Source organism: Aegilops tauschii, chromosome 1 (assembly GCF_002575655.3).
Source record: "Aegilops tauschii subsp. strangulata cultivar AL8/78 chromosome 1, Aet v6.0, whole genome shotgun sequence".
NCBI classification, from domain to species: Eukaryota; Viridiplantae; Streptophyta; class Magnoliopsida; order Poales; family Poaceae; genus Aegilops; species Aegilops tauschii.
In genome coordinates this window covers 404,045,790-404,116,530 of record NC_053035.3, presented here as the reverse complement: position 1 = coordinate 404,116,530, position 70,741 = coordinate 404,045,790, and the positions used below count along the sequence as shown (strand labels likewise).

Below are 70,741 nucleotides of genomic sequence, written 5' to 3'. Positions count from 1 at the left end.
TGGGTGCCAAACGAGGGTCTGAATGACTCCTCGAGAGGAAAATGCAAGAATAACAATGCCGTAGTCGGGCGTCAGGGCAACACCACATAAAGGGCTTATAATTGAAAATAAAAGATAGTGCGTGCCACAGTCGGACGTCTGAGCGACATCGCAGAAAGGGCTTATATCAAAAGTAAATAACATAAGTGCCACAGTCGGACGTCTGAGCGACATCACATAAAGGGCTTATATCGAAAGTAAATAACCAACATGCCACAGTCGGACGTCTGAGCGACATCACATAAAGGGCTTATATCGAAAGTAAATAACCAACATGCCACAGTCGGACGTCTGAGCGACATCACATAAAGGGCTTATACAAAAGTGAATAACAAACATGCCACAGTCGGACGTCTGAGCGACATCACATAAAGGGCTTCATAACTTAACATCTTCGTAGCTCAAGAATTTAAATCATATCCAGAGAATAATCAGGCATGAGATAAACAACAGGGTTAGTCCATCCACAGGAGTAACCTTCAGCCCAGTTTACTACTCATGCTCGCTTACCAGAAAGAAGAATAAACCACGAGGGCTTGACATAGATATGGATACACTGATCACGATACTTGACCATGGATACGATGACTCGGAAGGATTGGACTATGCAGAGTTTGTACTTTAACAACAGCCAACGGATTTCAGTAGTCACGGGGACTAGTTCTGTTTACGGTGTTTTGGAAGAAACACGTCTAACCAGTACACACCCATTCAACATTCCGAAGCCAGGAATCACCCTCGGTAACGTTCAAGAAAACCTTGAGACGGGGAGGCTACAACCTCGCGTAGCATGGGATCAAAATTTCTATACGCGCGCTCTAAGGGGTGCCCCCCTCTCGGTCCCAACTGGAAACACCCATGCCCCCTGACCGGATGACTGGCTTTAATCCAGGGCCATGGAACCATCATCCTGGCCCCTCTGTTTGGTGTGTACACGGAAAGAGGTTACCAACTTACTAAACCGCATTCTGGCAGAAAACAAGTGGTAGCACGGAAGGGGGAAGAACGATAACGTGACTCCGTCCACGTTAACGTCGGAATTTATCGGATGACATAAGGCTGGCATGCTCCAAAAGTACCACCTTACTGCCCTTCATGTCACCACATGACTAGGCCATCTCTCATCAGAAATCACAGTAACTTTGGAACACACGGGTAGTTGCCTCACATGCAACTAGATACTCACCGATACTCATCTGCCATGCACAACCTTTCACGCAATCATGCAAAACACCTATCATATCAAAGTTTCAAACATGCTTGCCTGGTTCGCAGAAGTCGGAGTCTAGCTCGGCGCAGTTCGCAGCTCCGTCACCTCTCCCGGAACATACGGTATAGCGAAAAATGCATACTAACGTGAAAACCAACGCGTGCATAAAAGTTGTTCCAAATTTTTTTCAAATAAATCCCATAAAAAACTAGACAAAATTATAAGACTGTCAGAAAAAGAATCACTCAAAAATCACTTTTTATTAAAAAGTTATAAGGGTTTCTCTCTAGGGACTCATCTGTAATGAAACAGAAAAGTTCCAGGGGTTTAACTCAGAAAACAGAAAACGGTTCGAATCGAAATGCGCCAGCCCACAGAGAAAACGTACTCTGCCCGAAGGCGCCAACAGAAAACGCTTCGGGGGTGAAAGAAGAGAGGCTGACGTGGGGGGTCCACATGTCAGGTTTGAAAAACCTCGCCGTCGCCCGAAGGCTGCGGTGGTCGCCGGCGTCGAACCACGGCGAGTCAGGGAGATCGGAGCGTACCAAGAGTATCAGCGTGTCCTTCCGCGTCGGTGGGTGGTGGACTCGGGCGTCGGGGAGCACCATGTCGACGACGACACTTTCTCCGGCGGACGGCGGCTCGGGCGATGGTGGGGAACTCCGGTGGTGTGCTGCAAACTTCGAATTGAAGCGCGGGTCAGAAGGAGGGATGCACTAGAGAGCTACTGGCAAGAGATGGGAGGCAGAGGTGCACGCACGGGAGCGAATCGAGCTGGATCCCGTGGCGGGTCGCGGCGGCCGGAGTTGAGGAAGGAGACTTCCTCGGGGCTCTTCCAGTGGCTAGTCGGGGTCTTGGTGGAGTGCAGAGGTGGTGTGGGTACTAGCTGGAGCTCGGGGCCTCTATTTATAGGCGGCTCGAGGGGGTGGCCGTGAACGGAGAATCTCCGGCGAGCAATTACGGCGAGGCAGTGGATTGGAAGGGGGTTTAGGTGGCCAGGCAGCATCAGTGGGAGTTACTGGTCCCGTTCCACTGCTAAACTCGGTCGGGCATGGCGTAATGGCTCCGGTCTTCGTCGGGGTCGCCGTACTGGCACGGCGGCGGCAGAGAGCACGCTTCGCGCCCAGCGGTTCACGACGAGGGTGGCAGCGCGCACTGGGGAGTGGAAGACCACGCGGCGACCTCCGGTGGATTGGGCGGCGCCGGACGGCGCTGTCTGCGCTGCGCCACTCTTCTAACGGCCGCAAAGCCGCCGCTGGCGTCGGTCACGGGGCGGCGCACCTCCTGCCGCTCGTCACAGACGTCCGCAAGCTTCCAGGCGCTCGTGTGGTGTAGAGGACAAGGGGGAGGGGACAGGGACCACGGCGACGCCGGGGCACTGGTGGGATTGGCAACGGACACTGAAGAAACGACAGTGGTTCAGACACTGTTAACTGAATTTGACTGAACATGATATTGATAGTGCTCTGAAGGTGTTCGATGAAATGATAAGGTGTGAAGAAAATTTTTCCTGGAGCTGGGACTTGGTGAGGTGACCTCTCAATGTACCCAGAGGCTGGCTGATTTTTCTCAGAATTTTTGGAGAAGGATTTGAATGAATTTCATCAAATTTGGCAAATCTGGTCCAAACTTGCAGCAAGTCTAGTTTGAAAATTTTGAACTGAAGACTAGTGGATCATCATGGATCTTGGTTGAGGGTTCAAAGGACTAGGAAGGGAAATTGGTTTGGGGGCAAAAATCAAAGCAGAAGGAGTAGTTCCTTTGTAAACCTCCAAGGATCAAGATATAAGGCAGAAATTGTTTTTGATAAGAAATAAATGAAAAATAAATATATGGAGAGGTTCAACTTGCTGTAGTTGAGGTACATCATGATCCAAAGGTGGGGAAAGGTTTATGGAAGAGGATTTGTACATAGGTCATGGCAAGGGAGATTTGTTGAAAGTGCGAAAAGATCATTCCAAAAATATTTTTCCAAGAGAGAAGTATTTTGGTTTGAGTCCAAATAAAAAGAAAGAATCTCCAAGACCAAAATCAAATCTTGGGTGAAACCAAATAAAACTATTGCCATAAAAATATTTTGAAAGGGAGGGTTCTTTTGAAGGAAAAATTTAAATCACCTCCCTCAAGACAAATAAATTTTTTGAAAAATCCAAATGAAATTTTGGGTGTCACAAAGTCTGCGTTGCCAGGTTCTTTCTTACCTGCCCAGAGGAGTGCATTGAGGATGTGTATGGCTATGCCCTTGAGAAAACAGAGAATTTTGCTGTTCTCGAGGGCGTCAAATTGTTAAAGGCTGGGAGGGCTCAGCTCCGGATGGTTAAGCACAAGTCGGAGCGTTACGTCTTCGGCCGTGACCTTGTCATACCGCTTTGATATTTTGTAGTACTTCATCTATGCCAAGTGAGCTCTCTTAGATCAACCGGTGTAGTCTAGTCCCGCGCGGCTGGCTTTATGGCGTCGATGGAATCAATGCATGGAAAACGAACCAACGAAACGAGGGCAGTCTGCACGTACACCTCATACGTACGTACGTGCGTGCTTACCCTCTTTTATTCTTCCTGTTTTTCTTTTTTATAACGCATCGTAGCTGCTTCAAACCTTCAACCGCATCACGTCAAAGAAAAACCTTCAACCGCATCACGTCAAAAAAAAACCTTCAACCGCATGCACATGCATGCATGCATGCCGGACTAGGCACGTACACGCACACACAACTTTTACACGTGCACATTCGCAAAAATAAAAGACAGGACTTTTACACGTACACGTATGTACGTGCTTTTTTCTTTTGCAATTCACCTAGCTAGACGCGACTGCGCGCACAACACTTTTGCACATCGTTCCTGTTAAAAAAAACTTTTACACGTCCTTCCTATTAAAAAAAAGAACTTGTGCACGTCGTTCGTGCTCCAATCCGTCTATCTCCCTCGTACTACCTCCGGTCCTTTTTAGTATGCATACAAGTTTTGTCCGAAGTTGAAGCATCTCTGCTTTGACCAAACTTATAGAAAAAAATTCAATATTCACAATGCCAAATCAATATTGGAAATGTACCTTTCTATTATATATATATATTTTTTTCGTATTTTAGATGCTGATATTTTTTAACATAAATTTGGTCAAACTTTGCAATGTTTGACTCAACACAAATCTAATACGCGAAGCAAAAAGGACCGGAGGGAGTACCAGTGACACACGCACATGCGTCACTAGCTAGCTACGCACATGCGAATCAACTTATTGTATCCCCAGCTCACATAGTTCAACTCTTAGACTTAACATTCACTAGTACAAAACAGGGCTTTCGTCACAGGGCAATATTCACATTAGTCCCAGTTCAGTCACGAACCGGGACTAATGTGAGCATTGGTCCCGGTTCGTGCGGCTAAGGCATTAGTCCCGGTTCACCTGGGCCCTTTAGTCCCGGTTGGTGCCATGAACCGGGACTAAAGGGTGCGATGCCCATTAGTACCGGTTGGTGGCACCAAGTGGTACTAATGGGCTTTGAGGCATTAGTACCGGTTCATGGCACAAACCGGTACTAAAGGGCCCATCAAACTCTACCCCCCCCCCCCCGGTGGACCGCCTTTTCAGTTTTAGAAAAAACAAAAGAAAATGATGGAAATGTCAAAAAAATAAAATAAAATAAGTTTCCCATGTGATATGTGGTCTAGTTGTTGGGAAAATTAACAAATATGAATTTCGACTTTATTTACAAAATCTATCTGGAATTTCTTAAAATGGGCATAACTTTTGCATACGAACTCGGATGAAAAAGTTTTTTATATGGGAAATCATCTACTCGACAAGTTACATACGAATTTAACCCACAGTAGAAGGCTTTAGGGTAGGAATCGCACCGGATCTCCTCCCTCTTCAGTCTTCCTTGCGCCGCCACCAGTATAAAACAGCGCTCCTCCCCAAGCATCCCCAATTCTTCGCCAACAAAATATCGATCTTGTTCTTGGCTGCATGGCTGAGAGCTGATAGTCTCCATTCCAGAAATTGTCGGGTTCAATTGGATCCCAACCCCACTCCTCAGGTACTCGGCGAATCTCTGATGATAATCTCCGTGTCTGTACTGTACATGGTTCTTTGATATTACCAAGAGAAGAAACGAGAATCATCATCACAAACATTCAACGAGTTCCTTGTTCTTTCTTCTGATTATCAGGAGGTCCGCCCGCCATTGCCATGGGCAGCCCGGTTTGTGAATCTGTTGGCCATGAGCTGCAACGGCGGCCCCAGACACTTCAGCCTTCACTGCTTGAACCCGGCAAACTTATTTCGCCCAGCCCGGTCATGGCCAGCGGTTCGAGCAGTTCATCGATGGCCAGCGGACGCCCCGCTGCCTCCGCCGTCCCTGTCATTCGACTGGCCCTGCAGGAAGGGCGAACAGGCGTGGATGAATTTCATGGCTTTCGGCCCCCGCCGGGAAAACCTCCTCGCTGTGGACCAAATCGGCAGGAGCTTCTTGTACAACCACGGCTCGTGCTTGCTCCGCACTGGGATGCCCAAGATGCGCAAGCCCTTTATCGACCCCATCTCCGTTGCCGTGGGCGACAGCCTATACGTCATGAGCGGCAACCCCGGCCGGCTGCCCGATCGGGACTGCTTCCAGGCTCTCCTCCACACCCGCCTGCCTGCTAGCTACGCCCAAGACTGGTGCTGGTATTCCCTCCAGCCACCGCCTTTCTTTGCCGACGATGACGACGGGGTGGATCGATCCAGCTGCCGCGATGCCCCAATGCCCTTTGAAATCAGTGCCTACGCCATGGTTGACGATCCATAGATCTGGATATCCACATCTGGCGCGAGGACATACTCGTATGACATCGCGAGTGGCGCGTGGAGCAAACTAGGCAACTGGGCACTACCGTTCAGAGGTCGCGCCGAGTACATCCCTGAGCACAACCTCTGGTTTGGCTTCACACCCGACGATTTGCAGCTCTCCACATCAGACCTCACTGCCTCGTGTCAGTTGAGGCCGCCCGTGCTGCAGGATGTGTGGACAGATGTGAACAGGCCAGAAGATTGGACCCTGACTGACGCCAGCATTGTGCCGCTCGGCTCCGGTCAAGTCTGCGTTGCCAGGTTCTTTCTTACCTGCCCAGAGGAGAGCATTGAGGATGTGTATGGCTATGCCCTTGAGAAAACAGAGAACTTTGCTGTTCTCGAGGGCGTCAAATTGTTAAAGGCTGGGTGGGCTCAGCTCCGGATGGTTAAGCACAAGTCGGGGCGTTACGTCTTCGGCCGTGACCTTGTCATACCGCTTTGATATTTTGTAGTACTTCATCTATGCCAAGTGAGCTCTCTTAGTTCAACCGGTGTAGTCTAGTCCCGCGCGGCTGGCTTTATGGCGTCGATGGAATCAATGCATGGAAAACGAAACAACGAAACGAGGGCAGTCTGCACATACTACCAGCGCCTCAAATCCAATCCAACCGAAACAATCAAAATAAGCGATCGAAAGAAACCCTCTCCAACTACAGGCGCGTCCAAGCCAAGCGAATCAAAACAAGTCCGGCCGGGTCTTCCCTCTTCCGCCCAGCCGCACGTGCACCTTTTTCTTTTTCTTCGATTGATTTGATTTGAGGGAGTGCACGTACACCTCATACGTACGTACGTGCGTGCTTACCCTCTTTTATTCTTCCTGTTTTTCTTTTTTATAACGCATTGTAGCTGCTTCAAACCTTCAACCGCATCCCGTCAAAAAAAACCTTCCACCGCGTCACGTCAAAAAAAAACCTTCCACCGCATGCACATGCATGCATGCATGCCGGACTAGGCACGTACACGCACAGACAACTTTTACACGTGCACATTCGCAAAAATAAAAGACAGGACTTTTACATGTACACGTATGTACGTGCTTTTTTCTTTTGCAATTCACCTAGCTAGACGCGACTGCGCGCACAACACTTTTGCACATCGTTCCTGTTGAAAAAAAACTTTTGCACGTCCTTCCTGTTAAAAAAAGAACTTTTGCACGTCGTTCGTGCTCCTATCCGTCTATCTCCCTCGTACTACCTCCGGTCCTTTTTAGTATGCATACAAGTTTTGTCCGAAGTTGAAGTATCTCTGCTTTGACCAAACTTATAGAAAAAATTCAATATTCACAATGCCAAATCAATATTGGAAATGTACCTTTATATATATATATATATATATATATATATATATATATATATATATATATATATATATATATAATTTCGTATTCTAGATGCTGATATTTTTTAACATAAATTTGGTCAAACTTTGCAATGTTTGACTCAACACAAATCTAATACGCGTAGCAAAAAGGACCGGAGGGAGTACCAGTGACACACGCACATGCGTCACTAGCTAGCTACGCACATGCGAATCAACTTATTTTATCCCCAGCACACATATTTCAACTCCTAGACTTAACATTCATTAGTACAAAACAGGGCTTTCGTCACAGGGCAATATTCACATTAGTCCCGGTTCAGTCACGAACCGGGACTAATGTGAGCATTCCTCCCGGTTCGTGCGGCTAAGGCATTAGTGCCGGTTCACCTGGGCCATTTAGTCCCGGTTGGTGCCACGAACCGGGACTAAAGGGTGTGATGCCCATTAGTACCGGTTGGTGGCACCAACCGGGACTAAAGGTTAGTCCTTTAGTCCCGGTTGGTGCCATCAACCGGTACTAATGGGCTTTGAGGCATTAGTACCGGTTCATGGCACGAACCGGTACTAAAGGGTCCATCAAACTCTACCCCCCCCCCCCCCCCCGGTGGACCACCTTTTCAGTTTTATAAAAAACAAAAGAAAATGATGGAAATGTCAATAAAATAAAATAAAATAAGTTTCCCATGTGATATGTGGTCTAGTTGTTGGGAAAATTAACAAATATGAATTTTGACTTTATTTGCAAAATCTCTCTGGAATTTCTTAAAATGGGCATAACTTTTGCATACGAACTCGGATGAAAAAGTTTTTTATATGAAAAATCATCTACTCGAAAAGTTACATACGAATTTAACCCACGGTAGAAGGAGTTAGGGTAGGAATCACACCGGATCTCCTCCCTCTTCAGTCTTCCTTGCGCCGCCACCAGTATAAAACAGCGCTCCTCCCCAAGCATCCCCAATTCTTCGCCAACAAAATATCGATCTTGTTCTTGGTTGCGTGGTTGAGAGCTGATAGTCTCCATTCCAGAAATTGTCGGGTTCAATTGGATCCCAACACCACAACTCTGGTACTCGGCGAATCTCTGATGATAATCTCCGTGTCTGTACTGTACATGGTTCTTTGATATTACCAAGAGAAGAAACGAGAATCATCATCACAAACATTCCACGAGTTACTTGTTCTTTCTTCTGGTTATCAAGAGGTCCGCCCGCCATCGCCATGGGCAGCCGGTTTGTGAATCTGTTGGCCATGAGCTGCAACGGCGGCCCCAGACACTTCAGCCTTCACTGCTTGAACCCGGCAAACTTATTTCGCCCAGCCCGGTCACGGCCAGCGGTTCGAGCAGTTCATCGACGGCCAGCGGACGCCCCGCTGCCTCCGCCGTCCCTGTCATTCGACTGGCCCTGCAGGAAGGGCGAACAGGCGTGGATGAATTTCATGGCTTTCGGCCCCGGCCGGGAAAACCTCCTCGCCGTGGACCAAATCGGCAGGAGCTTCTTGTACAACCACGGCTCGCGCTTGCTCCGCACTGTGATGCCAAAGATGCGCAAGCCTATTATCGACCCCATCTCCGTTGCCGTTGGCGACAGCCTATACGTCATGAGCGGCAACCCTGGTCGGCTGCCCGATCGGGACTGCTTCCAGGCTCTCCTCCACACCCGCCTGCCTGCTAGCTACGCCCAAGACTGGTGCTGGTATTCCCTCCAGCCACCGTCTTTCTTTGCCGACGAGGACAACGGGGTGGATCGATCCAGCTGTCGCGATGCCCCAATGCCCTTTGAAATCAGTGCCTACGCCATGGTTGATGATTCACAGATCTGGATATCCACATCTGGCGCGGGCACATACTATCGCGAGTGGCGCGTGGAGCAAACTAGGCAACTGGGCACTGCCGTTCAGAGGTCGCGCCGAGTACATCCCTGAGCACAACCTCTGGTTTGGCTTCACACCCGACGATTTGCAGCTCTGCACATCGGACCTCACTGCCTCATGTGAGTTGAGGCCGCCCGTGCTGCAGGATGTGTGGACAGACGTGAACAGGCCAGAAGATTGGACCCTGACTGACGCCAGCATTGTGCCGCTCGGCTCCGGTCAAGTCTGTGTTGCCAGGTTCCTTCTTACCTGCCCAGAGGAGAGCATTGAGGATGTGTATGGCTACGCCCTTGAGAAAACAGAGAATTTTGCTGTTCTCGAGGGCGTCAAATTGTTAAAGGCTGGGTGGGCTCAGCTCCGGATGGTTAAGCACAAGTCGAAGCATTACGTCTTCGGCCGTGACCTTGTCATACCGCTTTCATATTTTGTAGTACTTCATCTATGCCAAGTGAGCTCTCTTAGATCAACCGGTGTAGTCTAGTCCCGCGCGGCTGGCTTTATGGCGTCGATGGAATCAATGCATGGAATAAAAAAACAACGAAACGAGGGCAGTCTGCACGTACTACGAGCGCCTCAAATCCAATCCAACCGAAACAATCAAAAGAAGCGGTCGAAAGAAACCCTCTTCAACTACAGGCGCGTCCAAGCCAAGCGAATCAAAACAAGTCCGGCCGGGTCTTCCCTCTTCCGCCCAGCCGCACGTGCACCTTTTTGTTTTTCTGTGATTGATTTGATTTGAGGGAGTGCACGTACACCTCATACGTACGTACGTGCGTGCTTACCCTATTTTATTCTTCCTGTTTTTCTTTTTTATAACGCATCGTAGCTGCTTCAAACCTTCAACCGCATCACGTCAAAAAAAAACCCTTCAACCGCATCACGTCAAAAAAAACCTTCGACCGCATGCACATGCATGCATGCCGGACTAGGCACGTACACGCACACACAACTTTTACACGTGCACATTCGCAAAAATAAAAGACAGGACTTTTACACGTACACGTATGTACGTGCTTTTTTCTTTTGCAGTTCACCTAGCTAGACGCGACTGCGCGCATAACACTTTTGCACATCGTTCCTGTTAAAAAAAAACTTTTGCACGTCCTTCTTGTTAAAAAAAAGGAATTTTGCACGTCGTTCGTGCTCCTATCCGTCTATCTCCCACGTACTACCTCCGGTCCTTTTTAGTATGCATACAAGGTTTGTCCGAAGTTGAAGTATCTCTGCTTTGACCAAACTTATAGAAAAAAAATTAATATTCACAATGCCAAATCAATATTGGAAATGTACCTTTATATTATATATATATATATACTTTATTGTAGATGCTGATATTTTTTAACATAAATTTGGTCAACCTTTGCAATGTTTGACTCAACACAAATCTAATACGCGTAGCAAAAAGGACCGGAGGGAGTACCAGTGACACACGCACATGCATCACTAGCTAGCTACGCAGATGCGAATCAACTTATTGTATCCCCAGCTCACATAGTTCAACTCCTAGACTTAACATTCACTAGTACAAAACAGCGCTTTCGTCACAGGGCAATATTCACATTAGTCCTGGTTCAGTCACGAACCGGGACTAATGTGAGCATTGGTCCCGGTTCGTGCGGCTAAGGCATTAGTCCCGGTTCACCTGGGCCCTTTAGTCCCGGTTGGTGCCACGAACCGGGACTAAAGGGTGCGATGCCAATTAGTACCTGTTGGTGGCACGAACCGGGACTAAAGGTTAGTCCTTTAGTCCCGGTTGGTGCCACCAACCGGTACTAATGGGCTTTGAGACATTAGTACAGGTTCATGGCACGAACCGGTACTAAAGGGCCCATCAAACTCTAGCCCCCCCCCCCCCCCCCGTGGACCGCCTTTTCAGTTTTAGAAGAAACAAAAGAAAATGATGGAAATGTCAAAAAAATAAAATAAAATAAGTTTCCCATGTGATATGTGGTCTAGTTGTTGGGAAAATTAACAAATACGAATTTCGACTTTATTTGCAAAATCTCTCTGGAATTTCTTAAAATGGGCATAACTTTTGCATACGAACTCGTATGAAAAAGTTTTTTATATGAAAAATCATCTACTCGAAAAGTTACATACGAATTTAACCCACGGTAGAAGGCGTTAGGGTAGGAATCGCACCGGATCTCCTCCCTCTTCAGTCTTCCTTGCATCGCCACCAGTATAAAACGGCGCTCCTCCCCAAGCATCCCTAATTCTTCGCCAACAAAATATCGATCTTGTTCTTGGCTGCGTGGTTGAGAGCTGATAGTCTCCATTCCAGAAATTGTCGGGTTCAATTGGATCCCAACCCCACTCCTCAGGTACTCGGTGAATCTCTGATGATAATCTCCGTGTCTGTACTGTACATGGTTCTTTGATATTACCAAGAGAAGAAACGAGAGTCATCATCACAAACATTCAACGAGTTCCTTGTTCTTTCTTCTGATTATCAGGAGGTCCGCCCGCCATCGCCATGGGCAGCCGGTTTGTGAATCTATTGGCCATGAGCTGCAACGGTGGCCCCAGACACTTCAGCCTTCACTGCTTGAACCCAGCAAACTTATTTCGCCCAGCCCGGTCACGGCCAGCGGTTCGAGCAGTTCATCGACGGCCAGCGGACGCCCCTCTGCCTCCGCCGTCTCTGTCATCCGACTGGCCCTGCAGGAAGGGCGAACAGGCGTGGATGAATTTCATGGCTTTCGGCCCCGGCCGGGAAAACCTCCTCGTCGTGGACCAAATTGGCAGGAGCTTCTTGTACAACCACGACTCGCGCTTGCTCCGCACTGGGATGCCCAAGATGCGCAAGCCCATTATCGACCCCATCTCTGTTGCCGTGGGCGACAGCCTATACGTCATGAGCGGCAACCCTAGCCGGCTGCCCGATCGGGACTGCTTCCAGGCTCTCCTCCACACCTGCCTGCCTGCTAGCTACGCCCAAGACTGGTGCTGGTATTCCCTCCAGCCATCGCCTTTCTTTGCCGACGACGACCACGGGGTGGATCGATCCAGCTGCTGCGATGCCCCAATGCCCTTTGAAATCAGTGCCTATGCCGTGGTTGACGATTCACAGATCTGGATATCCACATCTGGCGCCGGCACATACTCGTATGACATCGCGAGTGGCGCGTGGAGCAAACTAGGCAACTGGGCACTGCCGTTCAGAGGTCGCGCCGAGTACATCCCTGAGCACAACCTCTGGTTTGGCTTCACACCTGACGATTTCCAGCTCTGCACATCGGACCTCACTGCCTCGTGTGAGTTGAGGCCGCCCGTGCTACAGGATGTGTGGACAGACGTGAACAGGCCAGAAGATTGGACCCTGACAGACGCGTTCTTTCTTACCTGCCCAGAGGTGAGCATTGAGGATGTGTATGGCTATGCCCTTGAGAAAACAGAGAATTTTGCTGTTCTCGAGGGCGTCAAATTGTTAAAGGCTGGGTGGGCTCAGCTCCGGATGGTTAAGCACAAGTCGGAGCATTACGTCTTCGGCCGTGACCTTGTCATACCGCTTTGATATTTTGTAGTACTTCATCTATGCCAAGTGAGCTCTCTTAGATCAACCGGTGTAGTCTAGTCCCGCGCGGCTGGCTTTATGGCGTCGATGGAATCAATGCATGGAAAACGAAACAACGAAATGAGGGCAGTCTGCATGTACTACCAGCGCCTCAAATCCAATCCAACCGAAACAATCAAAAGAAGCGATCGAAGGAAACCCTCTCCAACTACAGGCGCGTCCAAGCCAAGCGAATCAAAACAAGTCCGGCCGGGTCTTCCCTCTTCCGCCCAGCCGCACGTGCACCTTTTTCTTTTTCTTCGATTGATTTGATTTGAGGGAGTGCACGTACACCTCATACGTACGTACGTGCATGCTTACCCTCTTTTATTCTTCCTGTTTTTCTTTTTTATAACGCATCGTAGCTGCTTCAAACCTTCAACCGCATCACGTCAAAAAAAAACCCTTCAACCGCATCACGTCAAAAAAAACCTTCAACTGCATGCACAAGCATGCATGCATGCCGGACTAGGCGCATACACGCACACACAACTTTTACACGTGCACATTCGCAAAAATAAAAGACAGGACTTTTACACGTACACGTATGTACGTGCTTTTTTCTTTTGCAATTCACCTAGCTAGACGCGACTGCGCGCACAACACTTTTGCACATCGTTCCTGTTAAAAAAAAACTTTTGCACGTCCTTCCTGTTAAAAAAAAAAGAACTTTTGCACGTCGTTCGTGCTCCTATCCGTCTATCTCCCTCGTACTACCTCCGGTCCTTTTTAGTATGAGTACATGTTTTGTCCGAAGTTGAAGTATCTCTGCTTTGACCAAACTTATAAAAAAAAATTCAATATTCACAATGCCAAATCAATAATGCAAATGTACCTTTATATTATATATATGTATATATATATTTTTTCGTATTGTAGATGCTGATATTTTTTTAACATAAATTTGGTCAAACTTTGCAATGTTTGACTCATCACAAATCTAATACGCGTAGCAAAAAGGACCGGAGGGAGTACCAGTGACACACGCACATGCGTCACTAGCTAGCTACGCACATGCGAATCAACTTATTGTATCCCCAGCTCACATAGTTCAACTCCTAGACTTAACATTCACTAGTACAAAACAGGGCTTTCGTCACAGGGCAATATTCACATTAGTCCCGGTTCAGTCATGAACCGGGACTAATGTGAGCATTGGTCCCGGTTCGTGCGGCTAAGGCATTAGTCCCGGTTCACCTGGGCCCTTTAGTCCCGGTTGGTGCCACAAACCGGGACTAAAGGGTGCGATGCCCATTAGTAACGGTTGGTGGCACCAACCGGGACTAAAGGTTAGTCCTTTAGTCCCGGTTGGTGCCACCAACCGGTACTAATGGGCTTCGAGGCATTAGTACTGGTTCATGGCATGAACCGGTACTAAAGGGCCCATCAAACTCTACCCCCCCCTGTGGACCGCCTTTTCAGTTTTAGAAAAAACAAAAGAAAATGATGGAAATGTCAAAAAAATAAAATAAAATAAGTTTCCCATGTGATATGTGGTCTAGTTGTTGGGAAAATTAACAAATATGAATTTCGACTTTATTTGCAAAATCTCTCTGGAATTTCATAAAATGGGCATAACATTTGCATACGAACTCGGATGAAAAAAAAATTATATGAAAAATCATCTACTCGAAAAGTTACATACGAATTTAACCCACGGTAGAAGGCGTTAGGGTAGGAATCGCACCGGATCTCCTCCCTCTTCAGTCTTCCTTGCGCCGCCACCAGTATAAAACAACGCTCCTCCCCAAGCATCCCCAATTCTTCGCCAACAAAATATCGATCTTGTTCTTGGCTGCATGGTTGAGAGCTGATAGTCTCCATTCCAGAAATTGTCGGGTTCAATTGGATCCCAACCCCACTCCTCAAGTACTCGGCGAATCTCTGATGATAATCTCCGTGTCTGTACTGCACACGGTTCTTTGATATTACCAAGAGAAGAAACGAGAATCATCATCACAAACATTCAACTAGTTCCTTGTTCTTTTTTCTAATTATCAGGAGGTCCGCCCGCCATTGCCATGGGCAGCCGGTTTGTCAATCTGTTGGCCATGAGCTGCAACGGCGGCCCCAGACACTCCACCCTTCACGGCTTGAACCCGGCAAACTTATTTTGCCCAGCCCGGTCACGGCCAGCAGTTCGAGTAGTTCATCGACGGCCAGCGGACGCCCGCTGCCTCCGCCGTCCCTGTCATTCGACCTGCCCTGAAGGAAGGGCGAACAGGCGTGGATGAATTTCATGGCTTTCGGCCCCGGCCGGGAAAACCTCTTCGCCGTGGACCAAATCGGCAGGAGCTTCTTGTACAACCACGACTCGCGCTTGCTCCGCACTGGGATGCCCAAGATGCGCAGGCCCATTATCGACCCCATCTCCGTTGCCGTGGGCGACAGCCTATACGTCATGAGTGGCAACCCTGGCCGGCTGCCCGATCGGGACTGCTTCCAGGCTCTCCTCCACACCCGCCTGCCTGCTAGCTACGCCCAAGACTGGTGCTGGTATTCCCTCCAGCCACCGCCTTTCTTTGCCGCTGACGACGACGGGGTGGATCGATCCAGCTGCCGCGATGCCCCAATGCCCTTTGAAATCAGTGCCTACGCCGTGGTTGACGATTCACAGATCTGGATATCGACATCTGGCGCCGGCACATACTCGTATGACATCGCGAGTGGCGCGTGGAGCAAACTAGGCAACTGGGCACTGTCGTTCAGAGGTCGCGCCGAGTACATCCCTGAGCACAACCTCTGGTTTGGCTTCACACCCGACGATTTGCAGCTCTGCACATCGGACCTCACTGCCTCGTGTGAGTTGAGGCCGCCCGTGCTGCAGGATGTGTGGACAGACGTGAACAGGCCAGAAGATTGGAACCTGACAGACGCCAGCATTGTGCCGCTCGGCTCCGGTCAAGTCTGCGTTGCCAGGTTCTTTCTTACCTGCCCAGAGGAGAGCATTGAGGATGTGTATGGCTATGCCCTTGAGAAAACAGAGAATTTTTCTGTTCTCGAGGGCGTCAAATTGTTAAATGCTGGGTGGGCTCAGCTCCGGATGGTTAAGCACAAGTCGGAGCATTACGTCTTCGGCCGTGACCTTGTCATACCGCATTGATATTTTGTAGTACTTCATCTATGCCAAGTGAGCTCTCTTAGATCAACCGGTGTAGTCTAGTCCCGCGCGGCTCGCTTTATGGCGTCGATGGAATCAATGCATGGAAAACGAAACAACGAAACAAGGGTAGTCTGCACGTACTACCAGCGCCTCAAATCCAATCCAACCAAAACAATCAAAAGAAGCGATCGAAAGAAACCTCTCCAACTACAAGGGCGTCCAAGCCAAGCGAATCAAAACAAGTCCGGCCGGGTCTTCCCTCTTCTGCCCAGCCGCACGTGCACCTTTTTCTTTTTATTCGATTGATTTGATTTGAGGGAGTGCACGTCCACCTCATACGTACGTACGTGCGTGCTTACCCTCTTTTATTCTTCCTGTTTTTCTTTTTTATAACGCATCGTAGCTGCTTCAAACCTTCAACCGCATCACGTCAAAAAAAAACCTTCAGCCGCATCACGTCAAAAAAAAAACCTTCAACCGCATGCACATGCATGCATGCATGCAGGACTAGGCACGTACACGCACACACAACTTTTAGACGTGCACATTCGCAAAAATAAAAGACATGACTTTTACACGTACACGTATGTACGTGCTCTTTTCTTTTGCAATTCACCTAGCTAGATGCGACTGCGCGCACAACACTTTTGCACATCGTTCCTGTTAAAAAAACTTTTGCAAGTCCTTCCTGTTAAAAAAAAGAACTTTTGCACGTCGTTCGTGCTCCTATCCGTCTATCTCCCTCGTACTACCTCCGGTCCTTTTTAGTATGCATACAAGTTTTGTCCGAAGTTGAAGTATCTCTGCTTTGACCAAACTTATAGAAAAAATTCAATATTCATAATGCCAAATCAATATTGGAAATGTACCTTTATATTATATATATATATATATATATATATATATATATATATTTCGTATTGTAGATGCTGATATTTTTTAACATAAATTTGGTCAAACTTTGCAATGTTTGACTCAACACAAATCTAATACGCGTAGCAAAAAGGACCGGAGGGAGTACCAGTGACACACGCACATGCGTCACTAGCTAGCTACGCACATGCGAATCAACTTATTGTATCCCCAGCTCACATAGTTCAACTCCTAGACTTAACATTCACTAGTACAAAACAAGGCTTTCGTCACAGGGTAATATTCACATTAGTCCCGGTTCAGTCACGAACCGGGACTAATTCGAGCATTGGTCCCGGTTCGTGCGGCTAAGGCATTAGTTCCGATTCACCTGGGCCCTTTAGTCCCGGTTGGTGCCACGAACCGGGACTAAAGGGTGCGATGCCCATTAGTACCGGTTGGTGGCACCAACCGGGACTAAAGGTTAGTCCTTAAGTCCCGGTCGGTGCCACCAACCGGTACTAATGGGCTTTGAGGCATTAGTACCGGTTCATGGCACGAACCGGTACTAAAGGGCCCATCAAACTCTACCCCCCCCCCCCCTCGTGGACCGCCTTTTCAGTTTTAGAAAAAACAAAAGAAAATGATGGAAATGTCAAAAAAATAAAATAAAATAAGTTTCCCATGTGATATGTGGTCTAGTTGTTGGGAAAATTAACAAATATGAATTTCGACTTTATTTGCAAAATCTCTCTGGAATTTCTTAAAATGGGCATAACTTTTGCATACGCACTCGGATGAAAAAGTTTTTTATATGAAAAATCATCTACTCAAAAAGTTACATACGAATTTAACCCACGGTAGAAGGCGTTAGGGTAGGAATCGCACCGGATCTCCTCCCTCTTCAGTCTTCCTTGCGCCGCCACCAGTATAAAACAGCGCTCCTCGCCAAACATCCCCAATTCTTCGCCAACAAAATATCGATCTCGTTCTTGGCTGCGTGGTTGAGAGCTGATAGTCTCCATTCCAGAAATTGTCGGGTTCAATTGGATCCCAACCCCACTCCTCAGGTACTCGGCGAATCTCTCATGATAATCTCCGTGTCTGTACTGTACATGGTTCTTTGATATTACCAAGAGAAGAAATGAGAATCATCATCACGAACATTCAACGAGTTCCTTGTTCTTTCTTCTGATTATCAGGAGGTCCGCCCGCCATCGCCATGGGCAGCCGGTTTGTGAATCTGTTGGCCATGAGCTGCAACGGCGGCCCCAGACACTTCAGCCTTCACTGCTTGAACCCGGCAAACTTATTTCGCCCAGCCCAGTCACGGCCACCGGTTCGAGCAGTTCATCGACGGCCAGCGGACGCCCCGCTGCCTCCGCCGTCCCTGTCATTCGACTGGCCCTGCAGGAAGGGCGAACAGGCGTGGATGAATTTCATGGCTTTCGGCCCCGGCCGGGAAAACCTCCTAGCCGTGGACCAAATCGGCAGGAGCTTCTTGTACAACCACGACTCGCGCTTGCTCCGCACTGGGATGCCCAATATGCGCAAGCCCATTATCGACCCCATCTCTGTTGCCGTGGGCGACAGCCTATACGTCATGAGCGGCAACCCTGGCCGGCTGCCCGATCGGGACTGCTTCCAGGCTCTCCTCCACACCCGCCTGCCTGCTAGGTACGCCCAAGACTGGTGCTGGTATTCCCTCCAGCCACCGCCTTTCTTTGCCGACGATGACGATGGGGTGGATCGATCCAGCTGATGCGATGCCCCAATGCCCTTTGAAATCAGTGCCTACGCCGTGGTTGACGAGTCACAGATCTGGATATCCACATCTGGCGCCGGCACATACTCGTATGACATCGCGAGTGGCGCGTGGAGCAAACTAGGCAACTGGGCACTGCCGTTCAGAGGTCGCGCCGAGTACATCCCTGAGCACAACCTCTGGTTTGGCTTCACACCCGACGATTTGCAGGTCTGCACATCGGACCTCACTGCCTCGTGTGAGTTGAGGCCGCCCGTGCTGCAGGATGTGTGGACAGACATGAACAGGCCAGAAGATTGGACCCTGACAGATGCCAGCATTGTGCCGCCCGGCTCCAGTCAAGTCTGCGTTGCCACGATCTTTCTTACCTGCCTAGGGGAGAGCATTAAGGATGTGTATGGCTATGCCCTTGAGAAAACAGAGAATTTTGCTGTTCTCGAGGGCGTCAAATTGTTAAAGGCTGGGTGGGCTCAGCTCCGGATGGTTAAGCACAAGTCGGAGCGTTACGTCTTCGGCCGTGACCTTGTCATACCGCTTTGATATTTTGTAGTACTTCATCTATGGCGTCGATGGAATCAATGCATGGAAAACGAAACAACGAAACGTGGGCAGTCTGCACGTACTACCAGCGCCTCAAATCCAATCCAACCGAAACAATCAAAAGAAGCGATCGAAAGAAACCCTCTCCAACTACAGGCGTGTCCAAGCCAAGCGAATCAAAAGAAGTCCGGCCGGGTCTTCCCTCTTCCGCCCAGCCGCACATGCACCTTTTTCTTTTTCTTCGATTGATTTGATTTGAGGGAGTGCACGTACACCTCATACGTACGTACGTGCGTGCTTACCATCTTTTATTTTTCCTGTTTTTCTTTTTTATAACGCATCGTAGCTGCTTCAAACCTTCAACCGCATCACGTCAAAAAAAACCTTCAACCGCATCACATCAAAAAAAAACCTTCAACCGCATGCACATGCATGCATGCATGCCGGACTAGGCACGTACACGCACACACAACTTTTACACGTGCGTATTCGCAAAAATAAAAGACAGGACTTTTACACGTACACGTATGTACGTGCTTTTTTCTTTTGCAATTCACCTAGCTAGACGCGACTGCGCGCACCACACTTTTGCACATCGTTCCTGTTAAAAAAACTTTTGCACGTCCTTCCTGCTAAAAAATAAGAACTTTTGCACGTCGTTCGTGCTCCTATCCGTCTATCTCCCTCGTACTACCTCCGGTCCTTTTTAGTATGTATACAAGTTTTGTCCGAAGTTGAAGTATCTCTGCTTTGACCAAACTTATAGAAAAAAATTCAATATTCACAATGCCAAATCAATACAGGAAATGTAACTTTATATTATATATATATATATATTTCGTATTGTAGATGTTGATATTTTTTAACTTAAATTTCGTCAAACTTTGCAATGTTTGACTCAACACAAATCTAATACGCGTAGCAAAAAGGACCGGAGGGAGTACCAGTGACACACGCACATGCGTCACTAGCTAGCTACGCACATGCGAATCAACTTATTGTATCCCCAGCTCACATAGTTCAACTCCTAGACTTAACATTCACTAGTACAAAACAGGGCTTTCGTCACAGGGCAATATTCACATTAGTCCCGGTTCAGTCACGAACCGGGACTAATGTGAGCATTGGTCTCGGTTCGTGCGGCTAAGGCATTAGTCCCGGTTCACCTGGGCCCTTTAGTCCCGGTTGGTGCCACGAACCGGGACTAAAGGGTGCGATGCCCATTAGTACCGGTTGGCACGAACCGGTACTAAAGGGCCCATCAAACTCTACCCCTCCCCCCCCCCCCCCCCCGTGGACCGCCTTTTCAGTTTTAGAAAAAACAAAAGAAAATGATGGAAATGTCAAAAAAAATAAAATAAAATAAGTTTCCCATGTGATATGTGGTCTAGTTGTTGGGAAAATTAACAAATATGAATTTCGACTTTATTTGCAAAATCTCTGTGGAATTTCTTAATATGGGCATAACTTTTGCATACGAACTCGGATGAAAAAGTTTTTTATATGAAAAATCATCTACTCGAAAAGTTACATACGAATTTAACCCACGGTAGAAGGCGTTAGGGTAGGAATCGCACCGGATCTCCTCCTCTTCAGTCTTCCTTGCGCCGCCACCAGTATAAAACAGCGCTCCTCCCCAAGCATCCCCAATTCTTCGCCAACAAAATATCGATCTTGTTCTTGGCTGCGTGGTTGAGAGCTGATAGTCTCCATTCCAGAAATTGTCGGGTTCAATTGGATCCCAACCCCACTCCTCAGGTACTCAGTGAATCTCTGATGATAATCTCCTTGTCTGTACTGTACATGGTTCTTTGATATTACCAAGAGAAGAAACGAGAATCATCATCACAAACATTCAACGAGTTCCTTGTTCTTTCTTCTGATTATCAGGAGGTCCGCCCGCCATCGCCATGGGCAGCCGGTTTGTGAATCTATTGGCCATGAGCTGCAACGGCGGCCCCAGACACTTCAGCCTTCACTGCTTGAACCCAACAAACTTATTTCGCCCAGCCCGGTCACGGCCAGCGGTTCGAGCAGTTCATCGACGGCCAGCGGACGCCCCGCTGCCTCCGCCGTCCCTGTCACTCGACTGGCCCTGCAGGAAGGGCGAACAGGCGTGGATGAATTTCATGGCTTTCGGCCCCGGCCGGGAAAACCTCCTCGCCGTGGACCAAATCGGCAGGAGCTTCTTGTACAACAACAACTCGCGCTTGCTCCGCACTGGGATGCGCAAGCCCATTATCGACCCCATCTCCGTTGCCGTGGGCGACAGCCTATACGTCATGAGCGGCAACCTTGGCCGGCTGCCTGATCGGGACTGCTTCCAGGCTCTCTTCCACACCCGCCTGCCTGGTAGCTACGCCCAAGACTGGTGCTGGTATTCCCTCCAGCCACCGCCTTTCTTTGCCGACAACGACGACGGGGTGGATCGATCCAGCTGCCGCGATGCCCCAATGCCCTTTGAAATCAGTGCCTACGCCGTGGTTGACGATTCACAGATCTGGATATCCACATCTGGCGCTGACACATACTCGTATGACATCGCGAGTGGCGCGTGAAGCAAACTGGGCAACTGGGCACTGCCGTTCAGAGGTCGCGCCGAGTACATCCATGAGCACAACCTCTGGTTTGGCTTCACACCCGACGATTTGCAGCTCTGCACATCGGACCTCACTGCCTCGTGTGAGTTGAGGCCGCCCGTGCTGCAGGATGTGTTGACAGATGTGAACAGGCCAGAAGATTGGACGCTGACAGACGCCAGCATTGTGCCGCTCGGCTCCGGTCAAGTCTGCGTTTCCAGGTTCTTTCTTACCTGCCCAGAGGAGAGCATTGAGGATGTGTATGGCTATGCCCTTGAGAAAACAGAGAATTTTGCTGTTCTCGAGGGCGTCAAATTGGTAAAGGCTAGGTGGGCTCAGCTCCGGATGGTTAAGCACAAGTCAGAGCATTACGTCTTCGGCCGTGACCTTGTCGTACCGCTTTGATATTTTGTAGTACTTCATCTATGCCAAGTGAGCTCTCTTAGATCAACCGGTGTAGACTAGTCCCGCGCGGCTGGCTTTATGGCGTCGATGGAATCAATGCATGGAAAATGAAACAACGAAACAAGGGCAGTCTGCACGTACTACCAGCGCCTCAAATCCAATCCAACCGAAACAATCAAAAGAAGCGATCGAAAGAAAGCCTCTCCAACTACAGGCGCGTCCAAGCCAAGCGAATCAAAACAAGTCCGGCCGGGTCTTCCCTCTTCCGCCCAGCCGCACGTGCACCTTTTTCTTTTTCTTCGATTGATTTGATTTGAGGGAGTGCACGTACACCTCATACGTACGTACGTGCGTGCTTACCCTCTTTTATTCTTCCTGTTTTTCTTTTTTATAACGCATCGTAGCTGCTTCAAACCTTCAACCGCATCACGTCAAAAAAAAAACCTGAAACCGCATCACGTCAAAAAAAAACCTTCAACCGCATGCACATGCATGCATGCATGCCGGACTAGGCACGTACACGCACACACAACTTTTACACGTGCACATTCGCAAAAATAAAAGACAGGACTTTTACACGTACACGTATGTACGTGCTTTTTTCTTTTGCAATTCACCTAGCTAGACGCGACTGCGCGCACAACACTTTTGCACATCGTTCCTGTTAAAAAAACTTTTGCACGTCCTTCCTGTTAAAAAATAAGAACTTTTGCACGTCGTTCGTGCTCCTATCCGTCTATCTCCCTCGTACTACCTCCGGTCCTTTTTAGTATGCATACAAGTTTTGTCCGAAGTTGAAGTATCTCTGCTTTGACCAAACTTATAGAAAAAAATTCAATATTCACAATGCCAAATCTATATTGGAAATGTACCTTTATATTATATATATATTTTTTTCGTATTGTAGATGTTGATATTTTTTAACATAAATTTGGTCAAACTTTGCAATGTTTGACTCAACAAAAATCTAATACGCGTAGCAAAAAGGACCGGAGGGAGTACCAGTGACACACGCACATGCGTCACTAGCTAGCTACGCACATGCGAATCAACTTATTGTATCCCCAGCTCACATAGTTCAACTCCTAGACTTAACATTCACTAGTACAAAACAGGGCTTTCGTCACAGGGCAATATTCACATTAGTCCCGGTTCAGTCACGAACCGGGACTAATGTGAGCATTGGTCCCGGTTCGTGCGGCTAAGGCATTAGTCCCGGTTCACCTGGGCCCTTTAGTCCCGGTTGGTGCCACGAACCGGGACTAAAGGGTGCGATGCCCATTAGTACCGGTTGGTGCCACCAACCGGTACTAATGGGCTTTGAGGCATTAGTACCGGTTCATGGCACGAACCGGTACTAAAGGGCCCATCAAACTCTACCCCCCCCCCCCCCCCCCCCCCGTGGACCGCCTTTTTAGTTTTAGAAAAAACAAAAGAAAATGATGGAAATGTCAAAAAAATAAAATAAAATAAGTTTCCCATGTGATATGTGGTCTAGTTGTTGGGAAAATTAACAAATATGAATTTCGACTTTATTTGCAAAATCTCTGTGGAATTTCTTAATATGGGCATAACTTTTGCATACGAACTCGGATGAAAAAGTTTTTTATATGAAAATCATCTACTCGAAAAGTTACATACGAATTTAACCCACGGTAGAAGGCGTTAGGGTAGGAATCGCACCGGATCTCCTCCCTCTTCAGTCTTCCTTGCGCCGCCACCAGTATAAAACAGCGCTCCTCCCCAAGCATCGCCAATTCTTCGCCAACAAAATATCGATCTTGTTCTTGGCTGCGTGGTTGAGAGCTGATAGTCTCCATTCCTGAAATTGTCGGGTTCAATTGGATCCCAACCCCACTCCTCAGGTAGTCGGTGAATCTCTGATGATAATGTCCTTGTCTGTACTGTACATGGTTCTTCGATATTACCAAGAGAAGAAACGAGAATCATCATCACAAACATTCAACGAGTTCCTTGTTCTTTCTTCTGATTATCAGGAGGTCCGCCCGCCATCGCCATGGGCAGCCGGTTTGTGAATCTGTTGGCCATGAGCTGCAACGGCGGCCCCAGACACTTTAGCCTTCACTGCTTGAACCCAGCAAACTGATTTCGCCCAGCCCGGTCACGGTCAGCGGTTCGAGCAGTTCATCGACGGCCAGCGGACGCCCCGCTGCCTCCGCCGTCCCTGTCATTCGACTGGCCCTGCAGGAAGGGCGAACAGGCGAGGATGAATTTCATGGCTTTCGGCCCCGGCCGGGAAAACCTCCTTGCCGTGGACCAAATCGGCAGGAGCTTCTTGTACAACCACGACTCGCGCTTGCTCCGCACTGGGATGCGCAAGCCCATTATCGACCCCATCTCCGTTGCCGTGGGCGACAGCCTATACGTCATGAGCGGCAACCCTGGCCGGCTGCCCGATCGGGACTGCTTCCAGGCTCTCCTCCACACCCGCCTGCATGGTAGCTACGCCCAAGACTGGTGCTGGTATTCCCTCCAGCCACCGCCTTTCTTTGCCGACGACGACGACGGGGTGGATCGACCCAGCTGCCGCGATGCCCCAATGCCCTTTGAAATCAGTGCCTACGCCGTGGTTGACAATTCACAGATCTGGATATCCACATCTGGCGCTGACACATACTCCTATGACATCGCGAGTGGCGCATGGAGCAAATTAGGCAACTGGGCACTGTCGTTCAGAGGTCGCGCCGAGTACATCCCTGAGCACAACCTCTGGTTTGGCCTCACACCCGACGATTTGCAGCTCTGCCCATCGGACCTCACTGCCTCGTGTGAGTTGAGGCCGCCCGTGCTGCAGGATGTGTTGACAGACGTGAACAGGCCAGAAGATGTGACCCTGACAGACGCTAGCATTGTGCCGCTCGGCTCCGGTCAAGTCTGCGTTGCCAGCTTCTTTCTTACCTGCCCAGAGGAGAGCATTGAGGATGTGTATGGCTATGCCCTTGACAAAACAGAGAATTTTGCTGTTCTCGAGGGCGTCAAATTGTTAAAGGATGGGTGGGCTCAGCCCCGGATGGTTAAGCACAAGTCGGAGCATTACGTCTTCGGCCGTGACCTTGTCATACCGCTTTGATATTTTGTAGTACTTCATCTATGCCAAGTGAGCTCTCTTAGATCAACCGGTGTAGTCTAGTCCCGCGCGGCTGGCTTTATGGCGTCGATGGAATCAATGCATGGAAAACGAAACAACGAAACGAGGGCAGTCTGCACGTACTACCAGCGCCTCAAATCCAATCCAACCGAAACAATCAAAAGAAGCGATCGAAAGAAACCCTCTCCAACTACAGGCGCGTCCAAGCCAAGCGAATCAAAACAAGTCCGGCCGGGTCTTCCCTCTTCTACCCCGCCGCACGTGCACGTTTTTCTTTTTCTTCGATTGATTTGATTTGAGGAGTGCACGTACACCTCATAGGTACGTACGTGCGTGCTTACCCTCTTTTATTCTTCCTGTTTTTCTTTTTTATAACGCATCGTAGCTGCTTCAAACCTTCAACCGCATCACGTCAAAAAAAAACCTTCAACCGCATCACGTCAAAAAAAACCTTCAACCGCATGCACATGCATGCATGCATGCCGGACTAGGCACGTACACGCACACACAACTTTTACATGTGCACATTCGCAAAAATAAAAGACAGGACTTTTACACGTACACGTATGTACGTGCTTTTTTCTTTTGCAATTCACCTAGCTAGACGCGACTGCGCGCACAACACTTTTGCACATCGTTCCTGTTAAAAAAAAACTTTTGCACGTCCTTCCTGTTAAAAAAAGAACTTTTGCATGTCGTTCGTGCTCCTATCCGTCTATCTCCCTCGTACTTCCTCCGGTCCTTTTTAGTATGCATACAAGTTTTGTCCGAAGTTGAAGTATCTCTGCTTTGACCAAACTTATAGAAAAAAATTCAATATTCACAATGCCAAATCAATATTGGAAATGTACCTTTATATTATATATATATATTTTTCGTATTGTAGATGTTGATATTTTTTAACATAAATATGGTCAAACTTTGCAATGTTTGACTCAACACAAATCTAATACGCGTAGCAAAAAGGACCGGAGGGAGTACCAGTGACACACGCACATGCGTCACTAGCTAGCTACGCACATGCGAATCAACTTATTGTATCCCCAGCTCACATAGTTCAACTCCTAGACTTAACATTCACTAGTACAAAACAGGGCTTTCGTCACAGGGCAATATTCACATTAGTCCCGGTTCAGTCACGAACCGGGACTAATGTGAGCATTGGTCCCGTTTCGTGCGGCTAAGGCATTAGTCCCGGCTCACCTGCGCCCTTTGGTCCCGGTTGGTGCCACGAACCGGGACTAAAGGGTGCGATGCCCATTAGTACCGGTTGGTGGCACCAACCGGTACTAATGCGCTTTGAGGAATTAGTACCAGTTCATGGCATGAACCGGTACTAAAGGGCCCATCAAACTCTACCCCCCCCCCATGTGGACCGCCTTTTCAGTTTTAGAAAAAACAAAAGAAAATGATGGAAATGTCAAAAAAATAAAATAAAATAAGTTTCCCATGTGATATGTGGTCTAGTTGTTAGGAAAATTAACAAATATGAATTTCGACTTTATTTGCAAAACCCCTGTGGAATTTCTTAAAATGGGCATAACTTTTGCATACGAACTCGGAAGAAAAAGTTTTTTATATGAAAAATCATCTACTCGAAAAGTTACATACGAATTTAACCCACGGTAGAAGGAGTTAGGTTAGGAATCGCACCGGATCTCCTCGCTCTTCAATCTTCCTTGCGCCGCCACCAGTATAAAACAGCGCTCCTCCCCAAGCATCCCCAATTCTTCGCCAACAAAATATTGATCTTGTTCTTGGCTGCATGGTTGAGAGCTGATAGTCTCCATTCCAGAAATTGTCGGGTTCAATTGGATCCCAACCCCACTCCTAAGGTACTCGGTGAATCTCTGATGATAATCTCCGTGTCTGTACTGTACATGGTTCTTTGATATTACCAAGAGAAGAAACGAGAATCATCATCACAAACATTCAACGAGTTCCTTGTTCTTTCTTCTGATTATCAGGAGGTCCGCCCGCCATCGCCATGGGCAGCCGGTTTGTGAATCTGTTGGCCATGAGCTGCAACGGCAGCCCCAGACACTTCAGCCTTCACTCCTTGAACCCGGCAAACTTATTTCGCCCAGCCCGGTCACGGCCAGCGGCTCGAGCAGTTCATCGACGGCCAGCGGACGCCCCGCTGCCTCCGCCGTCCCTGTCATTCTACTGGCCCTGCAGGAAGGGCGAACAGGCGTGGATGAATTTCATGGCTTTCGGCCCCGGCCGGGAAAACCTCCTCGCCGTGGACCAAATCGGCAGGAGCTTCTTGTACAACCACGACTCGCGCTTGCTCCGCACTGGGATGCCCAAGATGCGCAAGCCCATTATCGACCCCATCTCCGTTGCTGTGGGCGACAGCCTATACGTCATGAGCGGCAACCCTGGCCGGCCGCCCGATCGGGACTGCTTCCAGGCTCTCTTCCACACCCGCCTGCCTGGTAGCTACGCCCAAGACTGGTGCTGGTATTCCCTCCAGCCACCGCCTTTCTTTGCCGACAACGACGACGGGGTGGATCGATCCAGCTGCCGCGATGCCCCAATGCCCTTTGAAATCGGTGCCTACGCCGTGGTTGACGATTCACAGATCTGGATATCCACATCTGGCGCCGACACATACTCGTATGACATCGCGAGTGGCGCGTGGAGCAAACTAGGCAACTGGGCACTGCCGTTCAGAGGTCGCGCCGAGTACATACCTGAGCACAACCTCTGGTTTGGCTTCACACCCGACGATTTGCAGCTCTGCACATCGGACCTCACTGCCTCGTGTGAGTTGAGGCCGCCCGTGCTGCAGGATGTGTTGACAGACGTGAACAGGCCAGAAGATTGGACCCTGACAGACGCCAGCATTGTGCCGCTCGGCTCCGGTCAAGTCTGCGTTGCCAGGTTCTTTCATACCTGCCCAGAGGAGAGCATTGAGGATGTGTATGGCTATGCCCTTGAGAAAACAGAGAATTTTGCTGTTCTCGAGGGCGTCAAATTGTTAAAGGCTGGGTGGGCTCAGCTCCGGATGGTTAAGCACAAGTCGGAGCATTACGTCCTCGGTCGTGACCTTGTCATACCGCTTTGATATTTTGTAGTACTTAATCTATGCCAAGTGAGCTCTCTTAGATCAACCGGTGTAGTCTAGTCCCGCGCGGCTGGCTTTATGGCATCGATGGAATCAATGCATGGAAAACGAAACAACGAAACGAGGGCAGTCTGCACGTACTACCAGCGCCTTAAATCCAATCCAACCAAAACAATCAAAAGAAGCGATCCAAAGAAACCCTCTCCAACTATAGGCGCGTCCAAGCCAAGCGAATCAAAACAAGTCCGGCCGGGTCTTCCCTGTTCCGCCCAGCCGCACGTGCACCTTTTTCTTTTTCTTCGATTGATTTGATTTGAGGGAGTGCACGTACACCTCATACGTACGTACGTGCGTGCTTACCCTCTTTTATTCTTCCTGTTTTTCTTTTTTACAACGCATCATAGCTGCTTCAAACCTTCAATCGCATCACGTCAAAAAAAAACCTTCAACCGCATCACGTCAAAAAAAAACCTTCTACCGCATGCACATGCATGCATGCATGCCGGACTAGGCACGTACACGCACACACAACTTTTACACGTGCACATTCGCAAAAATAAAAGACAGGACTTTTACACGTACACGTATGTACGTGCTTTTTTCTTTTGCAAGTCACCTAGCTAGACGCGACTGCGCGCACAACACTTTTGCACATCGTTCCTGTTAAAAAAACTTTTGCACGTCCTTCCTGTTAAAAAAAAGAACTTTTGCACGTCGTTCGAGCTCCTATCCGTCTATCTCCCTCGTACTACCTCCGGTCCTTTTTAGTATGCATACAAGTTTTGTCCGAAGTTGAAGTATCTCTGCTTTGACCAAACTTATAGAAAAAAATTCAATATTCACAATGCCAAATCAATATTGGAAATGTACCTTTATATTATATATATATATATATATATATATTTTTTCGTATTGTAGATGCTGATATTTTTTAACATAAATTTGGTCAAACTTTGCAATGTTTGACTCAACACAAATCTAATACGCGTAGCAAAAAGGACCGGAGGGAGTACCAGTGACACACGCACATGCGTCACTAGCTAGCTACGCACATGCGAATCAACTTATTGTATCCCCAGCTCACATAGTTCAACTCCTAGACTTAACATTCACTAGTACAAAACAGGGCTTTCGTCACAGGGTAATATTCACATTAGTCCCGGTTCAGTCACGAACCGGGACTAATGTGAGCATTGGTCCCGGTTCGTGCGGCTAAGGCATTAGTCCCGGTTCACCTGGGCCGTTTAGTCCCGGTTGGTGCCACGAACCGGACTAAAGGGTGCGATGCCCATTAGTACCGGTTGGTGGCACCAACCGGGACTAAAGGTTAGTCCTTTAGTCTTGGTTGTGCCACCAACCGGTACGAATGGGCTTTGAGGCATTAGTACCGGTTCATGGCACGAACCGGTACTAAAGGGCCCATCAAACTCTACCCCCCCCCCATGTGGACCGCCTTTTTAGTTTTAGAAAAAACAAAAGAAAATGATGGAAATGTCAAAAAAATAAAATAAAATAAGTTTCCCATGTGATATGTGGTCTAGTTGTTGGGAAAATTAACAAATATGAATTTCGACTTTATTTGCAAAATCTCTCTGGAATTTCTTAAAATGGGCATAACTTTTGCATACGAACTCGGATGAAAAAGTTTTTTATATGAAAAATCATCTACTCGAAAAGTTACATACGAATTTAACCCACGGTAGAAGGCGTTAGGGTAGGAATCGCACCGGATCTCCTCCCTCTTCAGTCTTCCTTGCGCCGCCACCAGTATAAAACAGCGCTCCTCCCCAAGCATCCCCAATTCTTCACCAACTAAATATCGATCTTGTTCTTGGCTGCGTGGTTGAGAGCTGATAGTCTCCATTCCAGAAATTGTCGGGTTCAATTGGATCCCAACCCCACTCCTCAGGTACTCGGCGAATCTGTGATGATAATCTCAGTGTCTGTACTGTACATGGTTCTTTGATATTACCAAGAGAGGAAACGAGAATCATCATCACAAACATTCAACGAGTTCCTTGTTCTTTCTTCTGATTATCAGGAGGTCCACCCGCCATCGCCATGGGCAGCCGGTTTGTGAATCTGTTGGCCATGAGCTGCAACGGCGGCCCCAGACACTTCAGGCTTCACTGCTTGAACCCGGCAAACTTATTTCGCCCAGCCCGGTCACGGCCAGCGGTTCAAGCAGTTCATCGACGGCCAGCTGACGCCCCGCTGCCTCCGCCGTCCCTGTCATTCGACTGGCCCTGCAGGAAGGGCGAACAGGCGTGGATGAATTTCCTGGCTTTCGGCCCCGGCCGGGAAAACCTCCTCGCCGTGGACCAAATCGGCAGGAGCTTCTTGTACAACCACGACTCACGCTTGCTCCGCACTGGGATGCCCAAGATGCGCAAGCCCATTATCGACCCCATCTCCGTTGCCGTGGGCGACAGCCTATACGTCATGAGCGGCAACCCTGGCCGGCTGCCCGATCGGGATTGCTTCCAGGCTCTCCTCCACACCCGCCTGCCCGCTAGCTACGCCCAAGACTGGTGCTGGTATTCCCTCCAGCCACCGCCTTTCTTTGCCGACTACGACGACGGGGTGGATCGATCCAGCTGCCGCGATGCCCCAATGCCCTTTGAAATCAGTGCCTACGCCGTGGTTGACGATTCAGAGATCTGGATATCCACATCTGGCGCCAGCACATACTCGTATGACATCGCGAGTGGCGCGTGGAGCAAACTAGGCAACTGGGCACTGCCGTTCAGAGGTCGCGCCGAGTACATCCCTGAGCACAACCTCTGGTTTGGCTTCACACCCGACGATTTGCAGCTCTGCACATCGGACCTCACTGCCTCGTGTGGGTTGAGGCCGCCCGTGCTGCAGGATGTGTGGACAGACGTGAACATGCCAGAAGATTGGACCCTGACAGACGCCAGCATTGTGCCGCTCGGCTCCGGTCAAGTCTGCGTTGCCAGGTTCTTTCTTACCTTCCCAGAGGAGAGCATTGAGGATGTGTATGGCTATGCCCTTGAGAAAACAGAGAATTTTGCTGTTCTCGAGGGCGTCAAATTGTTAAAGGCTGGGTGGGCTCAGCTCCGGATGGTTAAGCACAAGTCGGAGCGTTACGTCTTCGGCCGTGACCTTGTCATACCGCTTTGATATTTTGTAGTACTTCATCTATGCCAAGTGAGCTCTCTTTGATCAACCGGTGTAGTCTAGTCCCGCGCGGCTGGCTTTATGGCGTCGATGGAATCAATGCATGGAAAACGAAACAACGAAACGAGGGCAGTCTGCACGTAGTACCAGCGCCTCAAATCCAATCCAACTGAAACAATCAAAAGAAGCGATCGAAAGAAACCCTCTCCAACTACAGGCGCGTCCAAGCCAGGCGAACCAAAACAAGTCCGGCCAGGTCTTCCCTCTTCCGCCCAGCCGCACGTGCACCTTTTTCTTTTTCTTCGATTGATTTGATTTGAGGGAGTGCACGTACACCTCATACGTACGTACGTGCGTGCTTACCCTCTCTTATTCTTCATGTTTTTCTTTTTTATAACGCATCGTAGCTGCTTCAAACCTTCAACCGCATCACGTCAAAAAAAAAACCTTGAACCGCATCACGTCAAAAAAAAAACCTTCAACCGCATGCATGCCGGACTAGGCACGTACACGCACACACAACTTTTACACGTGCACATTCGCAAAAATAAAAGACAGGACTTTTCCACGTACACGTATGTATGTGCTTTTTTCTTTTGCAATTCACCTAGCTAGACGCGACTGCGCGCACAACACTTTTGCACATCGTTCCTGTTAAAAAAACTTTTTAACGTCCTTCCTGTTAAAAAAAAGAACTTTTGCACGTCGTTCGTGCTCCTATCCGTCTATCTCCCTCATACTACCTCCGGTCCTTTTTAGTATCTCTACTCCTAAGGGAGCAGTTGGTAGTCTCGCTTCCAGGTGTTTTTTAGTCCCACCTCCCACGGTTTATTTTGGTACCTCCTCCCACCTCTGACTAAGACATCACAAACCGAAAAAACCTCCTCCTGAGGCCCGAACCCGCACCTATCCACATGCGACCCTCAAAAGACGTACGAAAGTTAACTTGCGACAAAAAAAACCTACGACGGTTAACCAGCGACGAGTCCTGTTCTCGAGCGAGGCCTCCCTTCGTGGCCGCCCTACATCCCTGCGCCGCCGCGCTTCAGTCGCTGCCCTCCATCCTCGCCGCCCTCCATCCTGGTCGAGGTCGCCGCCCCGCTTCACTCGCCGTCCTCCATCCGCGTCGATCCTGGACAAGGTCGCCGCGGCCCTCCATCACTTTGCCGCCGCTCTGAACACCTCGACGAGCCGGCGCGGGTCCTGGATCAGGTCGCCGCTGCCCTCCATCACTTCGCCGCCGCGCTGAACTCCTCGCCCTTGATCCAGGATCCGGCGCCAATCCTGGGCGAGGATAAGCGGACACGTCCAGGATCCGGCCAGAACACGTCCTGGATCCGAAAAATAGGTATACAAACCATCTCATACGTCAATCGCATCTCATACATCTCAAAGGCCATACAATCGCATCTCATACATCTCACAGCCCATACATCCATCGCATGTCATACAGCAATGGCAAGTGCTTTCACAGGGATGGATCCGCCTGCGAGATTGATTTCTGTTCTACATAGTTTAGGTTTTTTTCCATGTTAAAACTAGACTCAAGTACACATGTTTAAAGATGGCAATTGGCAAAAAAAATACCAAGGGGTATCCTGCATCCTGCACTTGTATAAATATGGCAAAAAAGAAAACACAAACCATACAGGACCCTAGAGTATGTTTCCACTTGTGCTGAACTGAAGATAGAACAAAAACACTTGCATTCTAAGAAAGTACAGAGATGTAGAAGATGTAGATGAAAGTGCCATTGCAGTATTTATGTAGAATAAAATACAATTGCAGTATATGCTAGCAACAGGTTGCAGTATATATGTAGAACAATAACCCTTCCAGAATGTCATCAAATAACTACCATTTCTGTCTTCATGATTTTTGGCATTCAATAGTTGCATATGGGGAATTCAAAAAGCACGGTCGGCGAACATCAACCTGAAGATGACGTAACTACAGGTATGATGCACTCTACCATGTTTTCGTTTAGTTGCGAGACCTGAATATATGACAGTATGCATAATGTCTTCCAGGTCTTACAAGCGGGAGAAGTGATGCAGAACACAATGCGAGCATCATACCCGTAGCTGAAATTGTTGATAACGTCTACTCGACGGAATCAGGTATAATACTGTCCGGAGATTGGTTATAAATGTTGCTTCACGTCGATTTCTGAAAGTGGCAGAATGCATTATGTGTTGCAGTCCTTACGGGCGGGATAAATGTTGGAGACTACAATGCAAACTTCATACCCTTACATGCAGGTATAAGACTGTGTCAAGATTGCTGCTAATGTTTCGTGCATACCGTATATTTTGTTGATTGCTAAGATGTAGGGCGGGAACCTTCAAACGACGGGATTCCGTCGTATTCTGAGAATAATAAGGATGGTACGACTAAGCTACGAGATGATACTCAAGGTATTCACAGGCATGCTTATACAGCTTCCAAATCGACATCTCCCAGATGAGCTTAATGGGCTTTGTGGTTTTTACGCTTAACGTAATGCAGATGACAAAACTTCCGAGCAGCATGCAACAGTAGCTGTATTTAATGAAGAAAAAAAACGTTGGCGAAACAAGGGAGCAGTTCAACGCACAGAGGCGTGAATCTTATCAGAAGAAAAAGAGGAGGATATGGTCAGGTTACAAGTGTATAATCAGCCATCCCTTTCAAAGACTGGTAAGTATTTAAGCGTGTTTTTGCTGACTACTCTTGGTTTTTTCTGAATACCTATAGTATGCAAATTAATCGTTATAGTAACCTGACTTCATAGATGTTCCCCGTGTTGGTTTCATAGATGTTGTATCAACATCGATACTTTTTTTGTTCTCTAACTCTCATACCTATTGTAAAAATGGTAGACCATAGGGATCTTATCAACGCGTGGAGGCGGGCATCTTATCGCACTAAGAAGTCAGATGGTTTTATAAACCATCTAGACGATGGGCCGATTGTTCACCGCCGTACTCTATGTGATATCACAAATGTTCAACAACCTTCATATGTGATCCCTGGTACTTATTTGGTAGATTTACAATGTCGTTAATTATATGTGCGTATTTGACAATCATACTATTTGTCATTATGTTTAACTTCTCTTTGCTTTCTGAACGCCCGTGGTGGATAACTATAGGAACTAATGTTGGGGCAGATCATATGTTGGGGCAGCTAATCAAACCCACGCGAGATGATAAGCACAGGAAAGTTGATCTTCGTCCCCTTTGTAATTCAAGTAAGATTATTTTATGTTACATCCTAGCATTCATGGTTCAGCCATTTTAATAAATACTAACCAAGCATGTTATATCAGATGACCCAGCTAGCTAGGTTGATACATCAATCTCGCATAATGAATCAACATATCCTCCTAAAGCTATGGGAGCGTCTGATGTAATTGCAGATAAAAATATAAAAGGTAAAATGATTGTGCTTTTTCCATAATCGTTTGCTGTCATGTTGTTTTTACCTTTCGCTTTTGAGAGAAACCCAAGGAAAACATCAGTAGATAACTTGAATGATAGCACAGAAAATACGCAAGTAACAGAAGAAGAACGCAAACGAGACCGTAAAAAAGCTTTGAGGAGAGCTGCATATCGGTAGAGAAAAGATCGGAATCTCCAAGATGAACATGCATAGGCCCTTATTTTATTTGGTAACCTCTAAAGGTTTTGACCATTATATTCAGTACCCGACTTCATGTCTTAATGATTAAGTTTTCCACATGTTTTCATCAATTTGTTTAACCAGCCAACCCAACTAGCTCCAACTATACATCATTCTCGGTTGATGCGATGATATTTCATGCTACAACTACTGTCACATCTGGTCTCATTAATGACATGGAGGTACAAGGTAATCGATTTGTGCATACTCCATCATCAATTGCTGTCATTGTTATGTTTTATTCTCTAATGTCCTGATCGACATCAGATGTGGTCTGGAATAACACCCAAGAAACAAAGCAAAAAACCGACGAAGAACTCAAGAGAGATCGTAGAAACGCCCTGCGGAGAGCTGCTTATAGGAGGAAAAAGGATAAGCTTATCCATGATGAAAACATACGTCCACTTTCGTTATCAGGTAAAACATGATCTATATTTTCACCATGCCTTACATATCTTGTTTTGCTGCTCATAGCTAAATATTCTTATAGCCACCATCATGCTCGATGCGTACAGTTTAATGCTGCATATTAATGCACCATCATGGTTTTTTTTCCTATAGACGTCTTAAATAATATTGGTTCTAACTATGTTTTAAAATCATTACGAAACCAGCCAACCCTAATAGCTCCAACTATATAGAATTCGAGGGTGACGCAGCAACATTTCCCCATTCAACATTAGACGCGTCTGTTGTCACTCATGACAATGATCTAGCTAGGAGGCAACGTGATAATGAGCGGAAAAGACATTTAACAAACGCGCAAAGGGAGCAAATAAACGCACACAGGCGTGCAGATTATCAGCGGAATAAGGACAAGGTATCTGTTGATGTCAGAGAAACAGTGAATGAAAAAGTACGAGAGAAGCGAATGCAACGTCGCAAAAGCATGTCAGTGATTGAGAAGGGGGAGTCAAGTGCTCAGAGGAAGGCCAATTATGCCAGAAGAAAAAACACCCCATGCAACGAATCCATCGCGCTCCCACGTCCAGACCTAGCAAACTCAACCTCTGAATGTCCCACTTTAATCTGCCGCGCATCATCCATCTCTCGGGTCGCCGAAGATGATTCATCTGATGGCGACCCTCCGACGAACAAGACGAATTACATTGTTGGTATCGAAGGTATGAAATTGCTAATGTCACTTTCTTCTGCTCATTATCAGCAACCATCTTCTAACATGATGTTATCTACTGTGACATTCGCAACAACGAATGTCCATAGGACATCGAATTTTTACAAAGCGGCATCATGGGCGATAAGCCGACAGCAGCCGAATTGATGGATGAGGAGTACTACATGTTTCGCAACGAAGGTATGGTCAGATATGAAGTAGGACGGCGTGCATCTATATTGTAGTTAATTTTTTTTTTGTAATTTTTGTTTTGAACGTTATGTTTCAACAAATGCTCGTAGGGTCCGATCATGACAACATGGATGATGACGAGGAAGGGAGCATGTCGTCTGCTATACCTAGCGAGGTTGATCCATTAGAATTTGTTTACACAAACATCCCCGACACCACTCACATCCTGAAGCTCGACGCAAACTGCAAACACTGCAAGGCCAAAAAGTTTATCTCTGAGACCGACGAGTTCTGCTGTCGCAATGGCCAGATCGAACTTAAACAACCGGAGCCAATCCCAGAGCTGATGAGGCTATGGTCAAGCATGGATGCAGATTCTAGACATTTTCGGGAGAACATACGGTTCTTTAACGGGCATTTCGCCTTCACAACCCTTGGCGTCAGCCTTGATGAGAACTACACAAACATGAAGTCTGGGGTGTACACATTCCGTGCGCACGGCTCCATCTACCACAATGTGCATTCGTTCGGGCCTAGCTCCCGTCCAGAACATCTGCAGTTGTACTTCTATGATGACGACCCAACCATAACTCATCGTAAGGTGGCCACCAAGCAATTAGACCAGGATGTCGTGAAGAAGTAGTAGACATACTCAAAGAAAACCCGTACTCCCAGCAATTTAGGAGTTTGGGTGCACACAAGGACAACCTCGATGATTATAGGATAGACCTAAACACCGATAAGAGGCTTGACCAAAGAAGATATAATAGACCGTTGTCATCTGAGGTCGCTGCAATTTGGGTTGAGGGCAACGACCTAGCAAAAAGGTTTGACTGGAGGATAACACTTTGTGGTAACAACAACAAAAGGCATAGTATACGTGTGACCTCCGGAGCATATAACCCGTTGTCTTATCCCCTATTCTATCCAAGGGGGGAGCTAGGTTGGCATCCAAAGCTACTTAAACGTAATGTAACGGAGGAGGTTCTACTACATTCTTAATTGGTCCATGATGATGATGAGGATGCAGGTATGCCGTCTGCGTCCCATTTTGCTACAAATAATATCTTATTTCTCGAATATATCCTCATTTTGATGGTACTCAATCATGTGCAGAGGGCAATAGCAGGTTGTGCGTCTCTGTCAGAGACTACTACTGTTACATGCTGCAGACACAGCCTGGAATCTTCAATCCCATACTCTGTGGAGCACGCCTCTTGCAGCAATGGGCGGTCGACATGTACGTCAAGATTGAAAGTTGTCGGTTGAGGTGGTACAGGAAAAACCAGACGCAGATTCGTGCCGACTTGTATAAAGGAGTTGTTGATGCAATCACATCGGGGGAGACGCGAGCAAGCGCTGTTGGGGTAAGAATAGTGCTCCCTGGAACATACCCTGGTGGCGACCGCGACATGAAGAAGAGGCATATGGATGCCATGGCAATTGTCCATACATACGGGAAGCCTGACATCTTCTTGACCATGACTTGCAATCCTACATGGGAAGAGATAACGAATGAGTTGCTGCCTGGTCAGACGGCGCAAGACCGACCTGATATTGTGGCTCGCGTGTTCTATGGCAAGCTAGAGGCTATGAAGGACATGTTGTTCAAGAAGCATATCCTGGGTGTTGTTGTCGCATATGTATACGTAGTCGAGTTCCAAAAAAGGGGCCTCCCCCACACACATTTTTTGTTGATCATGGACTCTAAATATAAGCTTATCGTCCCGGAGCAGTATGACCGACTCATTTCCGCAGAGCTCCCAGACAAGCATAAGTATCCGGAATTGTATGCTATGGTGGTAAAACATATGATGCACGGACCATGCGGTGCTCTCAGCCCGAAGAATGTTTGCATGCAAGAAAACAGATGCAAGTGCAGATACCCACGGCCGTTCAATGAAAACACATCATAGGGGAAGGACTCATACCCAATTTATCAGCGTAGAGACGATGGAAGGCGTGCTAAGGTCCGAGGGAAGATGTTGGACAACAGATGGGTTGTGCCTTATAACCCATACCTGTTGCGGATGTTCAATTGCCACATCAACGTTGAGGTCTGCTCCAGCATAAAGCCCGTCAAATATCTTTACAAGTACATTTACAAGGGCCATGATAAGGCTTCTTTCAGCATCGACCATCCCGACGCCGATGGTAACATTGATGAGATCAAGAGATACGTTGATGCAAGGTGGATCACCCCTCCGGAGGCTATGTGGAGGATATTTGGCTTTCCACTTTGCGCCAATTACCCACCTGTCTTGCAGTAGCCTCTTCATCTCCCGAATATGCACAGGGTCGCATTCAATGCGCAGGCTGACTTGAAGAATGTTGTCGCCTCCGAAAATAATTCAAAGTCCATGTTAACGGAGTATTTCAAGGCTAACCAGGAATACCCTCGGGCTAGGCATATATTGTACAAGGATTTTCCCGAAAGCTTCACGTGGCAGAAGAAAAAGAAGTTTTGGAAGCCGCGGGTCGAGCGTTTTCAAATAGGTCGCATCGTGTCTGCCAATCCTGCCGAGGGTGACCGATACTACCTGCGTGTGTTGCTAAACCATGTTACGGGCAAAACATCCTTCGACGACTTGCTCACCGTGGACGGCGTTCTATGTGGGAGCTTTAGAGAAGCTGCTGAAAGGTTGGGACTCATCGAGGCAGACAACACGCTCGACAACTGTCTTACTGAGGCTGAGCAGTGGGCGATGCCATGTTCTCTTAGGAGGCTCTTCGCAACCATCTTGGTGCACTGCGAGCCAAGCGACGTGCGTGGTTGATGGGATAGGCACCTCGATCCTATGTCAGATGACTATCGTCGATCACGCACGTCCCCTATCGAGGTGGAGCAGATGGTGTTGCTTGACATTAGGGGTATGTTGCAGTCCATGGGTAAAGACATTGTTGATTTCGCTCTTCCAAGCATAGATGATGCGTTTGACCCAACCGAGGGTGAGGCAAGAGAGGTCATCAAGGAATCAACTGTTGAGTTTGACGTGGATGATACTAAATTGGCATCTTCCCTGAACTTGGAGCAGAGGGCCGCATACGACGAGATACTAGCGACTTTTGAACGCGGTGATGGGGGTGTATTCTTTGTTGATGGCCCTGGAGGTACAGGGAAGACCTTTCTATACAGGGCGATGCTTGCCAAGGTGAGGAGCGATGGCAATATTGGTATCGCTACCGCAACGTCGGGCGTCGCCGCTTCTATCATGCCTGGCGGCAGGACTGCCCACTCGAGGTTCAAGATCCCATTGAGTTGCGATGATGGAGCCTCGTGCAGCTTCACGAAGCTGAGTGGGACCGCGAAGCTGCTTAGGATGGCCTCATTGATAATTTGGGACGAGGCCAGCATGACGAAACGACAAGCGGTCGAGGCATTGGACAATAGCATGCGCGACATCATGGGAATACGCGATCGACCCTTTGGAGGAAAGACTATTGTTTTTGGCGGGGACTTTAGGCAGGTGCTTCCGGTCGTCAAAAGGGGGTCGCGGGGCCAGATAATTGATGCAACCCTACGAAGTTCTCATCTATGGAAGGGTATGCGGCAGCTTCGGCTCATCACCAACATGAGGGCTCATAATGACACGTGGTTTGCAAATTACTTACTAAGGGTCGGCAATGGCACTGAGGAAGTCGACGATCAAGGCAACATACTACTCCCTGAAGACATTTGTCTGCCGTCTACAGGCGAGGTTGACGACCTGGAGAAGCTTATTCACCACGTGTTTCCGAGTCTAGATGACAACATGTCTGATTCAAATTACATGACATCTCGAGCAATCCTTTCCACGACAAACGACAATGTCGACAAGATAAACATCCGCATGATAGAGCGTTTTCAGGGTGATGAAGTAATATACAATAGCTTTGACAGTGCGGAGGACGACCCATATGGCTACTACGCTCAGGAGTTTCTGAATGGATTGACTCCTAACGGTCTTCCTCCGCATGCACTCAAGCTAAAGCTGAACTGCCCTGTCATACTTCTAAGGAACATTGATCCAGCAAATGGATTGTGTAACGGCACTAGGCTTGTTGTTAGAGGTTTTGAGAGGAACACCATTGATGCAGAAATCGTGATTGGACAACACGCTGGCAGGAGGGTCTTCCTTCCTCGAATACCTCTCTGCCCATCTGAAAACGACATGTTTCCGTTCAAGTTTAAGAGGAAGCAATTTCCTATAAGGCTTAGCTTTGCTATGACCATTAACAAGGCTCAAGGGCAGACAATCCCGATTGTTGGTGTCTACCTACCCAATCCCGTGTTCTCTCATGGTCAACTCTATGTTGCTTTGTCTCGAGCCACCGCAAAGAGAAACATAAAGATACTCATTCAGAAGGAGAAGCCGAAGGAGAAGTCCAACAAGCAAAAGGACAATCCAAAGAAGCGAAAAAGACCGACCGTGTCATTACTAACCTCGATGAAGAACATCGTCTATAAGGAAGTCCTTACAGGCTGAAGTCCGGTCTTAATAGACCGGCAGGTTATCTAATGACACAACATTTACTCTTGTGATGGTCAAGATTTATTGTAATTCGTTTTTTTACATATATCTTTTTTATTTGGTATTTTGATCGTTGGAGGTATACTCCATTTAGTTGAGCTACTAACTGCATTTCAATAATCATCCATCATGTTGGCACCATCATCGCTGTTATATCTTTTCTACTATCGCAATGTTTCTGGCAGTGTACATGTCACCCACCGTAGTATTTCATGTGTAATATGTGATTCAGATATAATGATTGGCCTGAAAAATACCTGGAACATGCAATGAAACTTTTGTGTTACGGCAAGTGATCATATCCATTGTTATTATTTTGATATTTTGATAATATGGTTGAATGTAAATTTATTGGCGTCCTTATTATCCCTGTATTATTTTGATAGGTCAGAAGTATAGGATTATGATTGGTCTGAATTATAAGACCAACACACGCAGAAGGGAGGTTTGTGTAGCTTTTCAAGATATATTTTGCATATGTACATCTAATAAATAATAAAATGGTAGCCTGCGTACTTGCAAATATGTTCAAATGCCCGTGCGACTCTGGAGAATGTGACAATGCACGTGTCTGATCGCTGAAGTGTGCAATCTTTGGAAAAAAGATTGATTACTTGTACTTTCACGCGTCTGAACTAATTATTTATCAGTTCAGTTCAAGTTTCATTTTTATTTTTTGCATTGGTTCATGTACCTTCATGAGTTTACTGCGGATCTGAAAGAGTTCTAACCAAAAAATTGTACAAGGCTGCATTAAACTAGGACCTGGCGAGGATTGGTTCAGAGAGCAAGCATCGTTCTGCAGTATCTTAAGGACGCTGGTTGGGCTGAGGGTGGTCGACTTATAGGTTGTACCTAACCAAGACGATTGGCTGTGCAGGTATCAACTGTTTAAATGTTCATCAAAATGTGTATCCTTCTCTAGATGCCATGTAATACTAGGTTTCTCTTTTTACCTTCTGATCAGAGCATGCACCAGATTATTCTTTTGGGTACGTCCCTAGCAACTAGCATGGCGAGTAAGGATCTTAGCTAATTATCTAGAGCAAGCTTCTGTATTACTTATGGATATTCTGGTGCAACATGAATCAAACCCGGGCAACATGAATCTAAGAAATAAATTATTAGAGATAGATAACTCCTAAAAGATAAGCTTGGAGGACTTTTGCAGAGCTCCCAGCCACGAAGATTTATCCAGCTTCCCCTTTGTGACCTAGCCGTTTGTGACAGGGTTGCCATGTGGTAGTGGCCATAGTGCCCAAAAGTCTGTCTGTAACAGGAGACTTCATCCTGCAAAATTATTCATGTGCTCCGGCAGTGATTTCTGACATCCTATACGGAGCAGTCAGCTGATAGAACCATATCTGTACTAATTAGAAGAGGGTAGCTGAACATTTTCTTTACTGCATTGGTATTACTAATTTCCATATGTTTGAATTTTTTACAAGGTAGGGGTTGCGTTCTATTTTACATTTGTTGTCAATGTATTTTTTATGTAATACTATGTCACTACTATATAACACTGATTTTTAGCGTAGATATCCATGAAGCCAGCCTCATGACACTTGACGAAACACGTGCCTACGTCAATGGTGTTGTTCAAGCTAGGAACAATGGAGGCTAGAAGTATCTGTGTACACAAGTGCACAATTTGTCTTAGATATAAAAATGTATGAACGCTTTGCATGCAACATTTTGTTGCCAATTGTCACATTATGAAGTGTTCTCTTATGTCTTGGAGGTTTAATAATATGTGATATTCAATAAAAAATTCTATTTAACAGTGTCGTCATATTTCGGAGCCATATACTGTGAAGTTCAGAACTATATATTTGACTAATATATATTTGATGACCAAACTGTCAATAATGGACTTCAAATGGTAACCTGTCTACTCTCATTTGAGCTACACGTATGAATCTCTTTCAGTGTAGGTTCAAATTTTTTAATATATAGTGCAGTGCAAAAAGGAAAATACGTTTACCTTGACAGATGCTATCGCATGCTATCATGCATTATGACATTCCAAAGATAATATAATTAATTTTGTACATGGAATCAAGGATTGTCGTATGCCCGTGCGTTGTGTTTCTTTCTACACACGGAAACAATAGTTCTTCAAGTGGCGCGGGCTTTTTGATCGTGGTGAGGAGGACAAAAACAGAAGAAGAAAAAACGTTGTGTTTCTTGATATTTCTCGGACGCCCGTGTTTGACGTATATTTGGGAAATAAATTAATTGTTTCTTTCTATATATCTGGAGGCAAAGTTTGGAAAGGAGACATAAATTAGGAAATATATAATCCGGCGTTGATACATTTGCCGGGTGGAGCATGCAACCAAAATAATTTTATTCCATGTTTTCCTATAGTTTTTGTTATGGAATATTGTAACTACGGAAGGATATGGGCCACCTTCCGAGTACATGCCCACGATTCCTCCCGGCCAGGATATGTCAATTAGAACTATAATTATCCTTAAAGTCATTTCCTTCCAAAACGTTATAGTGTCCAATCTCCCGGTCCGGCCTACCATACGTTCAATTGGTTTCCCAGTGTGGCCATTAATATTCCCTTAATCGGATTTGTTTATAAGGAAAGTTAAATTATGCTTGTTCCGATCGGGAAAGGGAGACATATATAATAGATATATAATCCGGCGTATATTTATTTGCCCAGTGGAGTATGGAAGAAAAACATATGCTTGTCCTTTTATTAGCAAGGATTTGTAATGAAACATGCACAGATGGAATGATAAGGGGCACCTTCCAATCCATACAACATGCTAATGCGTCACCGACCTGGTGCCGGATGATTCCCCTCCGACACTCATATATATGGTCCGGCTGTGAGTCCACCGTTGTCCACTGCCCCCTCGCTCGCTCGTCCTGGTGCTAAGACGACTTTCTGCCCGTGCCAATGGCTGCAATGCCGATTTTTGATGGAGTGAGCGACGCAGTCGAGTACATATACAACTATGTCATGCTTTCCTCAATCGAGGAGCAGTTAGAGTTTGTTCTGGCAGCCCTAAACTCTATCTATAATTTATTTGCAATTGTTAGCTGCAGATCAGTACCATTATATTATGCATTATCGGCTTCTTATTTTAAACCCGAGTAAAAATCTGTTCTTTCACCTAATCCACGTCGATGAGTTGGTCAAGTTCATAAGTTGTTGCATGCATGCACTGGTTAGGATCATGCGATCCTTTCTAAGTCCATAAGGTTCTTAAGATCTAACGTAGTGGTTGCAAAAATCTGGTCATGCGCTAATATTATCGTTTTACATTACGCCATGTTAGTACCATCCACAGCACGTTATTTTAAACTACAAATTTTCTATGAACTGTAGTATATTGCAACGGGTCCTGGTGCATGATACATGTACCATCTATAGATTTTATCATAACTGTAATAGGAACAAGTTGCAACCGAACATGTCATAATAGATTTGGTTATCTTACGAAATAGTACTTATGTCCTCAAATGACACTACAACTCCAATTTTTAGGTACATACATTTCAGACCTTTCTAAAGTTTTGAAAAAATATACTATTGTTTGCCCACACATTGAAGTACAATATTTTTATGATACCCTGATTTTATCATGCCGGTTTGTTTGCAGCACAATATGGATAAGGAGCCCTCGTCCATTCGTGATCGAGTTAAGTCTACGGACTATCCAAGACACCATGCGAGGTGATACATGGATCAATCCGAGCTGCTTCGATCTTGAAGTGCGTAAGCTTAGTAGCGACGCGATACAAAGGAACGCAGGAACAGACTTTGTTGGCTCCGCGCATATGTTCGATTTGCAATTCCATGGCCTAGCACGGGTGCTGAGTCAGACTGGCTTATGCCAAGCTGAACGCACCAACTTGTTGATTAACAATGTCATTGTACGGCCTTTGCCGAAATACAACGTGCTCATGACCCCGTCCATTGTAAGGATTTTCCTTCTTAAAAGTTGGTGTGTATACTATCTGTTCACCATTAACTTTGTATACCTATTGTAGTACCTATTGCCATTGTATTTGGTGGATTCCTCCTACGGCCTCCTTGCAGTTAATATTGAAAATAGGAGGACTCTCCTGATTGATCATTCTAACGAGTCATTCCTAGGCTCAGAGGACTTTCATGACAAGGAACTTAAGAAGGAAGCCCTGATAGTTCTGAAAGAATTTGGCAGTGTATTGCAACAGGAGAGGCCTGGTTTGAATCCCCAACTCGTGGATTGGCCACAAGATCATACCTATATTACAGCCCCGCGGTAATAGTTTTAATTGGTCATGCACAAGACAGCCTCACTGGTATAGGTTCTAACATATGGAGTTTTTTTTGTCACAGCCTGGACTCTGGATTCAAACTCCTACAGGAGGTGGCTCACCAAGATGATACTCTCGGGCATAACATTTCCAGGACTTCGGTAGGTGCATATATAACAAGTTTCTCTCTTCCATATCATTGTTGAATATAAATTTATGTTCTTCCACTCACATAGGTTTGTTGTGCAATTCATTCTTCAACAATTTATTCCCTACATATATATATAACAATTCATTTTTTTTATGTTTTATAGGATTCAATACAGCTCAGAAAGAACTTGCTGGTCCAGATGCTGACGATCAAAGGCAATGAAGCAGCTGGAAACATCCCAGCTGAAATTACAGCGGCCTTGAGGTTTTTGGACGAATGACTATGGACTGATGCATATTGAAATGTCGCAGATATAATAAGCCAATAGAGCTTTGTTAGGGATCAAATATCAGATTTATCCTTTTGGCAATATGAATAATGTATTGGATTATATATATGTAGGGAATAAATGCTTTGATGGCACCCTCTAGCTTCGTATTCGCTTCAACGTTGTCTGCTTGTTTTGGTTCTATCTATATAATTTGGCTTGTATGTATATTTTGTACTATAATACCTGTGCGGTCAGGAGCAGGTTTGTTGCTCCCGGTGAACCGGAGGCATTTTGAAGGTAATAATCTTTTTGAATGCCCGTGCCGATCAGATGATCAGATGACATTTTCTGAAATATTTTTAAAGTTTAAAGAGTGGTTGATGGTGGCATCCACTAGCTATGTTGGTTGTATATCTATCTTTCCTTCTATCTAAATTTTATGGTTGTAGACCAGATAGTTTGGACCAGGTTTGCTCCAGGTGAACCTAAGTACTTTTGTGTTGGACCATGGCAGGTTCACAATGTACTCAATGTCCGGCAGGTGATGTTTTCAGACATTCCGTGCCTCGCATCATATACTACCTCGTATAGTATAACTCCATCCTATACGAGGTTTTCTTCATCGGAAATAATCAGCTAGAGAATAGTCAACAAACATATGACGGTCATACAGGCACCATATACTACCTCGTATAGTATAACTCCATCCATACATGCACTGTTATACTATACGAGGTTTTCTTCGTCCGAAATAATCACATTCCAGCTAGAGAATAGTCAATAAACATATGACGGTCATACGGCATGTACCTTGCATATATTCTTAAATTTTGAAGTTGTCCTTGATCTTGCTCTCTCACCGTTGCCTTTAATTCCAGCTAGCGAATAAACGCTGATTATCTTTTATGTGCTCCTGAATAGAGTAAAAAAAATGAGAAGGAATAGTTTTTCTTATTGATCAGTACCTACAGTAAAAAAGTAAAACCACGGTAACAGTAGATATGTTAGTGTGCAGGCTGTGAATTTTAATGAGTTGCATACAAATCAATGATAACTTCATAATTTAATGAGTTACATACACCGCGGGTGCCTTGGTGTAAAATACGTCCTCACACCCGTTGCAAGTTGTGAGCAAGTTAGCTAAATTCCTCAGCGTGCCACTGACTGAAGAGGAGGATAGAGCTCTGGTGTTGCTAAAGAGGTGGTGAGACTCTCCAGTTTTGAGACACTTACCAGCCTATAAGTTAACCAGGTTGGGGCCGTTAGCCACGGAAACAAAGTTTAATTTGGTAATTCCTGGTTTATAGGAAATCAGGAGTAGGGGACTGGGTGAACCACATGAGCCGCGAGATGGGCGAGAAGTTAGACTGCATCAGCCAACAGAAGCTTCAGTGGTTTGGGCTTGTGCTTCAAGTCAATTTTGTTATCTGTTCTGCTATCAATATCCATAAGCACATTACAGAATGTTCCCTACTTATATCTTACTCAGTCTACTGTATAATGTTGTCAAAAATCTGATCCCAGTGTTGTGCAACAAGATTACGAGTGTGTGCATTTTATCTGATACCTGTGTCAACTGTACACCATAAGCAAGCTGGCATTTGAAAACTATGGTCTTTTGTAAAGAAAACAAATTAAGTAACCATTTGATCTCAACACATTTTGCCCGTACACTTTTGCAGGATCTTCAGCAAGTAGGGGTGATGAAAATTAGATAAAAATGTTTTGTTTAGGTTTGGCCCCCTCAGACTTGTCCATCAACATCCTAAAACCATCAACCTTGGGGGTCTTATCTGAGGTTAAGTGGTTTCAAAGATGACAGTGGCCTTGTATTTGACTCAGGCCGGGTTAAGTGGTTTCAAAGGGAACCTGGTGGGCTGGTTGCTGTTGTACTCACAATATCACAGACCCCCACACATATATAATCCCAGGCTTGCATATCCGGTGCAGTGATTGTTCGACATAAACTTGCAAGTACAGGAACCTACTACTACTAAGCTACTATACTAATCAAGTCACATTTTGTTCAATTTGCTACCATGTAGTTGTGTAGAGGATGTACCTGGCTGGGCAAAGTCGCTCGAGTCTGCTCTGTCTCACCATCAAAAATCACCACCGTGGCCATGTCTTGGCCGTCGGGGATACGTCTTCGCCCTGGCCCTTCCTGTGAGGCCGGGTCACGGCTCCTCGATACATCAGCGAGGAGGATATCAGGTCATGGAAGCAAAAAGGAAGAATTTTCTTCAAGTTGCTACCATGTAGAGGATGTACCTAGCTGGGCAAATTCGCAGGAGTCTGCTCTGTCACAGATGGGCTGCAGCAGTTCCACGCCCCCTTGTGACCTACGGCCGCTCGTACTCAGTCGATGTCGACCTTGCAAAAGATCGATGATGCATTAGGTGCATTTGTGTTTTGATTGTGCAAACAACAAAATCCGAAGGCTGTTAATTGCCATCTTTCAGAAACAAAACATTTAAGATTGTTTGTTTGTTAATTTAACTTGATTTATAGTACATGTTGAACTAATTAAATACACATAAAATATATAGAAAGTTCATGTTTACCTCTTCAAATTGAACAATATTAAAAAAGAATAAATATTTAAATAGACAAATAAGATATTTCGTTTTTATATGGGAAAATTTTAGAAGAACAAACAAGTAACTTAGTGGCATGCAATCAATGATAAGTTGTTTATTTAATTAATACAACAATTTAATTATTTAGTAAGTTCTGATTTCTGACATATTTTCTAATTTATTAAGAGGTGTGCGTTTCATGAAAAAAGGAAAGATATCTGCACCATACATAAGTACATATCTGAAAAAGGAAAGATATCTGCACCATACATAAGAATATATCTGAAAAAAGGAAAGATATCTGCTACCCAGCCTTCCCTTGCATGGCCTACCTATATATGTTAACCTCATGTGCCATCCCTCATCCCCCTCCTTACTCTCCCTTCCCCCATCACAGATATCAAAGGATCAAAATACCCAGACTTGGAGGACAAATTCCCGAGGAGTACCTTCTGTAAGCAAGGGGCATCAAGAAGGCGAGTTCCTCTAGGTATGCAAATTTCTACATCTTCCTCTTCTGTAAAAGGGTAACAGTTATTATATTAGGATCATGTTTGGTCAGGCATACCATCAAATTCCGAAAAAAACACCAGTGGAGATAGTGCCATCTTATAAAAAGATCATAGCCAATACAATTGACTGTAGATCTAATCAAGCAGTCCTATTAGGTGGGCTGCAACTGAATACAAACAGTTCTTTCAGATATTATAGGCTAATAGTCTATTCTGGACATCGCACGTGTGTCATACACCTAACTTTTGAAGTCATGACCATAGTTGACTGCCTAACTTTTTAATGAAATCTCATATATATATTTGAGCCAGAAAAACAAACAAATAACTTATTAAGTGTTTCAACATGCCAGAAAACAAACAAATATAATAGGACTGCTTGAAGATATATATCATCAGAGTCATAATATTAAGTCATTACATGTAATAGAAATTGCTTGAGGACAAAATGCTTTGATGGAATAGTCTAAAATTATTCACAATGGATACGTAATACTCTAATACCAACTATATCCCAACCGAATGAATCTACATTATCAAGATAGAGCAAGTAATACAATGAATATAACAAATTGAGGACAGTGTCAAAGCACAGCATCTGGACAAGCAAGCAATAAAAGCAAAGTTAGCAGGAAGATCTGTTGCTGTATGATGCAGTACGTAGAAGGTTGCATAGTTAAATTAAAATAAACTACCACTGGTTTTGAACAGAAAAACTGTACAGAAGTCAAGGGGAGTAATTGTATATGACATAAATAAAAGAATATATAAGGAATACAGATTCAGGCATAAGTTCCAGGTAAGCATGGTACAAAGTACAGAAAACAAGATAATATGCTGCTCATAAAATTATATACAATTTACCTGCTTTCCAATTCTTTGTGAACTGTTCTCTTTCTCTTGAAGTACTTTTTGAACTCTTTGTACAACAGCTCTAGCATTTTCAATCTCCATGCGTGCATTAGTTCGTTCTTCGTCAACAATTCTCCTACCATCTTCAGAAGCTTGTGAACGATATAGAAAGAGTGATTTGTGAAAATGAAAAAATGGGAATATACTAAGATTAAGCATACTTGATATGGATAAATGATGTTTATAAAAAATACTAAAACGACGCGCCAATCCAAGAGGAATTGGAACATGCTTTACTCACAAATCATTGCCAGCATGTTATTTTCTTAACCATGGTAAGAAAATCAGGCAGAACCCCTAAAAATTTGCTGTTCAACAAACCATCGGCAGGCCCCTGAAAATTTGCTATGCATTTGCAAGGAAAGAACACCATTTCAAATTTGTAGTACTGTTTGATAGTCTGTTTCAGAAGTCCCAACAAAGGCAAAACTTCAGCTTGTCTTGCTTAATCATGGCAGATAATTTACATTTAAAAACGACGGAACTAAGTTTTCCTCCAAAGCCAGTAGCAAGCAGGGAAAATACACATGACATTTGATAGTACATTGTAAACAGAGAACACAGAATGGATCATGGTACTAAAATGTGCTTACAAAGGTCCATAGAATAAAGGTACTTCCAAAGTACGAGGATCAACTCACCAGTTTCAGTGAAGTCGCTATTCTCGTGACCTCGGTTTTCTGCTGAAGCAACTCATTTTCTCTTTTGGACAGCTGAACTGCTAAAATATCCACCTATAGAAAGTGTCAAACTATTAAAGTGCTCACAAACAAAGGGATGATTTAGGCATATATATTTAGCTGGAGACTTCTTTTAAGAAACCATATTGGTTAGCTGGAGACTTGCAGCGTCATTGAAGATACTCTAAAAACGCATTGAGGAACAATAATCCTTCACGTGGTTGTAAATATGGTTCAAAAGAAGAAAAACCAACCATAGATACTGATTCCTCAAATTCATCCTTATATTTGCCAGCTACTTGTCCTCTCAGTGACTCCAATACACTCTTTAGATTCTTCAGAAGGATGTCTCGCTCCAATAAAGCTACTTGTTTACATTTAACCTGAGAGTTAAAGCCAATGCAATAACTTAAGGTCTGTAATAACTGGACCAATTGCTAAATGAGTGTTCAGGAATCAGGAAGACCCATACCTCATTAGATAATAATGTGGCAGTACTGAGGCCCTTCTCAAATTTCATTGCGAGCTCGCGGACTGAAAGACGCTGACGCCGATCAAGCAGATCTGCTGTCTCTTTGGCAACAGACTCCTTAAGTCATGGCGTTTCTGGCTCATCAGCAAATTTGATGACTATCCCATTCGTACCATTCTTGTAGGTAGGGAATTTATTTCTGATGACATTTACTGGGCGCAACGGCCCAGACCAGTTGTTCTGACCCTGTGTCTTCCGCCGAAAATCAAGAGTTGATGCCCGAGTCATCGATAAGTAATTCTCACCCCTAATTCCAAAAAAAACAAGCGACAGTATCTCAAAAGATCATTGGTGGACACAATGAATAAATCATTGGTGAAAATTGTTCATACATCACCGTTTTCTGTTTTAATGACCCATCGACAAACATAAAAGATGGAAAAGGGGAACCCAAAAAATATCACGGAAATAAAAATTGTCAAACTGCAGCATGGAAGGTGATGAAAAGGCAGAAGCAAGTGGAAGAGTTCTCCCCTCCAAAAGAAAGAGAACAAAAGCCATACGAGTTCATCAAGCCTTGGGCATGTGCTACTACCAACCCTCAAGTGTTGCAGTTATAATCATCGCAAGATCGTACAGAATCACCCACTAAACTCAGGACTACAGACCTGCATTAGAAGCAACTGGGATCGGGAGAACCAACTAACTTCAACTAACAATCACGATTTGCAAAAGTGGGAACTGAGAGAATTATGTCTCAATTAAGCTTTGCAAATCATCAACAAAATCCCAATTTGATGCTACTTTCATAGAGGAACTAAAGAGAAAGCATGCTTGGTTACTAGCAACAACATTCCATAGAAGATCCACAACAAAGCATACTCTTTGATTCAGATTTGTTGCTCCCATCCTCTTTCCGCACCTCCTTCTTCTCCTTCGAGAAGTCTGAACCATTAAGGGCCGAATCATCAATACAACCACCAACTAAGCAGATGATTTCTCATATTACATTCTTGAAAGGAAAACACACTCTCTAAAGAATAAACGCGAAACCCATTTTTGTTCCATTTTATAATATGAATTGCCAGTTTTTATATTCAAATGTCATATCTGGATATAGTATGGTTAAAAATTTGCATATGCTACCTGATTAGTTAGTGTAGGCATGAGAGTCATGCACTTCTTGTTCCAGTTTAGCTCTTGAGAAGCACATACCACTGAATCCCTCTTCAATAATAACTCCTCCAACTTCCTTTCTTTTATGAAGATAATGTATCATCTTTCAAAAAGATACTGCATCATGTGAACTCTTGGATCCACTCACAACCAGAAGGGGCCGCAATTTAGAGTAGAATAATACTCAGTTAAATCAGATTTTCTAACAAAGCCCTTTAACAGAACAAAATATGGACAGTCTTGAAAAGGAATATTCATGGTGATATCTCAGTGAGGTGATGCACCTGGCGACTAACCGAATTGACGGGGAGGAGCATACGGCAGGGTCAGGGAGAGAGAGATTACCTGGACCTGGACGATCGCGCGGGAGAGGGTGGAGAGGCTCATGTTGGCGATGGCGAGGGAACCAGGAGGATGGAGAGACCCAGCGTCGCCGGTGAGCATGCCGACCTCGAGCGCCTCCTCGAGCACTTCGGGGCCGGATTGGAAGGAACAGGGTAGAGTAGGGCGTGCAAGTCCCGAGCCTCCGCGTCCGCATCCAACGGCGCCTAGCACTGGCGCGAGCATGCCGAGCTCGAGGACCTCCTCGGCCACTTCTGTGATCTGATTCGAAGGGGAGGGGCGGCCTGCTAGGGAGCGCCAACGCTGGTGACGAAGGGGAGGGCAGCCTGACCAGGGAGCGCCGGCAGTGGTGACGAAGGGAAGGGGGCGGCCTGACCAGGGAGCGCTGGTTGTGGTGGAGAGAATGGGGAACGGAGGAGATTGTGAGGCAGTGGTGGGGAACTATCCAGAGAAGAATGTGAGGCGGCAGTGGAGAGGATGACTGACGTTTTTTTTGAGAAATCTGACGTTTTTTTCTTAATACTACTACGTAGACTACTGTACTAGGCAGTGACGAGGAGAGATTGTGATTGATCACGGCGTTGTCGGATCCAAAAAAGAAATGGTCTTCTTTTTATCGGCCGTGTCTGATTCACCTCACATTGTTCTAATAAAATCCATTATTTTTATAGTCATAATCATTTGATGCTTTAAAAGGTTTCCTGTATAAATAATATCTATAAAAGTTGAAAAAAATACTGGTAAAAAACACATTTGATATATCTGAATTTTAGTTGAGGAAATGAGTATGAGTAAATAAATTCAAACATGAGCCAAAAGCTTTGATGTTTTCTTGATTATTAAGAAGATTGTCAGGCCCCGCGCTACTACTAACTAATTGGGAATTAAAATAAATAAATTTCATCCATGGTTGCTGCTGCTGGGCGTCATTACTATTTTTTAAGATATTATATATGATTATATTATGCAGTAGAAAACATCATTTATATTTCATCATATATATTTCATCGTAGATACAAAGTGATGGGTTCCGACATATGCACTGATGTAACGATGACAGACCGCACTGAAACACCACGAGAAGAGGTGCATATAGCTAACCTTCCTCTGTATGTATATTATACATGAAAACACGAAAGGTCTATTTATATATTTTTGTTTTTTCAGAATATAGGAGACATGGATATGGACTTTGGAGATGCAAGGAAAGAATCCATTGAGGGTTCATATGCGATGTTGCTGCAAGGGGACAAAAATTCACAACATAAAAATGTCGAAGAGGTTATATCTCATAACAAACCAAAAAAGGATGCTAATTTACATGTTATCTCACAAGGTATTTTTTAATATTACTATCAATCTTATTTTTGTGATATTGCCTCTTGTATTCAACTATTTTTGCTCAGTTTGATTGCTAAATTGACTATGAATTCGACAGACTATGTTTGTACCCCTAGGGATATTACAGTCATCGAATCAATCAAGTCTCCCCCAAGGATACCCAGTTCGTGGACATTTGAGATGCCTTGTTATCAACCGACGATTTGGAATGCCTTATGAAAGATGATATGTTCTTACATGTCGGTGTAAGACCAATTGCACAAACTTTGTAATTAATAATATGAACAATATTTAATATTATAAAATGTACACATAATCTAAATGTTGATTACAGGTGATAAATGCTTACATATATTGCATGCTTGCTCACGACCATCTACAAGACAGAGCGGGTGAAAAGGTACACGTTGTTAGCACGTTTGTATCTGGCCAGATAAAAGAAGACGGGGAAAGAGACATAGACCCATCAAAATATCACCGCATCGTGCATCATGTTAATACTTATCTACAGCAAGACATGGTTAGTTTTTGTCTCGTTATCCATGCATATAGTTATGTATTGTTTTTATTAATTCATATGTATAATGATTTATTAATATTTATATCTAATTGCGACCGTGACTTGTATGATATTTACACCAGTTATTCATTCCGATTAACATGCCGAGCTACCATTGGTATCTAGCAGTCGTCAATGCCAAAAAACGTGAGATTCAAGTATTGGACTCACTTGGTTCTCGGGTCAAACGCAATGACCTTGCTACTACGGTAACTATCTATTATTTTTATTCATCTTAACATATGTTTTTGTTTGCCTTGATCCCTACTATTTCTTATATATAAAATAGTTACTAGGACTCGAGAAGTGTCTGAAACTTGTAGAGCATAGACCGGATTTTATCAGAGGTCATAAGTGGCCCGATCTGAATGTTACAAAATGGACGGTTGTAGAGCAGTTTCATGAGGCAATACAAACCGATGGGTAAGCACTTGTTACAATGGTTTGTTTATTTGATTCATCTGTGTGGTATTCTAAAGCATTATTTTATAATATTATAGCGTATCATGTGGACTGTTTATGCTAAATTATATGGAATACTGGACATCACATGCACTGTCAGACCAATTCACCCAGGTATTTCGTTTTTATACATTATCTCGTTATTTTATCTCAAAATAATATATAAATTGTTTTTATATATATCTTGTAGGAGGATATGAAACATTTTCGACAAAAATTAGCTGTCATTTTGCTCGATTCGGAGCTGAATAAGCTAAAAGGAGGTCCCATATACCATCAACCTGACGATCAAGAAAATTTAGCTAATTCTGATCTCGAGATACTAGACAATCCATCTAACGTAGTCAAAGACAAACGTCCTGCACCAATCACTATCATACCCACGGACCAACGTGAATTACTTGCCGGCCTCTGCAACTACATCATGTCGATCGATGATGCCGGTTGTTTGGAGTAAGTATCAGGTATCAATATTTAATGTGAGGTTGTATATTATTGTTCTTCTTACCATCCAATTTATAGGAAGGTATGGGTCCGGAGCTCGACACCCGATCCAATGGGCTTAAGTCTTAAGAAACTTCAGTGCATACTTAACATAGAGCAGCCCATGGACAATGATTGCTTCAACATAGCCGTGCGTATGCTGGCATGTGACGAGGGAGTATTGTTCACAGACCCTCCTGTGCACTACATGGATCTACGATTTTGTGTAAGTTATCGTAACTCTTCATTCTATGTGTCATTAGCATCAACATGTTGAAGCAATATTTCTTTTTTTTACTTAGTCCATGATGCTAGAGTCAACACGAGCTCAGATGTTTTGCGAGAAGAAAACTATCCAGACGTTGGCAACATTATTTGATAGCTGGCCTGGGATGGACAATGACATCTCATTGTGCAACAAGGTAAGTAAAGTATTTTGTCCATTGTTATCATGGTTTATTGTTGTTTCTAATAGCTCCACTTGTAGATTTATCTTCCCTATGCATCCATCGGCCGATACATTTTGTACGTCATCGAGAAAGAGGCACGTCGTCTATATATTCTGGATCCTATTCAAACATCACAATCGTTAGAGGAAAAAATTGAGGCATGCACTAAAATTAAAAAGTTTTGCAAGGGATTTCAAAGAAGCACTCGAAATAAAGCTGCCTGGTTGGAATTATGATATATCTAAATGGCAACGTTTATTTCCGTTCGGTGTTCCAACGAGTATAGACGGGTAATGGATTCATAACAAAAACATTTACTTTTGTTATCACTATCTTCTATATATTATTAATCTAAAGTTTTACAGGAATGTGTCTCGCTATTTTGTTTTTCATTTTATGCTCTGGTGGAACGGTAAAGAATTGGTCAAGCCGATTTGCACGGTGAGTATTGTCAGTTACATGTTTTAAGACCTTCGGCGTGAAATTTTCATAATAACTACATGTATTGTTTGTGCAGGATGGGTATGAATTGAGGAAGCAGTTTTTATTACACTTGCTAAAACATCGTGGGAATGAAGCTAAAGGAAACTTTCCTGATATTGTGAAAAAATTACTTAAGCGCATCATCTAGATATTAATAGTTTTGTAATAGATGTTTAGTTGGAACATCGCTCGGTTTGTTACATGGACATGTCGTTAATTTTTCTTCATGTTACCAATTTACGTTGCAAAAATGAACTTCAGTTATTAAATAATTGTATTTGTGTTTTATTGTTTGGACATGTGGAATTTAACATGTAACTCTTGTAAACTATTTCAAGAGCCCGTGGCAACGCACGGGCACTCTACTAGTGCATACAAGTTTTGTCCGAAGTTGAAGTATCTCTGCTTTGACCAAACTTATAGAAAAAAATTCAATATTCACAATGCCAAATCAATATTGGAAATGTACCTTTATATTATATATATATATATATCGTATTGTAGATGCTGATATTTTTTAACATAAATTTGGTCAAACTTTGCAATGTTTGACTCAACACAAATCTAATACGCGTAGCAAAAAGGACCGGAGGGAGTACCAGTGACACACGCACATGCGTCACTAGCTAGCTACGCACATGCGAATCAACTTATTGTATCCCCAGCTCACATAGTTCAACTCCTAGACTTAACATTCACTAGTACAAAACAGGGCTTTCGTCACAGGGCAATATTCACATTAGTCCCGGTTCAGTCACGAACCGGGACTAATGTGAGCATTGGTCCCCGTTCGTGCGGCTGAGGCATTAGTCCCGGTTCACCAGGGCCCTTTAGTCCTGGTTGGTGCCACGAACCGGGACTAAAGGGTGCGATGCCCATTAGTACCGGTTGGTGGCACCAACCGGGACTAAAGGTTAGTCCTTTAGTCCCGGTTGGGGCCACCAACCGGTACTAATGGGCTTTGAGGCATTAGTACCGGTTCATGGCACGAACCAGTACTAAAGGGCCCATCAAACTCTACCCCCCCCCCACGTGGACCGCCTTTTCAGTTTTAGAAAAAACAAAAGAAAATGATATAAATGTCAAAAAAATAAAATAAAATAAGTTTCCCATGTGATATGTGGTCTAGTTGTTGGGAAAATTAACAAATATGAATTTCGAGTTTATTTGCAAAATCTCTCTGTAATTTCTTAAAATGGGTATAACTTTTGCATACGAACTCGGATGAAAAAGTTTTTTATATGAAAAATCATATACTCGAAAAGTTACATACGAATTTAACCCATGGTAGAAGGCGTTAGGGTAGGAATCGCACCGGATCTCCTCCCTCTTTAGTCTTCCTTGCGCCGCCACCAGTATAAAACAGCGCTCCTCCCCAAGCATCCCCAATTCTTCGCCAACAAAATATCGATCTTGTTCTTGGCTGCGTGGTTGAGAGCTGATAGTCTCCATTCCAGAAATTGTCGGGTTCAATTGGATCCCAACCCCACTCCTCAGGTACTCGGCGAATCTTTGATGATAATCTCCGTGTCTGTACTGTACATGGTTCTTTGATATTACCAAGAGAAGAAACGAGAATCATCATCACAAACATTCAACGAGTTCCTTGTTCTTTCTGCTGATTATCAGGAGGTCCGCCCGCCATCGCCACGGGCAGCCGGTTTGTGAATCTGTTGGCCATGAGCTGCAACGGTGGCCCCAGACACTTCAGCCTTCACTGCTTGAACCCGGCAAACTTATTTCGCCCAGCCCGGTCACGGCCAGCGGTTCGAGCAGTTCATCGACGGCCAGCGGACGCCCCGCTGCCTCCGCCGTCCCTGTCATTTGACTGGCCCTGCAGGAAGGGCGAACAGGCGTGGATGAATTTCATGGCTTTCGGCCCCGGCCGGGAAAACCTCCTCGCCGTGGACCAAATCGGCAGGAGCTTCTTGTACAACCACGACTCGCGCTTGCTCCGCACTAGGATGCCTAAGATGCGCAAGCCCATTATCGACCCCATCTCCGTTGCCGTGGGCGACAGCCTATACGTCATGAGCGGCAACCCTGGCCGGCTGCCCGATCGGGACTGCTTCCAGGCTCTCCTCCACACCCGCCTGCCTGCTAGCTACGCCCAAGACTGGTGCTGGTATTCCCTCCAGCCACCGCCTTTCTTTGCCGACGACGACGACGTGGTGGATCGATCCAGCCGCCGCGATGCCCCAATGCCCTTTGAAATCAGTGCCTACGCCGTGGTTGACGATTCACAGATCTGGATATCCAGATCTGGCGCCGGCACATACTCGTATGACATCACGAGTGGCGCGTGGAGCAAACTAGGCAACTGGGCACTGCCGTTCAAAGGTCGCGCCGAGTACATCCCCGAGCACAACCTCTGGTTTGGCTTCACACCCGACGATTTGCAGCTCTGCACATCGGACCTCACTGCCTCGTGTGAGTTGAGGCCGCCCGTGCTGCAGGATGTGTGGACAGACGTGAACAGGCCAGAAGATTGGACCCTGACAGACGCCAGCATTGTGCCGCTCGGCTCCAGTCAAGTCTGCGTTGCCAGGTTCTTTCTTACCTGCCCAGAGGAGAGCATTGAGGATGTGTATGGCTATGCCCTTGAGAAAACAGAGAATTTTGCTGTTCTCGAGGGCGTCAAATTGTTAAAGGCTGGGTGGGCTCAGCTCCGGATGGTTAAGCACAAGTCGGAGCGTTACGTCTTCGGCCGTGACCTTGTCATACCGCTTTGATATTTTGTAGTACTTCATCTATGCCAAGTGAGCTCTCTTAGATCAACCGGTGTAGTCTAGTCCCGCGCGGCTGCCTTTATGGCGTCGATGGAATCAATGCATGGAAAACGAAACAACGAAACGAGGGCAGTCTGCACGTACTACCAGCGCCTCAAATCCAATCCAACCGAAACAATCAAAAGAAGCGATCGAAAGAAACCCTCTCCAACTACAGGCGCGTCCAAGCCAAGCGAAACAAAACAAGTCCAGCCGGTCTTCCCTCTTCCGCCCAGCCGCACGTGCACCTTTTTCTTTTTCTTAGATTGATTTGATTTGAGGGAGTGCACGTACACCTCATACGTACGTACGTGCGTGCTTAGCCTCTTTTATTCTTCCTATTTTTATTTTTTATAACGCATCGTAGCTGCTTCGAACCTTCAACCGCATCACGTCAAAAAAAACCCTTCAACCGCATCACGTCAAAAAAAAAATTCAACCGCATGCACATGCATGCATGCATGCCGGACTAGGCACGTACACGCACACACAACTTTTACACGTGCACATTCGCAAAAATAAAACACAGGACTTTTACACATACACGTATGTACGTGCTTTTTTATTTTGCAATTCACCTAGCTAGACGTGACTGCGCGCACAACACTTGCACATCGTTCCTGTTAAAAAAAACTTTTGCACGTCCTTCCTGTTAAAAAAAGAACTTTTGCACGTCGTTCGTGCTCCTATCCGTCTATCTCCCTCGTACTACCTCCGGTCCTTTTTAGTATGCATACAAGTTTTGTCCGAAGTTGAAATATCTCTGCTTTGACCAAACTTATAGAAAAAAATTCAATATTCACAATGCCAAATCAATATTGGAAATGTACCTTTATATTATATATATATTTTTTCGTATTGTAGATGCTGATATTTTTTTACATAAATTTGGTCAAACTTTGCAATGTTTGACTCAACAAAAATCTAATACGCGTAGCAAAAAGGACCGGAGGGAGTACCAGTGACACACGCACATGCGTCACTAGCTAGCTACGCACATGCGAATCAACTTATTGTATCCCCAGCTCACATAGTTCAACTCCTAGACTTAACATTCACTAGTACAAAACAGGGCTTTCGTCACAGGGCAATATTCACATTAGTCCCGGTTCAGTCACGAACCGGGACTAATGTGAGCATTGGTCCCGGTTCGTGCGGCTAAGGCATTAGTCCCGGTTCACCTGGGCCCTTTAGTCCCGGTTGGTGCCACGAACCGGGACTGAAGGGTGTGATGCCCATTAGTACCGGTTGGTGGCACCAACCGGCACTAAAGGTTAGTCCTTTAGTCCCGGTTGGTGCCACCAACCGGTACTAATGGGCTTTGAGGCATTAGTACCGGTTCATGGCACGAACCGGTACTAAAGGGCCCATCAAACTCTACCCCCCCCCCCCACGTGGACCGCCTTTTCAGTTTTAGAAAAAAGAAAAGAAAATGATGGAAATGTCAAAAAAATAAAATAAAATAAGTTTCCCATGTGATATGTGGTCTAGTTGTTGGGAAAATTAACAAATATGAATTTCGACTTTATTTGCAAAATCTCTTTGGAATTTCTTAAAATGGGCATAACTTTTGCATACGAACTCGGATGAAAAAGTTTTTTATATGAAAAATCATCTACTCGAAAAGTTACATACGAATTTAACCCACGGTAGAAGGCGTTACGGTAGGAATCCCACCGGATCTCCTCCCTCTTCAGTCTTCCTTGCGCCGCCAGCAGTATAAAACAGCGCTCCTCCCCAAGCATCCCCAATTCTTCGCCAACAAAATATTGATCTTGTTCTTGGCTACGTGGTTGAGAGCTGATAGTCTCCATTCCAGAAATTGTCGGGTTCAATTGGATCCCAACCCCACTCTTCAGGTACTCGGCGAATCTCTGATGATAATCTCCGTGTCTGTACTGTACATGGTTCTTTGATATTACCAAGAGAAGAAACGAGAATCATCATCACAAACATTCAACGAGATCCTTGTTCTTTCTTCTTATTATCAGGAGGTCCGCCCGCCATCGCCATGGGCAGCCGGTTTGTGAATCTGTTGGCCATGAGCTGCAACGGTGGCCCCAGACACTTCAGCCTTCACTGCTTGAACCCGGCAAACTTATTTCACCCAGCCCGGTCACGGCCAGCGGTTCGAGTAGTTCATCGACGGCCAGCGGACGCCCCGCTGCCTCCGCCGTCCCTGTCATTCGACTGGCCCTGCAGGAAGGGCGAACAGGCGTGGATGAATTTCATGGCTTTCGGCCCCGGCCGGGAAAACCTCCTCGCCGTGGACCAAATCGGCAAGAGCTTCTTGTACAACCATGACTCGCGCTTGCTCCGCACTGGGATGCCCAAGATGTGCAAGCCCATTATCGACCCCATCTCCGTTGCCGTGGGCGACAACCTATACGTCATGAGCGGCAACCCTGGCCGGCTGCCCGATCGGGACTGCTTCCAGGCTCTCCTCCACACCCGCCTGCCTGCTAGCTACGCCCAAGACTGGTGCTGGTATTCCCTCCAGCCACCGATTTTCTTTACCGACGACGACGACGGGGTGGATCGATCCAGCTGCCGCGATGCCCCAATGCCCTTTGAAATCAGTGCCTACACCGTGCTTGACGATTCACAGATCTGGATATCCACATCTGGCACCGGCACATACTCGTATGACATCGCGAGTGGCGCGTGGAGCAAACTAGGCAACTGGGCACTGCCGTTCAGAGGTCGCGCCGAGTACATCCCTGAGCACAACCTCTGGTTTGGCTTCACACCCGACGATTTGCAGCTCTGCACATCGGACCTCACTGCCTCGTGTGAGTTGACGCCGCCCGTGCTGCAGGATGTATGGATAGACGTGAACAGGCCAGAAGATTGGACCCTGACAGACGCCAGCATTGTGCCGCTCGGCTCCGGTCAAGTCTGCGTTGCCAGGTTCTTTCTTACCTGCCCAGAGGAGAGCATTGAGGATGTGTATGGCTATGTCCTTGAGAAAACAGAGAATTTTGCTGTTCTCGAGGGCGTCAAATTATTAAAGGCTGGGTGGGCTCAGCTCCGGATGGTTAAGCACAAGTCGGAGCGTTACGTCTTCGGCCGTGACCTTGTCATACCGCTTTGATATTTTGTAGTACTTCATCTATGCCAAGAGAGCTCTCTTAGATCAACCGGTGTAGTCTAGTCCCGCGCGGCTGCCTTTATGGCGTCGATGGAATCAATGCATGGAAAACGAAACAACGAAACAAGGGCAGTCTGCACGTACTACCAGCGCCTCAAATCCAATCCAACCGAAACAATCAAAAGAAGCGATCGAAAGAAACCCTCTCCAACTACAGGCGCGTCCAAGCCAAGCGAATCAAAACAAGTCCGGCCGGGTCTTCCCTCTTCCGCCCAGCCGCACGTGCACCTTTTTCTTTTTCTTCGATTGATTTGATTTGAGGGAGTGCACGTACACCTCATATGTACGTACGTGCGTGCTTACCCTCTTTTATTCTTCCTGATTTTCTTTTTTATAACGCATCGTAGCTGCTTCAAACCTTCAACCGCATCACGTCAAAAAAAAACCTTCAACCGCATGACGTCAAAAAAAACCTTCAACCGCATGCACATGCATGCATGCATGCCGGACTAAGCACGTACACGCACACACAACTTTTACACGTGCACATTCGCAAAAATAAAAGACAGGACTTTTACACATACACGTATGTACGTGCTTTTTTATTTTGCAATTCACCTAGCTAGACGTGACTGCGCGCACAACACTTGCACATCGTTCCTGTTAAAAAAAACTTTTGCACGTCCTTCCTGTTAAAAAAAGAACTTTTGCACGTCGTTCGTGCTCCTATCCGTCTATCTCCCTCGTACTACCTCCGGTCCTTTTTAGTATGCATACAAGTTTTGTCCGAAGTTGAAATATCTCTGCTTTGACCAAACTTATAGAAAAAAATTCAATATTCACAATGCCAAATCAATATTGGAAATGTACCTTTATATTATATATATATTTTTTCGTATTGTAGATGCTGATATTTTTTTACATAAATTTGGTCAAACTTTGCAATGTTTGACTCAACAAAAATCTAATACGCGTAGCAAAAAGGACCGGAGGGAGTACCAGTGACACACGCACATGCGTCACTAGCTAGCTACGCACATGCGAATCAACTTATTGTATCCCCAGCTCACATAGTTCAACTCCTAGACTTAACATTCACTAGTACAAAACAGGGCTTTCGTCACAGGGCAATATTCACATTAGTCCCGGTTCAGTCACGAACCGGGACTAATGTGAGCATTGGTCCCGGTTCGTGCGGCTAAGGCATTAGTCCCGGTTCACCTGGGCCCTTTAGTCCCGGTTGGTGCCACGAACCGGGACTGAAGGGTGTGATGCCCATTAGTACCGGTTGGTGGCACCAACCGGCACTAAAGGTTAGTCCTTTAGTCCCGGTTGGTGCCACCAACCGGTACTAATGGGCTTTGAGGCATTAGTACCGGTTCATGGCACGAACCGGTACTAAAGGGCCCATCAAACTCTACCCCCCCCCCCCCACGTGGACCGCCTTTTCAGTTTTAGAAAAAACAAAAGAAAATGATGGAAATGTCAAAAAAATAAAATAAAATAAGTTTCCCATGTGATATGTGGTCTAGTTGTTGGGAAAATTAACAAATATGAATTTCGACTTTATTTGCCAAATCTCTTTGGAATTTCTTAAAATGGGCATAACTTTTGCATACGAACTCGGATGAAAAAGTTTTTTATATGAAAAATCATCTACTCGAAAAGTTACATACGAATTTAACCCACGGTAGAAGGCGTTACGGTAGGAATCCCACCGGATCTCCTCCCTCTTCAGTCTTCCTTGCGCCGCCAGCAGTATAAAACAGCGCTCCTCCCCAAGCATCCCCAATTCTTCGCCAACAAAATATTGATCTTGTTCTTGGCTACGTGGTTGAGAGCTGATAGTCTCCATTCCAGAAATTGTCGGGTTCAATTGGATCCCAACCCCACTCTTCAGGTACTCGGCGAATCTCTGATGATAATCTCCGTGTCTGTACTGTACATGGTTCTTTGATATTACCAAGAGAAGAAACGAGAATCATCATCACAAACATTCAACGAGATCCTTGTTCTTTCTTCTTATTATCAGGAGGTCCGCCCGCCATCGCCATGGGCAGCCGGTTTGTGAATCTGTTGGCCATGAGCTGCAACGGTGGCCCCAGACACTTCAGCCTTCACTGCTTGAACCCGGCAAACTTATTTCACCCAGCCCGGTCACGGCCAGCGGTTCGAGTAGTTCATCGACGGCCAGCGGACGCCCCGCTGCCTCCGCCGTCCCTGTCATTCGACTGGCCCTGCAGGAAGGGCGAACAGGCGTGGATGAATTTCATTGCTTTCGGCCCCGGCCGGGAAAACCTCCTCGCCGTGGACCAAATCGGCAAGAGCTTCTTGTACAACCATGACTCGCGCTTGCTCCGCACTGGGATGCCCAAGATGTGCAAGCCCATTATCGACCCCATCTCCGTTGCCGTGGGCGACAACCTGTACGTCATGAGCGGCAACCCTGGCCGGCTGCCCGATCGGGACTGCTTCCAGGCTCTCCTCCACACCCGCCTGCCTGCTAGCTACGCCCAAGACTGGTGCTGGTATTCCCTCCAGCCACCGATTTTCTTTACCGACGACGACGACGGGGAGGATCGATCCAGCTGCCGCGATGCCCCAATGCCCTTTGAAATCAGTGCCTACACCGTGCTTGACGATTCACAGATCTGGATATCCACATCTGGCACCGGCACATACTCGTATGACATCGCGAGTGGCGCGTGGAGCAAACTAGGCAACTGGGCACTGCCGTTCAGAGGTCGCGCCGAGTACATCCCTGAGCACAACCTCTGGTTTGGCTTCACACCCGACGATTTGCAGCTCTGCACATCGGACCTCACTGCCTCGTGTGAGTTGACGCCGCCCGTGCTGCAGGATGTATGGATAGACGTGAACAGGCCAGAAGATTGGACCCTGACAGACGCCAGCATTGTGCCGCTCGGCTCCGGTCAAGTCTGCGTTGCCAGGTTCTTTCTTACCTGCCCAGAGGAGAGCATTGAGGATGTGTATGGCTATGTCCTTGAGAAAACAGAGAATTTTGCTGTTCTCGAGGGCGTCAAATTATTAAAGGCTGGGTGGGCTCAGCTCCGGATGGTTAAGCACAAGTCGGAGCGTTACGTCTTCGGCCGTGACCTTGTCATACCGCTTTGATATTTTGTAGTACTTCATCTATGCCAAGAGAGCTCTCTTAGATCAACCGGTGTAGTCTAGTCCCGCGCGGCTGCCTTTATGGCGTCGATGGAATCAATGCATGGAAAACGAAACAACGAAACGAGGGCAGTCTGCACGTACTACCAGCGCCTCAAATCCAATCCAACCGAAACAATCAAAAGAAGCGATCGAAAGAAACCCTCTCCAACTACAGGCGCGTCCAAGCCAAGCGAATCAAAACAAGTCCGGCCGGGTCTTCCCTCTTCCGCCCAGCCGCACGTGCACCTTTTTCTTTTTCTTCGATTGATTTGATTTGAGGGAGTGCACGTACACCTCATATGTACGTACGTGCGTGCTTACCCTCTTTTATTCTTCCTGTTTTTCTTTTTTACAACGCATCGTAGCTGTTTCAAACCTTCAACCGCATCACGTCAAAAAAAAACCTTCAACCGCATGACGTCAAAAAAAACCTTCAACCGCATGCACATGCATGCATGCATGCCGGACTAAGCACGTACACGCACACACAACTTTTACACGTGCACATTCGCAAAAATAAAAGACAGGACTTTTACACATACACGTATGTACGTGCTTTTTTATTTTGCAATTCACCTAGCTAGACGTGACTGCGCGCACAACACTTGCACATCGTTCCTGTTAAAAAAAACTTTTGCACGTCCTTCCTGTTAAAAAAAGAACTTTTGCACGTCGTTCGTGCTCCTATCCGTCTATCTCCCTCGTACTACCTCCGGTCCTTTTTAGTATGCATACAAGTTTGGTCCGAAGTTGAAGTATCTCTGCTTTGACCAAACTTAAAAATTCAATATTCACAATGCCAAATCTATATTGGAAATGTACCTTTATATTATATATATATATATATATATATATATATATATATTTCGTATTGTAGATGCTGATATTTTTTAACATAAATTTGGTCAAACTTTGCAATGTTTGACTCAACTCAAATCTAATACGCGTAGCAAAAAGGACCGGAGGGAGTACCAGTGACACACGCACATGCGTCACTAGCTAGCTACGCACATGCGAATCAACTTATTGTATCCCCAGCTCACATAGTTCAACTCCTAGACTTAACATTCACTAGTACAAAACAGGGCTTTCGTCACAGGGCAATATTCACATTAGTCCCGGTTCAGTCACGAACCGAGACTAATGTGAGCATTGGTCCCGGTTCGTGCGGCTAAGGCATTAGTCCCGGTTCACCTGGGCCCTTTAGTCCCGGTTGGTGCCACGAACCGGGACTGAAGGGTGTGATGCCCATTAGTACCGGTTGGTGGCACCAACCGGCACTAAAGGTTAGTCCTTTAGTCCCGGTTGGTGCCACCAACCGGAACTAAAGGTTAGTCCTTTAGTCCCGGTTGGTGCCACCAACCGGTACTAATGGGCTTTGAGGCATTAGTACCGGTTCATGGCACGAACCGGTACTAAAGGGCCCATCAAACTCTACCCCCCCCCCCCCCCCGTGGACCGCCTCTTCAATTTTAGAAAAAACAAAAGAAAATGATGGAAATGTCAAAAAAATAAAATAAAATAAGTTTCCCATGTGATATGTGGTCTAGTTGTTGGGAAAATTAACAAATATGAATTTCGACTTTATTTGCAAAATCTCTCTGGAATTTCTTAAAATGGGCATAACTTTTGCATACGAACTCGGATGAAAAAGTTTTTTATATGAAAAATCATCGACTCGAAAAGTTACATCCGAATTTAACCCACGATAGAAGGCGTTAGGGTAGGAATCGCACCGGATCTACTCCCTCTTCAGTCTTCCTTGCGCCGCCACCAGTATAAAACAGCGCTCCTCCACAAACATCCCCAATTCTTCGCCAACAAAATATCGATCTTGTTCTTGGCTGCGTGGTTGAGAGCTGATAGTCTCCATTCCAGAAATTGTCGGGTTCAATTGGATCCCAACCCCACTCCTCAGGTACTCGGCGAATCTCTGATGATAATCTCCGTGTCTGTACTGTACATGGTTCTTTGATATTACCAAGAGAAGAAACGAGAATCATCATCACAAACATTCAACGAGTTACCTGTTCTTTCTTCTGATTATCAGGAGGTCCGCCCGCCATCGCCATGGGCAGCCGGTTTGTGAATCTGTTGGCCATGAGCTGCAACGGCGGCCCCAGACACTTCAGCCTTCACTGCTTGAACCCGGCAAACTTATTTCGCCTAGCCCGGTCACGGCCAGCGGTTCGAGCAGTTCATGGATGGCCAGCGGACGCCCGGCTGCCTCCGCCGTCCCTGTCATTCGACTGGCCCTGCACGAAAGGCGAACAAGCGTGGATGAATTTCATGGCTTTCGGCCCCGGCCGGGAAAACCTCCTCGCCGTGGACCAAATCGGCAGGAGCTTCTTGTACAACCACGGCTCGCGCTTGCTCCGCACTGGGATGCCCAAGATGCGCAAGCCCATTAACGACCCCATCTCCGTTGCCGTGGGCGACAGCCTATACGTCATGAGCAGCAACCCTGGCCGGCTGCCCGATCGGGACTGCTTCCAGGCTCTCCTCCACACCCGCCTGCTTGCTAGCTACGCCCAAGACTGGTGCTGGTATTCCCTCCAGCCACCGCCTTTCTTTGCCGCCGACGACGACGGGGTGGATCGATCCAGCTGCCGCGATGCCCCAATGCCCTTTGAAATCAGTGCCTACGCCGTGGTTGACGATTCACAGATCTGGATATCCACATCTGGCGCCGGCACATACTCGTATGACATCGCGAGTGGCGCGTGGAGCAAACTACGCAACTGGGCACTGCCGTTCAAAGGTCGTGTCGAGTACATCCCTGAGCACAACCTCTGGTTTGGCTTCACACCCGACGATTTGCAGCTCTGCACATCGGACCTCACTGCCTCGTGTGAGTTGAGGCCGCCCGTGCTGCAGGATGTGTGGACAGACGTGAACAGGCCAGAAGATTGGACCCTGACAGACGCCAGCATTGTGCTGCTCGGCTCCGGTCAAGTCTGCGTTGCCAGGTTCTTTCTTACCTGCCCAGAGGAGAGCATTGAGGATGTGTATGGCTATGCCCTTGAGAAAACAGAGAATTTTGCTGTTCTCGCGGGCGTCAAATTGTTAAAGGCTGAGTGGGCTCAGCTCCGGATGGTTAAGCACAAGTCGGAGCGTTACGTCTTCGGCCGTGACCTTGTCATACCGCTTTGATATTTTGTAGTACTTCACCTATGCCAAGTGAGCTCTCTTAGATCAACCGGTGTAGTCTAGTCCCGCGCGGTTGGCTTTATGGCGTCGATGGAATCAATGCATGGAAAACGAAACAACGAAACGAGGGCAGTCTGCACGTACTACCAGCGCCTCAAATCCAATCCAACCAAAACAATCAAAAGAAGCGATCGAAAGAAACCCTCTCCAACTACAGGCGCGTCCAAGCCAAGCGAATCAAAACAAGTCCGGCCCGGTCTTCCCTCTTCCGCCCAGCCGCAGGTGCACCTTTTTCTTTTTGTTCGATTGATTTGATTTGAGGGAGTGCACGTACACCTCATATGTACGTACGTGCGTGCTTACCCTCTTTTATTCTTCCTGTTTTTCTTTTTTATAACGCATCGTAGCTGCTTCAAACCTTCAACCGCATCACGTCAAAAAAAAAAACTTTCAACCGCATGGACATGCATGCATCCATGCCGGACTAGGCACGTACACGCACACACAACTTTTACACGTGCACATTCGCAAAAATAAAAGACAGGACTTTTACACGTACACGCATGTACGTGCTTTTTTCTTTTGCAATTCACCTAGCTAGACGCGACTGCGCGCACAACACTTTTGCACATCGTTCCTGTTAAAAAAACTCTTGCACGTCCTTCTGTTAAAAAAAAGAACTTTTCCACGTCGTTCGTGCTCCTATCCGTCTATCTCCCTCGTAGTACATCCGGTCCTTTTTAGTATGCATACAAGTTTTGTCCAAAGTTGAAGTATCTTTGCTTTGACCAAACTTATAGAAAAAAATCAATATTCACAATGCCAAATCAGTTTTGGAAATGTACATTTATATTTTATATATATATATTTTTCGTATTGTAGATGCTGATATTTTTTAACATAAATTTGGTCAAACTTTGCAATGTTTGACTCAACACAAATCTAATACGCGAAGCAAAAAGGACCGAGGGAGTATTAGTGACACACGCACATACGTCACTAGCTAGCTACGCACATGCGAATCAACTTATTGTATCAGCAGCTCACATAGTTCAACTCCTAGACTTAACATTCACTAGTACAAAACAGGGCTTTCGTCACAGGGCAATATTCACATTAGTCCCGGTTCAGTCACGAACCGGGACTAATGTGAGCATTGGTCCCGGTTCGTGCGGCTAAGGCATTAGTCCCGGTTCACCTGGGCCCTTTAGTCCCGGTTGGTGCCACGAACCGGGACTAAAGGGTGCGATGCCCATTAGTACCGGTTGGTGGCACCAACCGGGACTAAAGGTTAGTCCTTTACTCTCGGTTGGTGCCACCAACCGGTACTAATGGGATTTGAGGCATTAGTACCGGTTCATGGCACGAACCGGTACTAAAGGGCCCATCAAACTCTACCCCCCCCCCCCCCCCCCCCGTGGACCGCCTTTTCAGTTTTAGAAAAAACAAAAGAAAATGATGGAAATGTCAAAAAAATAAAATAAAATAAGTTTCCCATGTGATATGTGGTCTAGTTGTTGGGAAAATTAACAAATATGAATTTCGACTTTATTTGCAAAATCTCTCTGAAATTTATTAAAATGGGCATAAATTTTGCATACGAACTCGGATGAAAAAGTTTTTTATATGAAAAATCATCTACTCGAAAAGTTACATACGAATTTAACCCACGGTAGAAGGCGTTAGGGTAGGAATCGCACCGGATCTCCTCCCTCTTCAGTCTTCCTTGCGCCGCCACCAGTATAAAACAGCGCTCCTCCCCAAGCATCCCCAATTCTTCGCCTACAAAATATCGATCTTGTTCTTGGCTGCGTGGTTGAGAGTTGATAGTCTCCATTCCAGAAATTGTCGGGTTCAATTGTATCCCAACCCCACTCCACAGGTACTCGGCGAATCTCTGATGATAATCTCTGTGTCTGTACTGTACATGGTTCTTTGATATTACCAAGAGAAGAAACGAGAATCATCATCACAAACATTCAATGAGTTCCTTGTTCTTTCTTCTGATTATTAGGAGGTCCGCCCGCCATCGCCATGGGCAGCCGGTTTGTGAATCTGTTGGCCATGAGCTGCAACGGCGGCCCCAGACACTTCAGCCTTCACTGCTTGAACCCGGCAAACTTATTTCGCCCAGCCCGGTCGCGGCCAGCGGTTCGAGCAGTTCATCGACGGCCAGCGGACGCCCCGCTGCCTCCGCCGTCCCTGTCATTCGACTGGCCCTGCAGGAAGGGCGAACAGGCGTGGATGAATTTCATGGCTTTCGGCCCCGGCCGGGAAAACCTCCTCGCCGTGGACCAAATCGGCAGGAGCTTCTTGTACAACCACGACTCGCGCTTCCTCCGCACTAGGATGCCCAAGATGCGCACGCCCATTATCGACCCCATCTCCGTTGCCGTGGGCGACAGCCTATACGTCATGAGCGGCAACCCTGGCCGGCTGCCCGATCGGGACTGCTTCCAGGCTCTCCTCCACACCCGCCTGCCTGCTAGCTACGCCCAAGACTGGTGCTGGTATTCCCTCCAGCCACCGCCTTTCTTTGCCGA

General features: G+C 46.1%; 10 protein-coding genes across 10 annotated transcripts in view; 9 read left to right on the top strand and 1 right to left on the bottom strand.

Moving 5' to 3' along the window:
* The first annotated feature begins 27,176 nt into the window (after positions 1 to 27,176).
* Positions 27,177 to 28,259, top strand: LOC141034847 (uncharacterized). The gene has a single exon (XM_073506324.1). It carries the CDS (start codon positions 27,177 to 27,179, stop codon positions 28,257 to 28,259), a length of 1,083 nt encoding a protein of 360 aa, XP_073362425.1.
* A 2,061-nt stretch (positions 28,260 to 30,320) lies between these two features.
* On the top strand, positions 30,321 to 31,403 carry LOC141034831 (uncharacterized). The gene has a single exon (XM_073506323.1). It carries the CDS (start codon positions 30,321 to 30,323, stop codon positions 31,401 to 31,403), a length of 1,083 nt encoding a protein of 360 aa, XP_073362424.1.
* A 4,911-nt stretch (positions 31,404 to 36,314) lies between these two features.
* LOC141034815 (uncharacterized) lies at positions 36,315 to 39,146 on the top strand. Its single transcript, XM_073506322.1, has 5 exons — positions 36,315 to 36,378; positions 36,480 to 36,965; positions 37,486 to 38,012; positions 38,313 to 38,560; positions 38,666 to 39,146. The coding sequence occupies exons 1-5, from the start codon at positions 36,315 to 36,317 to the stop codon at positions 39,144 to 39,146; spliced, it is 1,806 nt and encodes a 601-aa protein (XP_073362423.1).
* Positions 39,147 to 39,254: 108 nt separating this feature from the next.
* On the top strand, positions 39,255 to 40,835 carry LOC141034799 (uncharacterized). Its single transcript, XM_073506321.1, has one exon. The coding sequence runs from the start codon at positions 39,255 to 39,257 to the stop codon at positions 40,833 to 40,835; it is 1,581 nt and encodes a 526-aa protein (XP_073362422.1).
* A 6,031-nt stretch (positions 40,836 to 46,866) lies between these two features.
* Positions 46,867 to 51,173, bottom strand: LOC120971797 (stomatal closure-related actin-binding protein 1-like). The gene is made up of 4 exons (XM_073506320.1): positions 50,721 to 51,173; positions 50,503 to 50,631; positions 50,210 to 50,302; positions 46,867 to 46,932 (listed from the first exon to the last, which is right to left on the bottom strand). The coding sequence occupies exons 1-4, from the start codon at positions 50,766 to 50,768 to the stop codon at positions 46,867 to 46,869; spliced, it is 336 nt and encodes a 111-aa protein (XP_073362421.1). The 5' UTR covers positions 50,769 to 51,173.
* A 2,244-nt stretch (positions 51,174 to 53,417) lies between these two features.
* LOC109756433 (uncharacterized) lies at positions 53,418 to 58,747 on the top strand. Its single transcript, XM_073506319.1, has 2 exons — positions 53,418 to 53,574; positions 57,645 to 58,747. The coding sequence occupies exons 1-2, from the start codon at positions 53,418 to 53,420 to the stop codon at positions 58,745 to 58,747; spliced, it is 1,260 nt and encodes a 419-aa protein (XP_073362420.1).
* Positions 58,748 to 60,794: 2,047 nt separating this feature from the next.
* LOC141041437 (uncharacterized) lies at positions 60,795 to 61,877 on the top strand. The gene has a single exon (XM_073507598.1). It carries the CDS (start codon positions 60,795 to 60,797, stop codon positions 61,875 to 61,877), a length of 1,083 nt encoding a protein of 360 aa, XP_073363699.1.
* A 2,049-nt stretch (positions 61,878 to 63,926) lies between these two features.
* LOC141041401 (uncharacterized) lies at positions 63,927 to 65,009 on the top strand. Its single transcript, XM_073507562.1, has one exon. The coding sequence runs from the start codon at positions 63,927 to 63,929 to the stop codon at positions 65,007 to 65,009; it is 1,083 nt and encodes a 360-aa protein (XP_073363663.1).
* Positions 65,010 to 67,118: 2,109 nt separating this feature from the next.
* LOC141034759 (uncharacterized) lies at positions 67,119 to 68,201 on the top strand. Its single transcript, XM_073506318.1, has one exon. The coding sequence runs from the start codon at positions 67,119 to 67,121 to the stop codon at positions 68,199 to 68,201; it is 1,083 nt and encodes a 360-aa protein (XP_073362419.1).
* A 2,031-nt stretch (positions 68,202 to 70,232) lies between these two features.
* The window catches only part of LOC120971798 (uncharacterized), a 1,083-nt gene continuing 574 nt past the window's right edge, over positions 70,233 to 70,741 (top strand). The window contains exon 1 of the mRNA XM_040397915.3: positions 70,233 to 70,741. This exon is cut by the window's right edge and continues 574 nt beyond it. Within this exon, the coding sequence (XP_040253849.1) occupies positions 70,233 to 70,741 (509 nt within the window).

Excerpts from the sequence above, each read along its gene's own strand:
- LOC141034847 (XM_073506324.1), top strand. The coding sequence starts at position 27,177 with ATGGGCAGCCGGTTTGTGAATCTGTTGGCCATGAGCTGCAACGGCAGC.
- LOC141034831 (XM_073506323.1), top strand. The coding sequence starts at position 30,321 with ATGGGCAGCCGGTTTGTGAATCTGTTGGCCATGAGCTGCAACGGCGGC.
- LOC141034815 (XM_073506322.1), top strand. The coding sequence starts at position 36,315 with ATGGGCGATAAGCCGACAGCAGCCGAATTGATGGATGAGGAGTACTAC. Across the intron at positions 36,379-36,479 it reads CTACATGTTTCGCAACGAAG|GGTCCGATCATGACAACATG; the intron begins GTATGGTCAGAT and ends AAATGCTCGTAG. Across the intron at positions 38,013-38,312 it reads TGGGTGTTGTTGTCGCATAT|CGTAGAGACGATGGAAGGCG; the intron begins GTATACGTAGTC and ends CCAATTTATCAG.
- LOC141034799 (XM_073506321.1), top strand. The coding sequence starts at position 39,255 with ATGGGTAAAGACATTGTTGATTTCGCTCTTCCAAGCATAGATGATGCG.
- LOC120971797 (XM_073506320.1), bottom strand. The coding sequence starts at position 50,768 with ATGAAATTTGAGAAGGGCCTCAGTACTGCCACATTATTATCTAATGAG. Across the intron at positions 50,632-50,720 it reads CCACATTATTATCTAATGAG|GTTAAATGTAAACAAGTAGC; the intron begins GTATGGGTCTTC and ends TTTAACTCTCAG. Across the intron at positions 46,933-50,209 it reads TAGCGACTTCACTGAAACTG|TCTAACTTCTCGCCCATCTC; the intron begins GTGAGTTGATCC and ends TGGCTGATGCAG.
- LOC109756433 (XM_073506319.1), top strand. The coding sequence starts at position 53,418 with ATGGATATGGACTTTGGAGATGCAAGGAAAGAATCCATTGAGGGTTCA. Across the intron at positions 53,575-57,644 it reads TTTACATGTTATCTCACAAG|GAGGTCCGCCCGCCATCGCC; the intron begins GTATTTTTTAAT and ends GCTGATTATCAG.
- LOC141041437 (XM_073507598.1), top strand. The coding sequence starts at position 60,795 with ATGGGCAGCCGGTTTGTGAATCTGTTGGCCATGAGCTGCAACGGTGGC.
- LOC141041401 (XM_073507562.1), top strand. The coding sequence starts at position 63,927 with ATGGGCAGCCGGTTTGTGAATCTGTTGGCCATGAGCTGCAACGGTGGC.
- LOC141034759 (XM_073506318.1), top strand. The coding sequence starts at position 67,119 with ATGGGCAGCCGGTTTGTGAATCTGTTGGCCATGAGCTGCAACGGCGGC.